The sequence below is a fragment of the Cupressus sempervirens genome, chromosome 8 (genome assembly GCF_028749045.1).
Source record: "Cupressus sempervirens isolate cs-2001-9-10 chromosome 8, ASM2874904v1, whole genome shotgun sequence".
NCBI lineage: Eukaryota > Viridiplantae > Streptophyta > Pinopsida > Cupressales > Cupressaceae > Cupressus > Cupressus sempervirens.
The window spans coordinates 258,640,608-258,712,696 of NC_143125.1; the positions used below are offsets into that span (position 1 = coordinate 258,640,608).

At 35.2% G+C, this 72,089-nt stretch overlaps 1 protein-coding gene across 2 annotated transcripts; it reads right to left on the reverse strand.

The window, feature by feature from the left end:
• Positions 1-1,674: 1,674 nt before the first annotated feature.
• Positions 1,675-44,647, reverse strand: LOC149542446 (asterix-like protein). Of its 2 annotated transcripts, none has more exons than XM_089797391.1 (3): positions 44,271-44,647; positions 12,982-13,040; positions 1,675-1,930 (listed from the first exon to the last, which is right to left on the reverse strand). In XM_089797391.1, exons 1-3 carry the CDS (start codon positions 44,406-44,408, stop codon positions 1,864-1,866), a joined length of 264 nt encoding a protein of 87 aa, XP_089653517.1. In that variant the 5' UTR covers positions 44,409-44,647; the 3' UTR covers positions 1,675-1,863. The 2 variants fall into 2 exon arrangements, with proteins under 2 accessions (XP_089653517.1, XP_089653516.1); XM_089797390.1 differs by having other exon boundaries at positions 12,982-13,082.
• Positions 44,648-72,089: the final 27,442 nt, after the last annotated feature.

Below are 72,089 nucleotides of genomic sequence, written 5' to 3' on the forward strand. Positions count from 1 at the left end.
TTGCTCAATATGTGTAACTCAGTTTATGGCTTGTTCTCAATCGTAGATATGGCTCTACCTCTAGCTTCTCCTGGCACTAGCATTGACAACTTATTCAACTCAATGTCATCTAGTGTGAAACCAAATCCACCCCCTCTTCCATAGCTCACCTCTTCAAATCACTGATGTCATCCTCTTCAAAAACCGTGCTCCAAACACGCCTCAAGTCCGCTTCAAATTGACCAAAATCACCCTCTCAACAAAATACACATGAAGAAATGAGAAATGAAACTGATTTGGGTCATTTTTGGCGCCAATAAAAGTCATAAAAACTCAAGAAGCTAGAAAACTCAGCCAGTTTTTATAACTCAGAGGGTACTCTGCGAGTAGTCCATCTATGCTATGAACAAAAAATCAATGCACTTTAAAAACTAACTTTTTGACCATTGGCAACTATTATAGACCAAATACAGAAGATAAATCAAAATATAAGGGAAAATCCGAAAAAGCCATTGAAAAGTATCATGACTATAGATAATCAAGGTATTGTGAAGATTCACACACATGTAATTGAAGACAGAGAAATGAAACCCATATTCCAAAGACTTCCAGTCATTATATTGCAACTAACCAGAAATTAATGCCAAACCATCTGTTAGATAAAACATACAATACAACTGCATGGAAAAGGGTTCCCATTAAAAGTATTACATTTTCTTTCAATGACAATCAAATCCATTCATTAGTGACAAGGAACACCAATAGTAATCAGATCTTTTTGCAATTTGCAACAATTAAGAGATCCACCATTGATTATATTGGTTTCTTTTTATGTGGTTACCACAATCTTTTCTGCCAAAGACTTTGTATTGGCAGGATGTCAGGCTATTGATATGGCATGGGCTATAAGGCCAGTGCAAAAAGTGGGGCAAATAGCCAGTGCACCAAAACTTGCAAGTACCATAAACTAAACTTCACGGAAGACAGTCATATTGAAATCTTACGAATATAATTAATTAATTATTGCTGAAAACGGCCTCTAATAATAACAATAAATGGTGGCTGTTGTCCCCCAGCAACAAAAATATGTGGGCAAACATTTATGTGATAGTGGACATTCCAAAAATGTCATACAATTATTAAGACAAGGATTTTAATACTTTTTGGAGAAAAGCAACTAAAATGAGTTTGTGCAAACTTTCTTTTAGAGCAACAACTCATAAGATCTTGGGTGACTGATATAGGTACTAAATGAATAAATAAAAGCACCTTCCAAGCTGACATGGACGTTGAAAGGAGTTGATTAAAATAATTGCAATTTGTGTATTCAAATATCATGATGGAAGGGGTTGTAGATCAATTAGATAAACCATTAGAAAGTGTTGATAAGTATTTCCCTTGTGTGATGAATAAAGCAACTCTCGCAAAGAGAATAAATTATTAGGATAATTTTTATATTGAGCAATTTTAAGTACAGCATTTTTCAATATTAAATGCACTCGTGCACTGATTCAAAAAAGATATGGTAACATATTTATTTATGTATGAAATTAGCATGAAATAGGAGGTACCCATCCAATGACTCAATATCACATAAAAAAATGGAATCCTCATAAAAAATGGAAAATTAATATGATTATTTCTCTACAAAATTAGCATAAAATTGAAGGTACTCATCCAATGACTCAATATCACTAAAAAGAAATTGAGTGGCAAATTTTATAACTGAACTGAGTACCATTAACTGTTAACATGGTTATGATTATGGGGGCGTTTAAATCTTCACATCAAATTGCCAATCAATGATCCATCGATGTCACAAATATCCCACAAAACAATTATTATGGATGTGAACTAGATATTAATATGCTCCCTTGTGCCAAGTCAGCTTTGAACTTGACCTTGTCGAGCATGTCCAAAGTAAGTGGAGACTAGTCCCATGATAGCAAACCTGAAATAACAATTGCATTTGCCAAACAATTACTAAACAAAATGAAAACTAACTAGGCAACAAGAAGATTTTGTTTCACATATTCAAACTCTTCCAACTGTTTAAGGGATTTCTAATAGGCAATAGCACAAATAACTTACCTTTAACACTGTTAAGCCCCAGAATAAAAAATTTTAGCATAGTACATTATGTTAATGTCAGCACTGCATTTCAACTTTTAAAACACACAAGCTAGAACTTCCTATGCTATTTTAAAAAGTGACATTGTTCTTAATTGATTTTTAAGATGCAATACGGACTATCATCTTTTACAAGTCGTCTACTATGCGATGAGCAAAGGAAAAATATAGACAAGCATGGATAAACCACAATTCTACAATGTGAGTGGAACATAATATTATACTTTAGTTTTTTTTCCCAGAAGTCCAATAAAAGAAGACTACAAGGATAAAGTGCTCAAAGAGCTTTGTAAGCAATATGTTCAGTAAAAAAGAGTAAAATGAGTATAAAAAATATTGTTAAATTTATGTTTAAATGTCAATTTACAGATATTTACTAATGTTATTTTAATAATTTATTACTGTGTTTGGTAGTTGGTTCTTACAGAAAAAAATGATTATAAGTATTAAAACAATAAAAAAATTATAAAGATAAGTTGGGGAGAATACATTTTTATATTGGCTATAGGTGTGAATGAGGGTGGTGTTTGACTCTGTAAAACAAATGTATCAGCAGCAAACAGTCAAAGCCATTATCCATTTAATGGATATATTGTGTAAGTAAATAGTCAAATGATTTAAATTTAAATTTAAAAAAAAATTGTCCTCTTCCTTGAGAGATGACATAGACGATTTCAAATGAAAGTTCAAATCAATTCTACAATAAAATTTAGTCAATAGTAAATTCCTGAACTCAATGAGCAAAACAAAATTGCTAATCCAAGTTCAACAAGACATACTATAGCCAGTGGTGAAAACGAGGACAGTGTTGAAGACCCAACTGATTTGCCTACATTCCAGTTGAAGCGGTCAGTAATGTTTCAATGTGAAATAAATCTAGGGAGTGATTGTCCTATACTTTCTCTTGTAGATAAGAGAGAAGAATGTTTCTTCCTTGTTGATATTATATCTCTTTTCTGCTTTTATTGTAATAACTACACCCATCTATTTTGTTGGAGGTGGTGGTCGGTTAGTTTGTAGTTAGTTAGTTGTAAGTTTTAGTATAAATAAGTTCATGAAGACTCTTCAGAGGTTAGCTAGGGAGAGATCAGTCAGCAATAGGTTCATATTAATGCAACTATTTTAAGCAATCTAATTTCCACGGTTTCCAAGTACTATGTATAATCATTTTATGTCATATGAACAAAGCAATGATTATTCTGAGCTTATAGTGCGTTGAAGAACTCAGATTCACTCAGCCAAGGGGGCCCACTTGGTGAGTGATCCTTTGTATTTTTACTATTTATTTACAGTTGCTATAGTAGTTTTTCGGTCACTTGTCTATTCTTGCAGCCACAAGGAAATAGGTCTTGTGTCTATTCCTGCAGCTCAAGCAAGTAAAGTAGTTTCCTACAGAGTAGTTTTATGCTATTTATACTTTGATAGATGGTAACCAGATAGGTTAACATCCAAGCATTCATTTTCCTGCATTGTTCCCTTTCAGCAATAGTTAGCATGTCCCCAATAGAAACTTGGTGCATATATTGTGCATAACCATTTCAAATTTACACTCTTGGGTTGACATGTTAAATGAACCTTACAATAGGATGGATAGCTGCTCAATTCAGATAACCAATCTGTGAGTAGTGTAGTTGAACTGGGTTATTTATCCATTTGGAAAGGGCTACGTGGCCATCTAGTTATTCATCGTATGAGTCCCACCAAGAAACAGTAGATCACTTATTATTGAATTGTTCTTTCACTATGGAATGTTGGCAGTGGTTGTGCAATAATTTGAATTGGAAAACAGCACTAGCAAATAACCTTTTGGATACACATAAAGTTTGGCCAAAGATTGGTACGAATACCCTACACAATGTCATTTGGAAAATTGTTCCCTCTATTCTAGTATAGGACATCTGGAAAGAAAGGAATAGAAGGTTGTTTTGTGAAAAGAAAATGGAGACAAAAACTCTCCTTAATGAGATAGAAGCAGCAATAGTGGAAGGAGTTAGTAACAGACTTAGTAACAAAAGGAAGCTAGATAATAAGTTTACTTGTTGAGATAGTAGAATTAAGAGGGATTGGCAAGGGTTACAAAACAGTTCCTCAGTTTGAAAAAGGAGGGTCAAAGTGTAGAAAGGAAAGAGAACAGTGCAAATAGAAACCCCCTCAACATGGTTGGCATAAATTAAATTTTGACAGAGCATCTAGGGACAATCTAGGTGATGCGGGAATAGGATGCATAGTGCATCATTTGGATGGCAATGTTTGTGCAAGTATTGCAAAGCCCATAGGAAGAGTTACTAACAATATTAAGGAAACAGATGCCCTAATCGAAGGATTACTATTTGTTAGGATTTAGGAAACGAGAAGTTAGAAATTAAATTGGAAGGACTAAACAAACCATGAATTGGAAGTTTAACTCCAGATTGGGAAGAGCATTGGAGCTGTCGGAACTTTTTAGTGATATTAAGAATAATCAGATTTATAAGGAAGGCAATAGAGAGGTTGATAAGTTGCCTAATTAAGGCACAGGTAGATTAATCATTGAAAGAATAGGGGATCTAATGAAATGATGAGAAGGTTACAGACAGAACTTTGTCAGTCTCATTCAGATTAATTCTATCGAAGCAGAGTTTAGTATCAGGTTAAGACTACTTTAGCAATTGAAAGAAGATTGTTACTCTTGATATAATCACAGATATGCAGTACATGAGCATCAACGGATCACATATTAGCTTCAGCATTACTGTATTACACTTATACAAGCCTTTCAAAATGAATATATTCTGGGATTGACCCAGGTTACAACGCATTCAGTCAGTATAGTTCAGTTATCTCCTCTTTACCCTACGTCTCTGTTTTCTTTTTGTAAGGTCTCTCCTCACATTTACTTATTAAATATGAATTTCTCTATTAAATCTGTCATAGGAGATTGGAATGCATATGAAGTAATGTTTTATGGTTTAGATGTCCTAATGGAATTTGAGATTAGTTGATATGTTCATGTTTTAAATACTCCGTGATTCAAGAACTACTACATTATCTCCACTGGTTAAACATTAAATTTCACTAACAATAATACAAGGTGTTTCACCTTATGATGATGGTGTCGATTATGGTACCTTAATGATTACGTTATATGCATTCAGATAGTTCACTATGCCCTATTGATGATGTTTATGATGTCTAAATGTATGCATGCCTAATGATGATAATTCTAGTATTTTGTTTGGAATTAGCGAATAGGTTATACTAATTATGCAAATTTTAATGGTTAAATATATGAGCAAAAATGAGATAATAGTTATTTATATGAAAGATTGTTGTTTTGATTTATGTGATTACCCGAATGAGTTTTAAATATATGCATGTGATTTTTCTCAAACTACTGATGTGTGAATTCAGTGTGTAAGATTATTAGCTGAGAAATCTAACGAAGAATCAGAACTCGACCCTATGTACAGTTTGTGAAACCCAGGGTTGGGTCTAATGAACGACGCAAACCCCGTTGTTTCGTATTTTATTTGTATCATAATTTTAATGTGTATCACTCTATAATCGTAAAGTGTTTAATTTTTTGTAACAATGATCTTATAGTGTCACTTGACACTCGTAATTCGTATATGTATATCAACATGATAATTAAGGTTAGTCGAGTAACCTAATAATTTGAAATGCACTAAGTTAGTGACCTAAGACTAATTAGTTGGTAACCTGGATTAATTACCCTAATTAGGGTTTGTGGTAAGTTTGCATTCCTAGGGTTTTTAGAAAGTCCAAATATTTCAAGCCAATTAATAAGCCCAACAATGACCCTAGAGGCTAAAATTAATGAAAACAACGTGCCTAAGGGATATATGTATGGGTTGGGGGCATTTTCCACCCCTCTAGACCGTTCTGTTGACTTTTGTGACCACTCAAATATCTCATTTTTACTTTAGTGCGAAAATTGGAACTTCATCATGAGTTTGACAAGTTTATACTCCACAATAAAATTTGTCTTAATGATAGAATTAAGTTAGAAGACCGTAGAAGCCCTTAGTCAAGTCAGGAGTTATTGCAATTTTTAGATGGTTGAGTTAAGAGCCTATTTAGTTGCAAATTTGAGGGTTGAAGAGTATTCACCCAATCTCTACATTTAGAGAGTAAAGTCAGGATTGAAGAAGGAAGAAGAGATAACTCTTCTCAAAATTTCAGTTGCCATAACCATTTGTGAAGGTAGGAATCCTTCAAGTTTGTGTCTTCATGTTGTGTTTTATTGCTTAAGTAGGCTTTCTGCATATGTGTATATTAGTATGTATGATGAAACATGTAAGTAATGGGATTGTGATGGGTTTCTTAATTGTTTTCTTTTCATGTTTTACATTTTGTTTTATAAGGGAAACTATAAGGGTTGTGTTGGCATTACTCACCCTCGGATAGGGCAATAGTGGTCATGTATGGGAGGAGGGCTTCAATTGGACTCCGGGCAGTGCAGAGTCTCTCCTCATGACGAGAAGAGGGAGAGAGCAGGGTGATATGGGCCCCCACTCGTCAATACAAACCATTTTGTGTTTTGAAAATTAAAAAGTGAAAGAACGGAAGTTCTTGTGATTATAGCCTCAAAAGGGGCATCTGTTATGGTGTTGTGACTGACTTATCCTCCCTCTCCTCCCTTGGAAAAATCCACCTTCTTCCTAGTCTGGTTCGATAATGAACCTATTGTGCAAACCTAGGATGGGAGTATTTGGTTGTATGTGTCCTTGTGTTAAATCTGTCTGTCTCCTGGTCATTTTTCGATTCTCCATCTTGATGTGATTTGCAGATTTCGTAATGGTTACCATGATATGGAGCCAATCTGTATTCAAGGTTTCGAATTTTGATTTAGAGGTCTTGGAGACTTCTCCTTGGGATAGTGATCCCGTTGTAAACTTCATTGTGAAACTTATTTTCGAAATTACCATGATGTCGGAGTTTCTTCCCTGGTTCTTTCCCAATGGAGTCTTTGAATTAGGTGATTGAATAAAATGAATGAGAAGTGGCTAGCCCATGTATGTTGAAAAAAATCAGCAATTTCTTTTCATATGGCATTTTTTATAATTCAAATAGTATGCATATGATTAACAATGATTAGATGAAATGATGCTATATTAAGTTATGAAATTTGGTTTCAAACTGTGTTAAGGAAGTTCGATTTTAATTAGTTGGTATTTCTTTGTATTTTCGTAATTATTGAAAAGAAAAATATTCCTACTCAAATGCTTAGATATTACATCAAACACTATGCTATAATTCTACCTAGGGAAAAAAAAAATCCCCTTTGGATATGTAAATAATTTAGAGAATCTAACACTTCGAAAAAATATATAGACCTTGAAAAAAAAAACATCTCTTTAGAGCAAAAATGCTCTCTGCCCTTTGTATGGGAAAATTTAATTTCCCTTTATAACACAGCATATTCTGAAAAGATTCCCTTCAATATTTTTTACATCATTTTAAATAATAGTTATGTAATTATGAAATTTTGAAAAAAAAATTAGAAAAATATCATAACTATTTTCATTGGCTCCTAAGACTACCCAATCCCTTATCCCACCTTCCACCTCACTTCCACTTGTCTAAACCCTTCCTAACACCTCAAAAAGCTCTGCCATGTGTTTAAGGAGGACTTCAATGCTTCCTTGACTTTTACATCCTTGCCTCACATGGTCTTGGGCAGCCTTTGTTGAAACGACAAACTCAAAAAAATATTAAAACATAGTTTCTTTTTTATACCATCCCATCTTCCTTAAAGGCTCACGTAAAGGCATGCATGCTAGGAAGGAGGAAGGACATGCTTCCTTAGGCAGCGTTTGTCTGTCTTGGGCAGCGCATAGAAGACTTGGGGAAGCACTCCAAGGATCCTTGGAAAGAGAAAGGGCAAGTGGCCAAGTGGCCTGTTTTAGGTAGGTGCTTAGGTAGTTAGTCGTGGGAAGATTAGTGGATGTTTAGGAAATCAGTAATTAAGATAGTTAGTAGGAGTTTAAAGTTAGTGAAGTTTTTTTTGGTATTGTACTATTTGTTTTTAAATTCCTAGGTTGTGGGGAGTAATTAACATTGACCATTCATGTGTTAAAAGATGAGTAGACTAATGAATTTTTAGATTGAAAGGTTAGTTGCTAAGTAAGACTTAAGAGATTCTTAGGATTGACTAAATACAAGTTAGCAATTAGTGCTTAAGTTTTATTAAGTAGCTCTTGCTTTATTTGGATTGGCATTTTATGATTGTAATTAAAATTTAGCAGTTTGATAAAGTTTAATATGAGTTATTGGTCTTTAGATATTTAGGAAGGTGATAGAGTTAAATAGAGTTAGAAGAAAAGTGAAGTAACTTGTGTTTCTATGTTTGAATATATGTATATGTATACATGGCAGAGATTTATTTTATTTATTTTTCATTATAGTATTCTTACTAAATTTTTGTTTGATTATAATTTTATTAAAGTTTTGGTTAGATGGTATCATTAGGTTAGCAAGTGCTCCTGCAATAATCAAAGGTGTTATAGGTTAGAGGTTGACTAGACACTTGATGGTTGTGTTAAGATAAAGTTACATGATTAAATGCAAGTCCTAGTCAGACTTATGATTGGTATTTAATGTTTAAATTGGTTCTATTGGGTCATGTTGATAATCAGGATCAAGTGCTAAGGTGAGAGGTCAAACAGAATTAGTTCCTCCAGTAGATTGAACTAGTATCATGTAATGAGGATAAGGTATTGAATCATAACCATTGTAACTCATGCTAGTGACCCAATCAAATGATATGCAATGCAATATAGTTAAGCATGGTGATTTAAGCTGTTAATTGGTGCTAAATCCGAATGTGGCAATGTTGTAGTGTAATTTCATCCTCATGACGGGAAGTGAAGCATGCGAACCTAACCTTACTGTATTCTACCCAACTATATCGTATTCAACTTAAAAAACTTGGAACCCAAAAGCTTCTTAGATATGATGTCACAGTTTAACTAGAATTGAACCAAACAAATTATGTAACCTGATCTAGGTGTTCCTGTAGCGCTAGAACCTAAGGATTCAAAATGGTGCAATACGTATGAGATGTCAACTCTACATCTAAATGAAACGTAATCAAAACTCATTTCAAACTCTTGGTCAACCATCCATAACTTAGTAGTTATTTAACTTTTTTTTTAAAATTGTTGTTGTGTTTTTGGCCCCAAATTTTGGGCATGACACTTTTTCTCTATCTTTTCCTTGGTTTTTCTTTTAGTTTCTCATATTTTCTCCTCTATTCATTTGTGTTCATATTTCAGGATGTTATATATATATACATATGTGTGTGTGTGTGTGTTTATTGTTGTCTATTCTTATTTTCTTTGGATTTGTTTATTTCCTTCTTGTTTCTTCTCTGGTTTTTAATATACATAGAGATATATATACACATATATGTATTTATATATCTTTTTAGTTTTTAGGTTTTCTTAGGCTTTTTTTGGTTTTTTGGCTTCATTTTTGTTTCCCTCTTTCTGCGCCAAGGGTGGGTGTCATCTAAAAGATTACAGTGGTAATCATATTTTCACCGTGAGATTTCAAAATCTACTCACGTGCTCTTAGATCTAGAGGCTTCCAGATTCTTCAAGCTCCAGACTTTTATATTATTTACTGGTAGTTTCTGTAGATGGTTGTTCCCCTAAGTTTTTCTATGTAAAATGTACACTGTAATCAGAATGAAGCCTGGGAAGCAAAAGGTGTCCTTTTGGGTCGCATTTACTGTTGGGAGGTCGAAGAAAATCATGAGGATCAAACATAACCTCATAATTCAGTTGGTGTTTAGGATTGTTGGTAGAGAATTCTCTTCAATAGATGAACAGCCAAAGACAAACACAGATATCGTTAGCATGTAAATTGTCACAGCTTTGCAAGTAGAGCAAGAAAAGGCATCCATTACAGAGGTTTGCAGAAGCCTTTTCAAAGAACATCTCTTAGTAGAGCTGGATTTAGTCCTTAAGAATACCAATGCAAATTTGACCATGCCTAGGTGCAGGGACTTCCAGGTGAGAAGGTTTATTGTTCAGTTGTCTCCCATTCTCATCGATGAGAATTTCTGTCAGTTTAGGAGAACAATAATGACAATCAAGAGGAACTTTGTTTTCCTCCTTGGAATCATGAACACAAGGAATGATGGAGTTGGGAACTGGCTTGAGCAGTTCATGACAGAGGATAAAGTTGGCCAGGAAGATGAGGATGATGCTTAGGGTTTGTTGGCTCAGACCAGTGTTGCTATTGTCCCTTTTGTAGCCATAGTCTTGGTCTGGTTTTTGGCTTGGTTCAGGTCTTACTCCCGTTTGGCTTTGGTTTGCTAGCATAGGTATGTACAATTTAAATATATTCTGCTCTGGTTCTTAAGTACAGTTTAAAGGAGGTAGACTGGTATACGGACATGATATATCACATATGTTTTTTATATGTTACTCTCTTATTGGGCTAGTTTCTCTCATCAATGGTTCTCTTTCCTTTATCTCTTGTTTTTTGTTTGATACTTATGTGATTTTTGTTAGTTTTTACTTGGTAAATCTCCTTTTACATCTCCAGTTCATATATCCTTTGAATGTTCTATATGATCTTTGGTTTTCATTCTTTTAAGGTCAAGCGCTTGGTATGATTCTGTGCTAAGGAAATGTTAGAACAGGGACACCATTTACCAGTTTAAATTGTCTCTGTGACATATTTAGATGGTTATTATCTCAATCTAATGATTATAGACAGTTTGATGATGGGGTTGGAGTAATCCAAGAAATTTAGTCATACTCGCTTCTGTCAAGATAATTGACTTTCAGGAATATGGTGATGTGCATTTTGTAAATCTTCATGTAATTGTCACTCTATGATTCTGTATCCTTAACAGGTTTTGGGTTAACTCACTTAAAGATAATTAGTGTTTGACACAAATAGATTTATTTGGACGAAATCTGTATTGATATTGACTAACTAGAATTTAATAGCAAATCAGGAAATGGTAAACAGACGAATTAAGGATACAGAATAAATGGTTCTGAAATTCAATTTTATGCATCTTTGTCATTATCAGTTTGGATGTTGTATTATATGAACTAACAAAAGATTCAAGTTGGTAGAAGTAAGTTGTAGTTGGTCTTTTCAAGAAACAGGATCTTTGGATAGGATCGAAAATACAATTTATTGGGTAGCTCACTGTAGCAAGATTGGACACAAAGGCAGACAAGGAATCCATCAGAATCTTTAGCTTTGCAACCGCTGCAATACAAGGGTAAGTATTTTTATTGAAGATCCAAAAGTTTGCATGTAAGAGGTTATATAAGTCTTACTATTTTCATATAAACCCCAAAGTTGCAAAGGGGTGGATGTAAGATATAAATCAAATTAGTAGTGGAGCTTTTTTCTGTAAAAGAGGAGGTCAACTCCCTCATTGAAATGCTGTGATAACAGGAATTTGTAGGAATTCCATCTTTGGGGCAACACCAGGAGGTTTTCTCCGGCTGATTCTTTCCTCCTGGTGCCCTTAGTGAGTCAGTCTGTACTAGGATAAAAATTAATAAAATTTATGGCCATGGCCTTCACTGATCAATATATATTAATATCTCTAACCACTAGCCAAAAGTGCCCACAGCCAATGTCTCCCAGATGGTGGCAGTTACAAATCTTTGGCAAAGATGACAATAGAGATACCCCTCAACTGTCGCATCTATGCCATATAACACCTTGTAATGGTAACTCATCAATCAAAAAAGAGAAAATGTCATCCAACAATAGGATAAGTTTCCACAAAATAAAGTTATAAATTGGTTCTACTTTATAAGTGCTTCTGGATGTTGTCTGCGACTTTTTTAAAACTCAATGTTCTGGATCATACTCCATGATCCATTACCAGGATGGGTAGTTGAGATACAAAAAAACTGACACAATAAACATCCAAACTCTTGGACACTATTATGGACTCCGAAAAAAGAATGTCTCTCATTGTTTCTAGTTTTGCCTGCTGCATCCTTTATGGAATTAAAACAAATAAAGCCATGCAAACAGCATAGATAGATTTGCTACAGGAATTTTCCGATTGTTTTAAAAAAAATTGAATAAACCAAAGATAAATATTTATAGGAATTTTATGATTGTTTTATATTTTATGATAAACCAAAGATAAATATTCCTAGAGAAATCTCCTCGCCAATACATTTGTCAAGAGATATTGTAATAAGGACATAATTTAGAATGAAAAGATGCAATTGTGTTCAAAATTGGGAAACACGTTGCTCTGACCTTGCATTGTTTGTTTTATTGGTTATAAGCAGACCAGAGTTTTCTTACTTGCTTCCAGAAAAGGTTTACTTATTAAATCATTTTCTTCTCGCATCTAATTAATTTATTTTGTGAAACTTCATAGCGAATTTTTTGCTCCAATTTCAATCCAGTTATCTCTCAACAAATCTTATATTACAAATGCAGTACCATAAAATCAAACCCGAATCCTTTTGCAATACAAAAAAGAAGGATTACTATTTTCATATTGTCTTTGTAAGCACCCAATGCTCGTGGACACCCACCCCGTGGTAGTGTCCACAACAGCCACATTAACTTCAAACACATTTATGCATTAACATTGTAAGAAAGTGTGGGAAGTGATTCGGCATTATCAAACTGAAAATAAACCATACAGATATTTTGCATCCAACTCTTGATTGGATACCCCAGGACATTGGCTAAATTTGTTTATTCGCAATAGAATCTGTAATAAAGACTTATTACATCATCAAAAACTGACATTACTATATATGTAAACATTCTAAAAGTGCCTTTTGATATAATAATTTTGTTGAAATAAGATGGACTTAGATAAGTATGGTCATATAAAAAGATAAAGCATTCAGAACTTACGTCATAGCCATGATAATTTGCTTCAAGTCATTTTCCATATTTCTCATATTTGCCAGCGACTGTGCACAGCAAATTATTGCCAACCATGAGCCAAGCTTGTACTACACATGGATTAAACAACAGTCTTGTCATTGAAAATATCTTATCTAATTTCTTCACATTAACATATATAAAATTTATTGAATAATGTAAAATTCAGCACAGCTCATTCAAACACAAGTCACTGCGAAAAATTGCTGAATGGTAGTTTTCCAGACACATTAACTGAAATTGTAAGTATAAAAAGGAATTCTGTTTAGTTATAAGGTATAGAAAGTAAATCTGTAACTTTCTGTTACTAAATACTTCAAATCTAGGTTGCATGGGTATGTGTACCCACACCCCTGGTACGCATACCGGGTTCTCAATGGAGAGCATCATAACTAAGGACCTTGATTAAGATTTTTTTTTTTTTTTTCGGATTTTTGTTTGTGTATCAGCTCATTGTTTATCAAGCTTAAATCAATACATAAAGTTTGAAACTTTGATACAATACTGATTAATAGTAAACTTTATCACTGTTCAAGTCGGAAGTCTATCATTTGTAATATATCATTGTCATATGATTTATGATCTTGTTCATGTTTAAAATCTTCCTTCTCTGTTATGCATCTAAACATTTATTACAAAACATATAGCAAATCTGAAACTGAAAACAATACATTACATTTGCAATCTTTATTGCTGTTCTGTCTCGAAAAACCATTGTCATGACTCATTATTTCAGATTTTCTATAAATATTAAATTATTCTTAAATAAAAAATTGACATAACCAAGTACCCCAGTCCTACCCCAGTCCCCTATTTTGAAAAATAGCTGTACTTGTACTGGTACCAGTACCAGTACCCTAAGTACCCAATACCTGTGCAACCTTGCTTCAAATGCTATACCAAACATTTTAAAGAATTGACATTTATATTGAGATTCAAATCCATTCATTAATCCTATAATTGGTGTATTATCATTCTCATTTCAAGTAACCGATAAGAATCAAGGGTAGTACACAGAAGAGTCTAACAGGCATAGACAAAAAAAATGGAACAAAATGCAATAAAACAGATTAGTGCAATATAACAGATTACTGATTAGACATAGCAGACAACAGATCAATGAGCACTATGCAGCAGCTTGTTTTTTTCACAATAATTTCCATCCTTGATGTTACGTTGTTTCCCCATCTATCACTGTTCAGAAGGAAATGCACATAAACCTATTCATCAAAAACTACAATGAAGTTACTGTGCAGCAATGACCCCGGTTCAATGAGATTGATGAAGGCAGACAAAAGATAACAAATAATGCATGAACCAAGACTTATTATTTATCTTTTATTGCTATTTTATTTATTCAGATCAAATTTGGCCATTGATTTTAGTTCCTTCTCACAAACATTTGTGGAACTAAGGCCCTTATCTTAATTTTGAAGTTTATTAGATCAGATTCCACAGCAAAATCCAGTTTGAACTAATTTATGTAATTTTCTGGGTTCACCCCACAGCCTGACAGCAACTCAGGATCCCAGTTGAAAGGCCGGTCATGAGGTTGAGCCTCACCAATCATCCCTGTGCTTGCTTGCAGAGTTCCCAAGATGTTCCCACTGCCTGTGTCTAGTAGTGCTGCTGTTCATGGTATTCTTGCCCGCTGGATGAAGAGGAATGACCCACTGATTCTCACCATTGATGCTGACTGATTCTCACTATTGATGCTGGTTGTGATGCCTGCTGGTTCTCACCCTAGCTGCTGACTGGAATGTGCTCACAAAGATGGCTGTCAGATGTACAGGTACGGGGGTATAGATCCATGCTGCCAGTATTGGAGAGGCAATGGGTGCACGCTGTTTGGAGATAGAAGGAGTGCTTTGACTGTTGATGCCAAGCATAGGAGATAAAAGGTGGATGGAGGGATAAGGAATTTCTCTTGGCCATGGAAAGATAAGGGTATTGGCAGTCAAAAACATTACGAGATGAGTTGGTGGCTGAATAGAGAGACATAAGGAGCGATAAGGAGGAGAGACATAAGGATCTATTGATGCTACAGCACGAGACCAATATGAGAGGTGCTAATGCCTCGTACTTTGAGATATAATCACCAAAGGTGACCCCACAGGTTCATAGCTCCAATCAAAAACGATTACCAATCAATAAAAAGTTATATAATCTTCTGAAAAAAAGATTTGAGCAAGCTAACCTATTTTCCCTAAAAACAAGTCAAAAAGAGTTGTGACTAATTTTCTCAATAAAAGCACATGAGATCTAATAACAGATAACCTATATCATAAACTTAAAGGCTGAAGCAACATTCGAATAGACATTATGTTAGAGTCCAAAACAAATCAAAGTTCTGGAAAGTGGGAAGCTTCATAGAGAGCACTTACTCTGCTATTCGTGCACGCCTATGATTATACGTACAGATCTATGTTGATTTATAACATTTTTGGATAAAACTATGTTTAGCTTTTATTCCTTCATCAAGATAAGACAGACAAGTTCTTGATGAAGGATTGTAGAGTGTTAACAGACAATCAATATCTGAAGCTGCCCTATTTGTGAAACATAGGCATGGGATTTGATTCATGCATTTCCATAAGTGCAAACCTTACCTCCAAGTATTCCCCCAGACACAAAATGATTGCCTAAAAATAAGGGTGGGGTTTGATCATATGATAATATGTAAATACTTTAACAAATAATTATTCTCACATCCGTAATAGTTATATGAGTTCTGATAACAACTCAAGTTATTAATTTATGTTAACACTGAACATTTAATTCCTAACATCCCCCCTTTAGAGTGAACATGGAGAGAATGATCATCACATAACTTGGAAACAGAATTGTATGTCTATGCATACTTTTAGGTCTGCATACTTTTATCTAGATCTTCTTGCACATAATCACCTACATACGAGAACTTATTCTGCTTTCATTTCCAGAGAACTTATCAGCGGCCAACCATACTTCAAGAAGTCTGAAGGATTTTTGTAGTCAGTTGCTCTCCTAACTGTTTACAATATTGACAATGTCCATATTCTCCACCTTAGCACTTTCAACTGCAGTACACGAGCTCTTGTGACTCACAATCTTGATTCAAACAAAGTCTCTCGTCTTCCATTGGTGTAAACATGCTTACCAAAAACCTTGATGTGAACAAGAACCTATCAACAGTCCACCTCATATAGTTTTCTGGATCCTCCCACAAACCCTTACAATATCCCTGAACTAACTTACTCTGGTGATTTTATTTGCCACTATTCAACATACATATCACAAATCTGAAAAAGCCCGTGCTAGAAATGGGAAAAGAGCGTTGATTATTATTACCACCCCTACAATGCGAGATGCGACTTATTCAACTCCCACAAATCCTTTTCAATAAGGATCAACTCTAACTTGATCTGCAAGTGCAGAAATCTGAACCTGGAAACTTTTCTGTCAATATATTATTTTTCTCCATTTAAAAAAACACTACTTGACCCTATTCAAACTAACACAACCTGATATTAAACTATAACAAGACTCCTTATAACTAATATCCACCCCGATCCCAAGAAAAAATGGATGTCACATACAATCAAAAAAGCATCCAATTACAAATAAAATAATGACACTTTTTTAATCATCATTATTATGAACAATAATGACTCTTGAATGACACCTTCGCTTTGACATCATACAATATTTTTACTACTTTGACTCAAATTATAAATTTCTATAAAAAACAATAAGAAGTTTAAAACTGTGTGATAAAATCTAATTAGACACAAATCATATTGTTCAAGCAATCGATTAAAAAATGATCAAGTTGTTTGTAATCGATGGGCCCTTATTGATTTTTACCTCATTAAGTCATGAAATTGAGCCTATACAACCAGAAAATGCGACTTAACCAAAACCACCTACGAGTAGAATGTACAGACTCTTTCACCAATCAGATGCTGGCATGTGACTCCAATAGTGTGCTCGAACAAACAACGAATGTTGAATCTACCATCCAACTACAGCTGGCTTGCTTATGTCACTTTCTCTCTCTCTATACGAATGTTCGTGCCTCCACACAACCTTGCAGTCCGTGTGAACTCACAGCATAGTTAACTAGAGAAAACAGCTTCACACAAGGAGAAACTCCTACTGGAAAAGAACGATCAGGAGAAAACACTAGTCTTTGAATAGCTTCACGGCAGAAAAACTTGAACAAGATCTCAAAATCTTATCAGTGCGGACTACTCATATTTCTAAAGCAATCTCCTTCAATATAAGAAATCAGTGAACCCATCTTCATAACCCATTCCACTTCATATAAATTGCTTGTGATGAAGCTGCCACCCAAGCAAGATCATGTGCTGAGACATAATGTCATCGCCTCTATGTCTCTAGTATGGTGAGGGAGGCCCTTGTTCACTGTGCTATAGACTCTAATATTTTGCTAAATGAAATTCTAAACAGCTGCTCTTATTTCAGAGGTTATTCCCATCTTCCAATAATTGACCACGTCCCACAGCCCAATATAGTCAATTCTAATAAATCCCTAATCCCTCTGATCATGCCTATGCTCTGATACCATAATGGGAAAAAATGGCAGATTGAAAATTTTACACAATAATAATAATATTCTATTATTCTTGTATATCTCCATTCAATCCATATTACAAATTTATAGGATTCTCACATAGTATTTTATACAAAAATCTCTAAACGAATTTCCTAGTTACAAAGTGTTGTTTTAAACTCTCTATATACAAGCAAATAGACTTCAACAAATTCTTATTCTCACATCTGTAATAGTTATGTGAGTTGTGATAACAACTAACATTATAATTATGTCAACACTAACATTAAATTCCTAACATACTACACCTTGATGAGAAAGGGGAATTGATCCTGGAGCCCGATGTCATCATTGATGTAAGGGAGAAGAGGTCAATAGACAAGCTCATGCTAGAATATTTGGCAAAAAGAAAGAATCTTCAGCTAGAAGACACAACATGGGAACAAGTGGAGATCTTTGAGCTCCCAAGTTTGAAATGTCTTCAGGGAAAGCCAAGGTAAGTGGAGACTGTTTAACAACTGGTTTCTTCTAACTAAATTTCATTATTAAACTACCCTGTTTCTATTTCTCATTCACATGACAAAGTTTCCATTAACGGTTTAAACTGAAATTAACTCTAAATTGCATTTCTAATCTATCAAGAATTACATGGATAACAATAACTGATAAAATACTTGTTCAGATGAAAAATAAATACTTATCTATTTCTATTATTCAACCGAATGAAAGGAAAACAGAGATAACTACGTTCTAATCTTAAAACATCTATCTTTAAAGTAAATTACTAATAAACTTGAAAAGAAATACTAAAGTTACAGATTTGATAGAGAGCATTCAGATTTGTGTAAAGCTTCCTTAATAGATTGTTCAAGCTCTAGTTTTGGTGAGAGGAGAAACATTAACATAGGCTTAACCTCCCAGCCGCGGACTTTTTACTTATCCCCACAAGTTCTACTTTAATAGAATGGCCCTCCCTACCTTGAGGTCGGGCTTGGGATGTTCATTGTTCTAGCCATCAGAGTATCCAGGTGGGTTGAGATCCCAACAGTTATCCGACGGAATAACTGAAGCGTCTGGACAACAACAAGATCAATTTGTTCTGGCAAGCCTGCCTAATTCCACCTTGGCCAAGGATTTCAAAATGTGGGTTTATAACCTAATCTCCACCACTCAGCTTGACAACTTATTTCAGAAGTGGATCTTGCATGAGCTAATGCATTAATTTATTATTTATTGTATAGTTTGCTGATAACATTCTTATATTTGTTGTTAACAAATTCATCTACACCTCCTCACCATAAACAGGCCAAATCAGCCGGTGATTCCTTGGTGCCTTCAAATTAACTTTATTTGTATAATTCGCACCTTCATCGCCTCATTCTGGCATTTAGCCAGGTGATCTCCTTGGTGCTCTCATTTCAGTTATCAGACATTATATCATATTTTCAAATGAATAGAAGTAAAAATTTATGAAGAACTTTTGAGGTTATTCGTAAAGATTGGCAAATTTGAATGTAAACTATTACTTTAAGACATTCGACTGAATTAAAAGTATTACTTTGGACAAGAAAGATTGTATCCAACTATGGTATTTGCCTTACTACAATACACATAGATGTAAAGGCAGACTTCAAAAGAAAGTTCAAATGGTCTACAACATAATGAAGACGACATGCTTGTAATAAAGTCTGGAAACATGGAACTCTTAAATGAAATAACTCACAGCCGACTTTGCTTAAGCAAGGTAAATAAAAACGAAAGAAAAATAAAACGCCTCCTTACGTGACACACTGTTCTACAGTTTGAAAGGCTTTCACTTGACTCTAAAACGCCTCCTATTCAGAATCCCATGGTGACTGCAATTGTTTTGTATGCAAATAATAAAGTATCGAATGCTATTAACACTGTAACAAAGCAAAGGAATTTCAAATGTGAAAGTCGTAATGAGAGAAGGCCGAATACCAGAATGGGTGCCGATACACGACAAAGCTAACATATATTATTTTGAGCCGACCTTACGGGTTCCCTGCCATTACAAGATTCATACTCGAATTCTTTACTCAATTGGGTGAAAAGAAAAATAAAGAGGGAAAATAAAATGAAAAGAAATGAAGTTGAAGAGTTTTTAAATAATTAATATTATTAATATTATCTTATTTTCTTGATTAGTTAATAGGTACGTAGTTGTAAGGTGGCATAATTGGATTAATGAATTAATGTAATGATGCCACTTTATAATTATTTATCTATGATCATAGTTAAGCGAATAAAATAATATTTAAATGATATTATTATTTGATATTTTCTTAAAGGTAAGAACTTTGTTTATTTTTAATATTTATATTGTTTTTACTTATAGCTCATGCAGTTCCACCATGAAATATATTGTCAAGTCCTAATAACCTTGCCAGGGTGGTTTTTAAGTCAAACCTATCACTCCTGATGACTGAACCTTATGACCATCCCCTTCCGATGACCTCGTTTCATAATGCTTCCCCTCTCTCTCTGATCTTCATCCTGTGAACATTTAAAACAACATTCTCTCCAAAGCATCAATTCAAGATTCATAATTTGTTAAATAAAATCATCAAGTGATCGTCAGGAATCTCATCATAATAACTAACTTATTCATCATGTATATAAAATGGCTAAAATTAACTGACTCCATTTCACATGATTAGAAATAAATTAACACAACGGCTAGATTTAATCGACTCAATTTCATATGATAATTAGATCGATGCAACGGCTAAAATTAACCGACTCCATTTCACATAAAAATAAATTAATACAACGGCTAGATTTAATCGACTCAATTTCATATGATAATTAGATCGATGCAACGGCTAAAATTAACCGACTCCATTTCACATAAAAATAAATTAACACAACGGCTAGATTTAACTGACTCAATTTCATATGATAATTAGATCAATGCAATGGCTAAAATTAACTAATTTAATTTCACATGAACATGAAGGAATAAGTAACGGCTATAACTAACATGTTATAACAACGGCTATAATGAACTATCTCAATTTCACATGAACATGAAGAATTAATTTGGTTCAACGGCTATAATCAGTTTAAAATTTTAGGGCAAAAATTGGGATGTAACAGACTATCACAACCCTTCCCATTTTTTCATTTAAAATTTTAAAATGAACCATTTTTTGTGCCAGGCAAGTTCAACCAGAGACTTGCCCTTCACCTGTCGATAGATAACTGAGAATTTCTTGTCCTAAGACAGCCAATCAGATATTTGAAAAATTGAATCAATTAAGTCAAAGCACTCATTGAAATTGAACCATAAAGGCAAAATTACATTAAATAAATTCAGATGTGATATAGTATTGCATATCTAGTAAGATAATGTGCTTCAGAATTACGGTTTTGTAAGCCCATTCAAACCTATGTTGCCAGAAATGCAATAGGGGAGAGAGGTTTTGTGTTTCAACAGCCAAAATGTGTTTCCCCGTCAAGGACTGCCATTTCCCTACTGACTGGTTTTTTCCAAGCCATTGCAGAAATTCGAGGTCGTCTGGGCAATTTGAAATTTGAAGCAATTAATTCAGAAAAAATTAAATTAAATTATTTGTTTTAAATTCATTTATGAAGAATCTAATTTTTATCTCCCTAGAAACTTTTTTTTTTTCATTATTAAATTGTACATAAATATAGCTATTATTTATTTTAATGACTAAATTGCACATTTAGAGAACTCTCATTTTGCCATTTCCATGTAAATAGTTAACTATTGGTTTTCACCATATTTCAGTTTTATAACTTTTCACATGGATGATTTTCACTTTGAAATAATTTTAGGCTTTCAAAATATAAAATTATTTAAAATATATCTTTTACAAAATTAACATGTGTATTTGTAAAATTAATAAACGATTAAATTGTTTCTAAAATGCTTTATGTTTCTGAATAATTTTGATTTTGGACATTACAAATATGAATTTTTTTTTAAAGCTTCATATAAATAGATAGATGGATACATTTTAAATATATTGTACTAGAATTACATCACTATTCGTCAATTAGCTAGGCACTGTTTTACCCTATATGAGTATTACGAAGTAATTGGTAAATACTTGCTTGATATTAAGAGACCAAAAGGTCAATATATACAAAAGAATGAGACGATGTTTCCTTAGGAAAAGATCGTAAAGAATAGAAGCATTCTATTCTAGAGAAAGCAAAAAACGAAAGCAAACTAAAGCTTAAGATATTTACAATAGATAACCATTAACTAATAATAGATGAGTTATCAATTATTGTAATACCCTCTCTTAATGGTTAATCTATCTAACACACCAAGTTGTCCTCTGAATTTGACAAACTTATCAAGACCAAGAGGCTTGGTGAGAATATCTGAAGTCTGATCTATGGTAGGAACATACTGCAAATCTATAGTCCCGTCTTCAACCAGTTGTCGTATGTAATGACAGTGAACATCCACATGCTTGGTTCGGTCATGGAAGACTAGATTTCGTGCTAACTTGATAACGCCTTCGTTATCAACAAACTGAGTAGTGGGACCTGCTAGTGACATCTGCATATCCCCAAGCATCCGACAAAGCCAAACAGCTTCACATCCTACCTTAACAGTCAATCTGTATTCAACCTCTGTAGAAGAGAGAAACTGCCTGCTGCTTCTTGCTGGTCCATGTGACTACACCGGATCCCAAACTGAACACATCCAAATGTTGACTTTTTATCATGAACAGAGCCTACCCAATCTAACTCTGTGAACCCACTGAGTTTAGGATTCGAACTTCAAGAGTACAAAAGTCCATAATTTGAAGTGCCCTTCACATAACGAAGCACATGCTTTGCTGCCATCCAATGATCAGCCTTACGAGCTGTCATAAAGCGTGAAATATAGCTAACTGCAAAGCTGATATCAGACCTAGTAGCAGAGAGGTAGATGAGGCTGCCTACTAGTTGCTTGTATGTAGTATCATCAATGAAAGGAGAATCAGACTTTGCTGATAACTTGAGACCTTTCTCCATAGGTGTAGATGCAGGTTTGCAATCTTGCATTCGAAATTTGTCTAACAGGGCCCTGGCATATTTGGACTGAGAGATGAATATACCAAAAGACTGTTGCCAAACTTCAACACCTAGGCAATAATGCATGAACCCAAGGTCAATCATATCAAAAGACTGGCATAAAATCTGTTTCATTCCCTGAATCAAAGATGCCAAACTGCCAGTGATGATCAGATCATCCACATAGATAACCAGAAGGATGATGTCACCATCAATAGTCTTGATGTACAGATTAGAATCTAAAGAACTCCTCTTGAAGCCTTGATCACTGAGGTACTTATCAATCTTGATGTAACATGCCCGAGGGGCTGCTTCAACCCATAGAGAGCTTTTACCAATCTGAGAACTTGATGGTCTTTACCAGCAACCTTGAAACCAAGAGGCTGCATCATATAGACCTCTTCATGGAGATCACCATTTAGGAAAGCACTCTTGACGTCCATCTGATGGACCTTCCAGCCAAACTATGCTGCCATGGCTAGGACTAATCTAATGGTGCTCATCTTTGCAGTAGGAGCAAAGGTCTCCTCATAATCAATGCCCTGACGTTGAGAAAAGCCCTTCACCACTAAACGAGCTTTGTACTTGCCCAAAGTACCATCTAATTTATATTTGATTTTGTAGACCCATTTGCAACCAATGGGTTTCTTCCATGGTGGAAGATCAAAAAGGACTCAGGTGTTGTTCTTCAGCAAGCTCTGGTGTTCAGAGGTCATGGCCTGTTCCCACTCTGAAATTCCTTTAGCCTCGAAATATGTTTGAGGTTCAAACACACTATGAATGTTGGCCATAAGAGTGAAGTTAACAAAATTTGTAGTTTTGCTCTTTTTCCGAGCAGCTCTCCCATCAATGAGATCATCATCACGAAGATCAGCAAGTGTCTTAGCCCACCACTTAGGCCGGATAGGAGAATGACCAACATTAGTACTAGGAGATGCTTGATCAGCAAGATCCTCATCAGAAGAATCAGGATCAAACTCAAGTGAAGCATCTTCAAAACGAGTTGATCTTGTAGGAGAAGTCGGAGGTGTCTATATAGGTATCACTAGAATAACTGGAGCTGCAAGAGCTACTGGAGCCCTCCCATCAAGTGGACCTAATGGAAGCCGAACTCCCAAATCATGAGCCATCATAGGTTGGTCTCCCAGATCAGGAACAAGAGAAACAGGCATGAATGGTCCTCGTTGCTCATCAAAGACTACATCACAACTGTAGATGAGACGAGATGTCTCAACATCAATCAGGCGGTAGGCTTTGTGAAGACTGCTATATCCAGAAAGCATCAGTTTCTGACTCTTGGCATCCAACTTGGTGTGTGACACATCAGGGAGCCAAAAACCTTCAGGTGACTAATTTTGGGCCTGCGACCTGTCCAGGCCTCTTCCGAAGTTTTACCTTTGACTGCCACTGTGGGTGATCGGTTCAACAGATAAACTACAATGTTAACTACTTCTACCCAAAACTGCTTCAAAACATGTCTGTGTTCAAGCATGGAACGAGCCATCTTGGTGATTGTCCTATTCCGACATTCAACTACACAATTCTATTGTGGTGTGTGGGGTGTGGTGAACTGGCGTTTGATGTCATGTGTATCCAAGAAGCTGTAGAAAGCATTAGAACAAAATTCCCCCCCATTGTCTGATCTAAGAGTAGTAATAGATTTCCCAGACTCTTTTTCAACTAAGGATTTAAACTTCTGAAATATAATAAATGCATCTGATTTCTTTTTAAGGAAATACACCCACATTTTTCTACTGAAATCATCAACAAACAACAAAAAATACCTGGACCCAAGAACAGAAGGAATGGCCATAGGGCTGCAGATACAAGCATGAACAAGCTGAAGTACTTGAGAAGCTCGCCAAGAATCGCCATTGGTGAAAGGTAATGTTGCTTCCCAGCCTGGCATGCGTCACAAACTCCAAGGTGGAGTCTAAATCTCTCACAATCCAAGAACAAGCTCATCCCGAGCAAGCTGTGAGAGATAATGCACATTTAAGTGCCCATATCGTTGATGCGAAAGTGTGCTGACAGAAGATCGTCGAGCGGTCATAGCGAAGTCCTGAGAATCACCAAAAACAGTAAGTCTGAAAAGACCAGGATCCTCAAGACCTACGGAAACAGTAGACTTAGTCGCCTGATCAATGATGGTGCACTGATGTGAACTGAAGGTGACTGCTAAGTGTGGAGAATGTCGCAGCAACTAACTGACTGAGAGTAGATTTAGTTCCATCCCTAGAACATAGTACACATCAAGGAATATGAGATTCCTTCCAACAAACTAAATCTTAATGTTGCTTTTACCGACAACCGTGTACTCTTCTCCGCCATCAAAAATAACAAAGTTTGAATAAGGCTAGTAGTCAGTAAACCAGTCTCTGTAGTGAGTTAAATGACTAAAGGCACCTAAATCAATGTACATGGCAGACGATTTCACATGATCTACAAGTCTTTTAGCCATGAAGGCGTAAAAGGCAGATTTCGCCTGCTCAGTGTGCTCTGCACTGTTCGCTTTGGGCTACAAACTTGATTGCTTTGACTAGGCAGCTAAGCATTTCCGACATTCAACCTTCATGTGACCAAACTTGTGGCAGTAGTTGCATTGAATGTTCTTCTTTTTGGAACCATCTGATGCTGGAGCAGAAAACTTCTGCTGAGATGGTTGCTGAAACTTGCCCTTATCCTTCTGAAAGGATTTCGCAACAAAGGCTTGCTTGGTGGAGATGGAACTGGAGCTACTATCGAACTGTTGTTTCCACCGATCTTGCTGAAGCAACAGTGTGTAGAGATTAGTGAACTTTAGATCAACACCAGTAGATGTGATGTTGAGAGTCTCGATAAAATGCTCACAGGATTTGGGTAAACTCCGAATAGTGATAACCACAATATCTTCTTCCTCCATCTTGCGACCTATGGCAAGTAATGATCACGAATTTTCTGAATCCGATTCAGGTGTGCCTAGAGCGAGGTGCGCTCATCCATGACAATAGAAAAGTGTTTTTCAAGAAAAAGGCTCTGCTCTTGTCGAAAGTCTCATGAAGACCTTTGAGATGTGTCCAGATTTCACCAGCTGTCTTGTCAGATGGAATTTAAGAAAGCTGATCATCACCCATGGCTAATTTGAGAAGCATCACTGCCTCTCGATTATTCAGATCCCATGTATCTTAATCAAGACCCGAAGAAGTCAGACACTTTGTAACACCCAGAACAAGTTGATTAGTGTTCTGATATTCAAAAATTGCGATGATGCGTTGCTTCCAGGTGCCATAATTGCGACCATTGAATTTAGTGTTATGCTCAAGCAAAATATTTGTTAGAGATGCCATGGCACATTTTCCAATGAAAAACTATGAAAATCTGTGAAGTCATGTTCTTCGAGACAAAAATCCAGAAGACCCAGAAGAATCAAAGAGTGACCCAGAAGAGAGCTTCAAAAACCTAGAAGGAAAATGTTGTTTTCACGAAAATCAAGGTACGCAAAAAAAATGGACGACAACCCAATTGAGCTCTCAAAAAACCCAACAAGAATCTGCAATCAAAAAAAAATTCGGACCAAAAAAATAGGGTTTTGGGCAAAACCCTAGCCGTCGGCTAGGAAGCTCAAATCTGCAAAAAAAAATGGAGTTTTGCAGACTGAAAATGACTGGTTTGTTTTCACAAAGAACTTCTTGTAAACTTAGACACGTGTTGAGTTGTGAAGAATTCCCAATAAGGCACGAAGAGGAAGGCTCGAAGCAAAAAAAATTAGGCAGACCCGTTTTTATAAAAAAAACATCACCAAGAAATTGTGATTTCGTGGAGATCTTGTATGTGATCAGATCGCGTGGACTGGCCTTAATTTGTGGCCGCAATTGGAAGCCTTTGAAGCCGCAATTGTTCCCAAAAATATGAGACACTAATTTGTGACGAACTTTGCATAAATCGTTCCCAAAAATCGAATATGCAAAAAATCGTGATTAGGAGAAAAAAATGTGCAGCAGAAGTTGCGGTTAGGGCACAGATCCAAAATACCACAATTTTTCCCATGCCAAATACCACCGAAAACATGATCAAAAACCCTACCCAGGTTGTCTGTGAAAGATCAGAAATAATTTTGAAAAATCTTAACAAATAATTTCAATAGAAATTTTAAATTTTTCGAAAAAATTTGAAGTATTTGCTCTGATACCATATTACAAAGTAATTGGTAAATACTTGCTTGATATTAATAGAGACCGAAAGGTCAATATATACAAAAGAATGAGACGATGTTCCTTAGGAAACGATCATAAAGAATAGAAACAATCTATTCTAGAGAGCAAAAACGAAAGCAAACTAAAGCTTAAGATATTCACAATAGATAACCATTAACTAATAATAGAAGACTTATCTATTATTGTAATAATGAGCTCCCATATTAAATTATGGTACTGCGGCCCCGATTCTGCTTTCCATTCTGGCATCCTCTATACAATTAGAATTTAGGACCCATGGTCAAAGGTTCAATCCACAATGGGGGGATAGACCAACCTACTCAACCTATCCCCACGAATGGGCCAACCATTATAGCCTATTCCTTGATGATTGCTCCAAAATTTAAACCACAAGATGGTCTTAAGAGTTGAGCAAGAATTCGAACTCTCATTGGCCCTCTTCAAGTTTTGAGCTCCAAAATGTTTATGAGGGGTATATAACTAACCTACATCACCTCATTTGGGTAACATGTCATAACCTCAAGTGCAAGTTCAAGGTCTCTATCATCTCAAACATTCCAAGGCGGATTTCAAACATCCAAGAGAATCTTCTCCATTGTAAAGCTTTTCTCCCTCATCAAAGGCCAAGTAGAGGAGACTACCATCAAGGAAGAAGATCATAATCATTCATTCACAAGCGTTCAAGTCATTCTCCCACTCCATATCAAGCATTATGGAAAACCACAACATTCATTGTGCAAGCATGTCTTTCATAATTTCCTTTAAAAAAAATTCATGTGAAGTCAAGCTATTTTGTCAACACTTGTGATCACATTCAAAAAAGCATCGCACCATCAAGGTATAAGACACTTCATCATTCCAGATCTAGCCTCTATATCAGCACATTTTTCTTTTATGCATATTTCATTTCATTTTCAAGGTTGATTCCTTAACCGAGATTTGACTAAGGCAAACCCCTCTCTACACAACACTTCTTCTCTTTTCTGTGTGCAAAAACAGGTGACTGCAGAAATTTTGGAAAAGGATTCGGATAGATCAGGAGCTTGGCTACGGTCTGCAACTAAAATTGTTGGAAAGTGCAGGGAACAAGTGGACTCAATAGGCAGTCTGAAGACTAGGTCAACAAGGTCACCATAGTACCTCTAATTTTGCTTCAAATTTGGACTGTAGTTGAGTCGTAGTCTCTTGTTATCAGATCTAGTCCAAGAATTAGTTTGTCAGTTCTTAGTCATCCTGTACATGCAGAAAACCATATTTTGTCAACACTTGTGATCACATTCAAAAAAGCATTGCACCATCAAGGTATAAGACACTTCATTATTCCAGATCTAGCCTCTATATCAGCACATTTTTCTTTTATGCATATTTCATTTCATTTTCAAGCTTGATCCCTTAACCGAGATTTGACTAAGGCAAACCCTCTCTACACAACATTTCTTCTCTTTTCTGTGTGCAAAAACAGGTGACTGCAGAAATTTTGGAAAAGGATTCAGATAGATCTGAAGCTTGGCTACGGTCTGCAACTAAAAGTGTTGGAAAGTGCAGGGAACAAGTGGACTCGATAGGCAGTCTGAAGACTAGGTCAACAAGGTCACCATAGTCCCTCTAATTTTGCTTCAAATTTGGACTGTAGGTGAGTCATAGTCTCTTGTTATCAAATCTAGTCCAAGAATCAGTTTGTCAGTTCTTAGTCATCCTGTACATACAGAAAACCATCTTTTTTTCCTTTCTAGCCCTAGATCTTGCATTTCTCACTCACATTTGCAAAATCAACCCTCAATTACAACAAAGGATTGCACCCCCTCAGCAATTAAGCCTTCTTGAGCCTAGTGTCTCATCTTCCTTCCAATGAAATATAGGAGGACATAGGCCTAAAATTACTAGTTTGCCTATTTGAACTAATGAACCCTACTTCTTATGTTACATTTTGGTAAGCCTAACTCATAACATTTCATTATAATTTGGATGTCTAGATCTACTTCACATACATCTAATTAGTAGTCATTTCCTTTCATTTATTTTTATGTGTTTGCATTATTGGAAAAAGACATAAAAAATCCATATTGTTTCATTCATTTAACTCAAGTTCTCATTGTATTAAATTAGCTTCATAATACATATATTTCATTCAGGTGATAGTGGCCTAGCCTCCCATTTATCACTTTATCCCTCTCTTAAAGACCCCTCTATCTATGAAGACATAGTTGTGCAAGAAGATGAAATTTCTCACAATAATCTTCCTATTTGGGATAAACCATTGGAGGATGGCATTGATTATTCTCTTGATATGTGCCCCACCCATGGGAGTACTTTAGTGAAAGAGGAAGATATTGTAGTAGAGGAGATTGATATGGTTGTCAATCCCGTGAGAAAAACTTTACCTTCTAGCTATTTCAATGACCTTTTAAATAATGATGTTGATCCTTTTCCTAAGATGTACCCCAACTATGATATTTTGGACCAAAAGGAGAATATTATAAAAGGTCACCTTACCTTCATTAAATGGCATCCCTTGTAGAGATGAAGCATTGATAGAAATTGCTGATTCCCTTTCTAAAGCTTGCCCTCCTCATAAAGATACCTTGGAAGAAGACGATAATATCATTACCACTTTCTTTGATTTTCTCTCTTCTAGGGATAAAACTTTGGACAGGAGAACCAAATCAAGTCAATGTCATTAATGTTAAAGGAAAAACAAAAAACCTTTTCACTCTTTGTAGACAACTCACTCAAAGACACAATAAAGTAGCACCTTTTCCCCATCATCCATCACAACATGTTGGTAAGCAGTATGATCTTGTTAAATAATTCATGATACTTTTAGAAAGATCTACCTTTGGGATTTAATTAAAATCTCACTTGCATATGTTGTGATGATCCAAGAAGCTTTGCAAAATGTTGTTACATCTCTTACTACTAAGTCACATGAAGTTGAGATTACTATTCAACCAAAGCTAAGATACTAATGCATCTGGGTTTTAGCCAGATGCGAGTGCTTATGCGTGATGATGCACAATTGCATTTGAAGCCTACATAGATGTTGGCAGGAAGCACATTCCCTATCTGTGTATGTGTGTGGGATGCTTTGGAGAGCATCCAAAGAGCATCCGAGTGCAAATGGAGAATATTCGGACCTTTCAAACTCCCAATCACTTAAGCGACTTTTAAAAACATGTCTTTAATTGATTTCTTTTATGATATCTTTGCTCATTTTTGCCCAAAACCCTAAAATGGCCCTAGAAGAGGCCATTCATTGCTTATTCTTCTCATTTGGTTTGCAATTGGGCTCCCTTCTCAATAGGTTTCCATTTTGGCATTTTGAAAGCAAAGTCATTATTTTTAAAGAGGATCATTCATAGGGTGTCTAATAGCTTTTACAAAGGACGTCTAAGCATCTAAGGTAAGCATTTGATCCATTAGATGTTCATGAATTTTTCAAGTTTTGGAAGAAATTTTTCAAGTTTTTTCCTTTTTTTTTAAAGAAATGAAGGAACAAGTTTAGCTAACTTTTTTTACTATTTTGTATCGCATATTTGCACTTGTATCATGTATGTTTGATGTTCATAGTTTATTTAAATATTTCTTATTTAATTTTTTTATTTTCTTCTTAGATTCATAGTTTGTATTGTGCAAGAATGGCCACTACTAGCAGTCAAAGTTCAGTAGCAAGACAAGGTGAACAAAGCGATAACTTCAATATTGATGTTGCATCTCCATTATGGAGACACACCACAAGATTATCACAAGTTTTAGGACATGGATCATACATTTGGAAATGCAATGTATGTCATAGTAAACCATTCAACAGCTCATATTTTCGGGTCAAAGCTCGTGCTATGGGCCCTACTAGTAAAAGAATAGCATTGTGAAAGGGAAGAAAAGATGCAAAAAATGATGAGTGATGCACAGTTAGCCTGATTTATAAAAGAACAAGAAGTTATTGACCGTTTAGTTAGCAAATAAAAAACAAGTTTGTATAAACCTTCATCCACAAAGAGCAAAGTGAATGTGCCCATCGATCATGTTGCATCCTCCAAACATCCATCCTTGGAAGTGGGAGAGGAAGATGAAGAAGTAGAAATTATTACTGGTAAAAGAGGTATGTTGGATCAAGCATTCAAAATGGTGGCAAGAGAGCTTGCTGATGAAGCAATTGCACATTGCCTTTATGCCAATGGTTTTCCTTTCAATTTTTTAAGATCGCCATATTGGAAGGAAATGGTTGCAGCCATCCTTAAAGCACTAGCTGATTACATTAGCCCTGGGTTTGAAAAAATGTGTACTACTCTTTTGCAAAAAGAAAAGATTTCTATAGACAAAGCTCTTCAACCAATTAGGACATCTTGGAAAACTTCTGGTATAACCTATTATGTCTAATGGATGGAAAGTCAGAAGAAACCGATCATTGAATGTAATTGCAATGTCCCCCATAGGAGCAATGTTTTTGAGGGTGATTGATTGTGAAGGACAAGTTAAGGATTCACAATTCATTTCTAAATTTCTCATTGAGGCAATAGAGATGGTGGGTGGTGAGAATATGGTCCAAGTGGTCACAGATAATGCCAAGAATTGTAGGGTTGCAAGTGCTTTGGATGAGTCTCAATACGACCATATTGTTTGGACACCATGCACCGTACACTCTCTCAACTTGGTTGTGCAACAAATTGGCACCCAAATAGATTGGGTGAAGCAAATATACCAAGAGGGAGAGGAGATGCAAATATTTGTGACAAACCACCACATGTCACAGTCCATATTCAGCTCATTCTCCAAGTTGGAGTTGTTGAAGGAAAATTAAAAAATTGTAATAGTTAGTTTCATTTATTTATTTATTTTGAATAAGTTTTATATTCATGTTCAATTATCAAATTATTACTTGTTTATAACTTTGCTTTATATTTGTTGTCATATTGTCAACTTGCTTAGGTTGTTGAGACTAGATTTGCATCTCATACTGTTGTTATGAGACAACTCCTCAAGGTGTGATCAACATTGGTCCAAACGGTTATTTGTAACCAATGGGGTATATGGAAGGCTTCAAAGTCAGAGAGCCTTAAAGGTCAGGGCTATGGTCTTGGATGAGCATTGGTGGGCTCGTGTACAATTTGTATTGGATTTTACCAGGCCTATCATGACTATGCTAAACTTTGCTGATATAGATGCACCTAGCTTGGGGTATGTGTACGATGGCATGGACACCATGGTAGAAAAGGTAAAGCTTTCCATACAAGCACATGAGACTAACCCCACAAAATGTAAATCCTTGTGCAATAAGGTGGGGGCAAAATCATTCATCATCGTTGGGAGAAGATGACTACCCCATTGTTCCTCCTTGCATATGACTTATCTCCAAGGTACCATAGCCAGGAAATACTTGCTATGCTAGATAGAGTTGCACATATGCGGATGACGAAGTTGCTACTAGGTGTTACACTGCATTTGCAAGACTCTTCCCAGAGGACGAAATGCACAAAAAGGTGAGGCTAGAATTTGGCTTATTTGCTTCAGGATCAAAACTTACTCCATATGCAATAAAGGACCAAAATGGCATGGCAGCTATCACATGGTGGTACATGTATGGTCAACCATTCAAGAATTTACAACCTCTTGCAATCAAGATCCTCTCACAAGTTTTCAATTATTTTTTATTTAACAATTGTATTCTACAATTTAGTGTTTGACATTTTTTAATTTGTTTTCCATTTGTATGTTTTATTTTATGAACACTATCCAGGTTGCAAGTTCTTCTACTGCTGAACGGAATTGGAGTACGTACTCCTATATCCATTAAGTGAAGCATAACTGGTTGGGCGCAAAGAAAGCTGAGGACTTGGTTTATATGCATACCAACTTCTGTATTTCGTCACCTAAGGAGGATGGTTACGAGGAAAGGTCAACCAAGCTTGGATGCGGCCCCTGAATGTGCAAACTTGGATGCAGAACTTCAGAATCTTACTGTGATGATAGATGATGATGTTGATAACATCATGGCATGTGCATTTCGCACAACAGGAACCATGTTTGGTTCAAATGAACTTGCAAGTCTTGCAGCAGAAGGAGATGACAAGAATGTGGATTTTTTTGAGAATCCTTATAATTCTGATTAACTGAAATTGATTTGTGAATCTTGAGCCTTGACTCTTGATTGATCAACATTGAACCATGAACTATGTTTTGATTTTGTAATTTGAATTGCATTGGAATCTTGAACTTGAGTAATTTACTAATTAGACATTACTGTTATTTCAATATGAACTATCAATGGTGAAGTATCATGCTATGGAAAGGTTTATTTTTGTATATTTATTGCATTTCTTTGCAGATGCAGATACAGGTACAGGTATAGATACAGATATACCCCAAACGCATCCAAAATCCCAAAAAATAAAAAAATATCTGAGCATTTGAGCATCAGCACCCCACACCCACATCAGCATCAGAACCAGCAAAAATTCAGTTCCACGCATCCACCACCATGACCCCGCAAATTTCAGTTCCACCAAAATGGCTTACCTTCTTTAGAATTTGAAAACCAATGTGACCCTTTAACAATTACAATCCTTATGAATTATTATAAAATAAGGCACAACCTAAATGAAAATGGTTCAGCTCTTAATGTGTGTGGCATGGATTTGTTCCATCACATTCATGCGGATACTTCTCTTATTCAACATGATTGCTTTCCTAATCATGGCTTTGACAATATTGCTAAAAAGTCATTAGGGACAATCACCCTACCTGTTACTAAAGGTCCAGTTACCTGCATTGATTTGTTACATCACATTCACGAGGATACTTCTCTTATTTAGCATGATTCCTTTCCTAATCATGGCTTTAAAAGTATCGCTAAAAAGTCGTTAGGGACAATTACCCTACCTGTTACTAAAGGTCCAGTTACTTTACCTACAGTTATCCTCTAAACATGCTGTTTCCATATGCCATTTCTCATCACATTGCCGCTACCATTGTGTTTAACATTTCCCGCTTCTGGTAACATATATTGAAACTATACAGATCAGATGACTTAGCTGATTACGCACTGATAGTGTGCCAAAAGCAAGATGGAGTTGATGATGTTCAGATCTTGGGTTTCACTCTATTTTTCAAAGCAATTGCTCCAGCTTTCACAACTTAGCATCCTGTTGTGCCTGTCCTTTCAATCAACCTTATTGCAGCAGGTCAACAGATGCAGCAAAGACATTAAATCAGTTCCTTACGCCCTGATGGGACCTGTAGAAAATGATACGTGTAATGATGATTAACTGATTGTCTACCCAGAATGATGTGGCCGGCAATGGTCTTCTGGCAAATGGTTCCTACCTATGGTTCAGTCCTTGCAGCTTCTAGTCTACCGTATTCCGCCCAAAATGATAAGCAATTGTTCCAACAGTTACAGATTCACAATGCCCCACTTCCAGCTTGATTGGTGATCAGTCACCAGGGGATAGACCCAGATTGGTATCTGTAATGATCACTGCTGGATTGGACCAAAAAATATCGAACTAGGACCGACAAGAATTTCGTCAAACAGTTGTAATGTAACCAGTTCTTTGAGCAAAATTATTACTGTATCAACACTTTACTATTTCATGGAACTAACACTAAGGAATGGACATGCCAAACAATGATACCAGTACTTCAAACAAATCGGAATTAGAAACCGATTTCAAAACTTAATATTAATATCTTATATTCAAGACAATGAATCAATAACCTTTAAGCTATTGTTTGAGAATGCAACAGTCTTTACAATATCGTTGGATATGCAATATAAACAGTGCAGAGTGAGTAAAGATGTACAGACCCGAACATGGTTAATACCATTTAGAAGCTTGAGCATGCAGCAACCACCCAGTCCGTCAATGCTTCCAGATACTTAACCCATCTGCCACCTGCTGCTGGACTCTATGCTGTTGAGGGAACCTGACTCATACTGTGGGTGCAGATAATGCCGGTGCAGTTACTAAATGCCAAAGCCATGTATTACTCAGTGAACCCCCCGTGGTCACTTCTCAACAATCTACCGTATTCTCCAGTTGCCAACTGTAATACAAAGTCTATGCTGTAGTTACCTCCAGTGCTGCTGTTGTCATGCTACTACACCTGTCATTCAATCCTACAGGACGGTGCTCACATGCAGAATAATAACGTGGGAGTGACTCAATGTTGGTGGGTACCTGTCCAACTATTCCGTAATCTCCTCTGAATGGAAAGCATGCTGCCACTATGTAAAACTGAGATGGAGGAAATCACATTTATACAAAACCTTACCAAAACCTTTGACCTGGAAATGTCTACTTCCTTGAATGCCGATCAACTTCAAACTGGTGTTTTGTAGAAGCTAACACCATCCACTGACCAGTCCTCTTCCTGTCTAATCAGTAGTTTCAACTTCTTGCCTAACCTCCAAATTGAACTCCAAATCTGATAGTAAACTGTGCTGCACTAGGTTTGTGTCTAGTTTCACACTTTTCCTCAAAGGGTTTTGTCCTTAGAAAAATCCAGTGACATCTAAGCAACCTTGGGATTTATAAAATAACATATATTCATGGTGCCAATCCCAATGCAAATGCTTTCTTTTATATCTTCGAAGCGTGGGGAGATACAAACATCTTAGCAATGTGGGCTAAAAGACTATTTTGTCTTTTAGTCACTTAAGTCATTTTGTCCTAAAGGGACTTTAAATAATAAAGTACTTTATATTTCAACTCAATAAAATAAAGTGACTTTAACCTTAGGATTTCCCATTTAAAATCTCCTCAACTGAAACCAAAACTCCTGTGACTGGCTAGCATCCTAAATCACATGTCATTAGCCTCTCTGGATGGAAAGATAGACCAACTAGGCACCATTAAGGTTAGCGCGGAGAAGGGGACATTACAGTTCTCCCTTCCTGGGATTGCTTGCCTCAAGCAATCTCAATGCTGGATGCTGTAAGATTGACTCGCTTTCCCATGTGGCATCCTCATAAGGTAAATCCTTCCAACAAATCAGATATTCCTTGCTGGACCTGTTACACAGCTTCCTCTCTCTGACCTCTATCACCTCTGCTAGAACTAATACAAGCTTCCTTTCCTCATCGAGAGGAGGCAACTCTATGGAGAGTACTGTATGCTGGCCAATCCCTTTCTTAAGACATGAAACGTGGAACATGTTAGGAATTCTGTTGTCATCAGGTAAATCTAGCTCATAGGCGACCTCATCAACCCTCCTAGCAGTGTGATATGGACCAAAAAATCTGGGCTGAAGTTTTTGAGACCCATTCTTCTTCAAGGAACTTTGCCTATATGGTTGGAGACGGAGATAAACCATGTCAACCAACTCAAAACTCCGCTCAGTCTATCAACAATCAGCATACATCTTTTGTTGATTCTGGGCCCGTAGAATGTTCTCCCGAAGAGATCTGAGGATATCCTATTTATCTTGTATCCAATCCTCGGCTAGTGGTGCCCTACTGTCCTGCAAAGCAAGGTCTACGAATGACAAGGGCTCGCTGCCATAAAGACCATGAAATGGAGACATCTAAATGGACATGTGGTAGGAGTTGTAATAGTACTCCCCTATATACAACCACTTAACCCACACTCTCTATTATCCTGCTACATAGCTCCAGAGATAACCCTCCACCCATTTGTTAACTATCTCAGTTTGTCCATCCATCTGTGGGTGATAACTCGTGCTAAGTGTCAACTCCGTACCGGTCAATCTAAACAATTCCTACCAAACAGTGCTAAGGAACTTGCTATCCCTATTGCTCACAATGGTGCAAGGAAGACCATGTAAACGAAAAACCTCCCAAAAGAATAACTTAGCTATCTGAGATGCTGACCAGTCTGCTGCTATGGCAAAAAAGTGAGTGAATTTCGTTAATTTGTCCACCACCGCAAAAATTGAATCCCTGCCCTACACCCTAGGCAACCCTATAAAAAAATCCATGGAAATACTCTCCCATTTCTGCATCAAAAAGGGGACAGGCTATAATAACCCGGGTGGAAACTCATGCTTTGACTTGTTCTGCTGATCTGACACTCCCTAATATGCTGGAGGACATCATCCTTAAGGCCTTTCCATGAAAATCTTTCCCTAACTTGTCTATAGGTTTTGAAGAATCCTGGGTATCCTATTGAAGGTGCATCGTGTAGAGTTTTCATAATCTTACCTTTGAGTTTAGATCCTGGTACGAGGTAAATACGATCCTTATAGAAAATCACATCATCTATTACCTTGTACCTGTTGTCATGGCGTTGTCCATCCATAATCTGACATGCTTGAGCATTCTTAGAATCTCAACCAGCAACTGAGACTTCCAATCTGCTGAAATCTCAGAAATAGCACAACATTCTGCTACTAAGGTCTCCTGGAAAGTGCATCAGCAACTACATTGTTCTTACCTTTGATGTACTCAATGTCAAAATCATAGGCCTGAATCTTGTTGACCCACTTTTGTTGTCTCTCATTAAGATCTTTCTGATCTAGGAAGTAGCACAAACTATTGTGATCCATCCTAACTGTGAATTTGCCCCCCAATAGGTACTATCTGAACTTGGCTAAAGCATGAATAATAGCCAACATCTCCTTATCATAAGTAGAGTACAGTCTCTCACCATCCTTAAGCTTCCTACTCTCATAAGCAATTGGATGCCTATCTTGCATGAGAACCGCACCAATACCACTCCCTGGAGCATCACACTCAAGAACAAACGGTTGACAGAAATCAGGCAATGCCAAGACTAGGCATGTGCTCATCACCTGTTTGAGCCTATCAAAGGCCTCCTTTACCTCAACTGTCCATCTGAAAGCCCCTTTCCATGTGAGGTTAGTAAGGGGAGCCGCTATCTGAGAGAAACCTCTAGCAAACCTCCTGTAGTAAGAACAAAGACCCATGAATCCTCTCAAGTCTGATACGTTCCTCGGGGGTAGCCAATCTAGGATTGCTTGAATCTTCCCTTGATGTACCTTCACCCCATCTGCACCAATCACATGACCAAGGTAAAGAATATCGGTCAACCTGAACTCACACTTGGACTCCTTAGCAAACGACGAGTGCTCTTCCATGATACTGAGTACCTCATCTAGATGTTGCAAGTGCTCCTCCAAAGTTCTACTCAAAATCAATATGTCATCAAAAAATACTAATATGCTCTTCCATAGTTGCTTTCGAAAGATGTGGGTCATACATGACTGAAATGTAGCTGACACATAGTGAGTCCAAATGGCATAACCAAGAACTCGTAGTGACCATAGTGATATCGAAAGGCTGTCTTATGCACATCCTCCTTGCGAACCCGTATCTGATGGTACCCTGATCTGAGATCTATCTTTGAGAAGTAAACTGCCCCATGTAACTCATCTAGTAGCTCATAAATGCAAGGGATTGGGTACCTATTCTTGATGGTCCTCTTGTTCAGAGCATGGTAATCAATACACATGCGTAGCGTGCCATCCTTCTTCACCAATACAACTGGAGAAGCAAAGGGATTGGCACTAGGTCTGATGTGTCCCATGTCTAGAAGTTCCTTAATTGGCTTTTCTAACTACTCCTTATAATGTCTAGGATGACGATAAGGTGTCATAATAATGGGTTTGACGCCCTCCTCCAACTCGATGATATGCTCAAGCCCTCTATCTAAGGGAATCCCTAGAGGTATGACCTCAAAAACCCTCTTGCATCGGATGAATGTCAACATGAATCTATTGTCCTAAGTCTAAGGTAGCCTTAGAAGAAATAAAACAATGGGCTGCCCACTCCATGTCATCATGTGGGCTGAAATCTGTTACAAAATTCAAGAATTGGTAGATTAACAGATTTTTGCATGATTGATTGATTAACAAAGGAACAAATGTGTTCCTTATAAAGAATTACAAGGACGTTGTTTCTAAAAGAAACAACGTAGACTGAAGACTAAATTAGAAACAAAATTGAAGACAAGATAGAAAACATTCCTATCTGGACTGAAGACTAAATTAGAAACAAAATTGAAGACAAGATAGAAAACATTCCTATCTGGACTGAAGACAAAAGAGACACGATAGGAAACACTCCTATCTAGATTGAAAGACGGACTACAGACAAGTAGTTGACCATTATAAAAAGTATTTAACTAAGGATATAATATCTTAATAAAGATATTAAGGATATTATCTTAATACCCTCCCTTAAAGGTCAACGTACGGATGACGGAACTTTCTATGATAACTAAGACCCTCCCTGGATCTACAGAATGTTGAAACCAAAAAGCTTTGCCAAAAGAGTGCTATGACTCAAAACAGATTGCAATTACAAAACTTCGTTTTTGTGGAAAAAATGGTAAAACCCAAAATCTCACGCAACCTTGCGTATTATAGACAACATGAAATGATTTTTAAGGAGAAAATCAACAAACCCAGAATAAAAAACAGAAACAGATTCAGAAGGCGAAAAATGCAACTTAGCCTTGATCAGGACCTGGAGAAGTCAGACGCTTCGTAACACCCAGAACAAGTTAATCGATGTTCCAATATTCAAAAATTGTGATGATGCACTACTTCCAGGTTCCATAATTGCGACCATTGAATTTGGAGTTATGCTCGAGCAGAATATTCGTTAGAGATGCCATGCCACATTTTTCAATGAAAAACGTGAAAATCTGTGAAGGCGCCTTCTTTGAGGCAAAAATACAGAAGACCTAGAAGAATCAGAGAGTGACCTAGAAGAGAGCTCAAAAAACCCAGAAGGAATATGTTGTCGTTTTTTGGATCCAATGGCTCATAAATCGAGGCACCCAGAAAAAACAAACAACCCAATTGAGCTCTCGAAAAACCCACCAAGAATCTACAATCAAAAAAATTTCCGACCCCAAAAATTAGACTTTCGAGCAAAAAATCCAGTCAGAAGCCATGGAGGTCAAAAAGGCAAAAAATGGTGTTTTCAATCCAAAAAACTGTCTGATTCTGATCAACATAGAGGCAATTTTGTCTAAGACAACAAAGGCAAGGAGATGTTTGCAAAACAAACCGAGTTTTCTCCCTTAAAAGCGCTGCCCATGATCTCAGAAAAACACGAGCTGTTTGCAGAGCCCTCTGACAAAACATAGGTTTTTCATGGGTTTTGGATGACGCCTTTCAATTGCAAACTCAGGCTAACCATCCACAGGGAGAAGCTGCGGCTTTGGAGGAAGAAATCACAGTCGAAAAGTGTGATTTTGTAGACGAAAAATAGACCACAAGAAAAAACGCGATTTTCTAGTCTTGAATCCGCGATTTGCAAATAAGTTTGAAACACGTAAATGTGTGTTGCTCGAAACTCAGTCTCAAAAACCCTAGCCTGAGATTGTGATCTGATTTGAATTTCTCTAGACAGAAAACCCTATGCAGGTTTTTAGAGAAATAAACTGAAAAAATTTAAACAAATAATTTTAAGAAGAAATTATAAAAAATTTCGAAGAAATTTAAATATTAGCTCTGATACCATGTTACAAGATTCAAGAATTGGCAAATTAACGGATTTTCGGATGATTGATTGATTAATAGAGGAACAAATGTGTTCCTTATAAAGAATTACAAGGACGTTTCTAAAAGAAACAAAGTAGATTGAAGACGAAATTAGAAACAAAACTGAAGACAGGATAGGAAACATTCCTATATGGACTGAAGACAAAAGAGACAAGATAGGAAACATTCCTATCTAGACTAAAAGACGAACTACAGACAAGTAGTTGACCATTATAGAGAGTATTTAACTAAGGAGATAATATCTTAATAAAGATATTAAAGATATTATCTTAATAAAATCAACCTAGGTTCTCCCTCCAGCATAGCCTTGAGGATCACCTGTCAGTCATCCTGTAAGAATTTCACTTGCATCTTATCATGATCAACTGTGTACCTGCCAATAGTCTGCAACCACTGTCTACCCAACATGGCATCTAATCCATCCAAATCAACCACATAAAAATCTATCTCAAGAAGGAAATCATCAAAATGAATTGGCAGTCCTGACACCTTCCTTGTGCATCTCAATCTCTCTCCCCCTGTCACTCTAACCTCAAACTCAAGTATGTTGTCAATTTGTAACTTCCTCTTAGTAACCCATCGTGAGCTTATGAAGTTATGTGAGGCACCTGTATCCAAGAGACATATAATACATTATCCTCTAACAACTCCCTTCAAATGAAAAGGGTGTCCCTTGGGATCACTGGAAAGTGATGCAATGATAGGAGGTTGTCCCTGGTTGCCTTCCTTCTTCCTCTCTCTAGGTGGTCAATCCTCATTCTCTTCCTCATCACTACCATCAACATCACTGCCCTCCTGTTGCTCATCCTCCTCCTCTGAAAGTACCTCCACATAATGTATCTTGCCTTTGCCAAGGCATCTATGATCCGGTATCCATGGCTCTCTACAAGTGAAGCATAGCTTCTTCCTCCTGACTTGGTTAGAGATTGTTTCCCTTCTTGTTCCTGTTCAGTCTCATTATGAACCATTTGAACGTTGTTTACTTGTTCAGCCTATTCACCTGTTCCAAAAGTTAACTCTTCGTCAACTGAATAGCTGTCTTCAATGCCAATCTGATTTGTAGACTTTGCCTAGTCCGATTGGAGATGACTAAGCTTATAAAGCTTCTTCCTCATGCCTAGCTATCATTTTTTTCTACTTATTCCAAACTAGAGTGTAATAAATTATCCCACAAGATGGCAAGATTTATAGCTCTGATACCACTATAATGATCACTGTTGGATTGGACCAAAAAATATCGAACTAGGACTGACAAGAATTTCGTCAAACAGTTGTAATGTAACCAATTCTTTGAGCAAAATCATTACCGTATCAACACTTTACTATTTCACAGAGATAACACTAAGGAATGGACATGCCAAACAATGATACCAGTACTTCAAACAAATCGGAATAAGAAACATATTTCAGAACTTAAAAGTTAATACTAATGTCTTATATTCAAGACAATGAATCAATAACCTTTAAGCTATAGTCTAAGAATGCAGTTACAGTCTTTACAATATCGTCAGATATGCAATATAAACAGTGTAGAGTGAGTAAAGATGAAAAGACCCGAACATGGTAAATACCGTCAAGAAGCTTGAGCATGCAACAACCACCCAGTTCGTCAATGCTTCCAGATACTTAACACGTCTGCCACATGCTGCTGGACTCTATGTTGTTGAGGGAACCCGACTCATACTATGGGTGAAGATGATGTCGTTGTAGTTACTAAATGCCAAAGCCGTGTAATACTCAGTGAACCCCCCCTGTGGTCATTCTCAACAATCTACCGTATTCTCCAGTTGCCTACTGTAATAGAAAGTCTATGTTGTGGTTACCTCCAGTGTCACTGTTGTCATGCTACTAAACCTGTTATTCAATCCTACAAGACGGTGCTCACACGCAGAATAATAATGTGGAAGTGACTCAATGTGGGTGGGTACCTGTCCAACTATTCCATAATCTCCTCTAAATGGAAAGCACGCTACCACTATATAAAACTGAGATGGAGGAAATCACACTTATACAAAACCTTACCAAAACCTTTGACCTGGAAATGTCTGCTTCCTTGAATGCAAACCAACTTCAAACTGGTGTTCTGTAAAAGCTAACACCATCCCCTGACCACTCATCTTCCTATTTAATCAGTAGTTCCAACTTCTTGCCTAACCTCCAAATCGAACTCCAAATCTAATAGTAAACTGTGTTGCACTAGGTTTGCGTCTAGTTTCACACTTTTCCTTATGGGGTTTCGTCCTTAGGAAAATCCAGTGACATCTAAGCAACCTTGGTATTTATAAAATAACATATATTCGTGGTGTCAATCCCAATGCAAATGCTTTCTTTTATATCCTTGAAGTGTGGGGAGATACAAACATCTTAGTAATGTGCAATAAAAGACTATTTCATCTTTTAGTCACTTAAGTCATTTTGTCCTAAAGTGACTTTAAATAATACAGTACTCTATATTTCAACTCAATAAAATAAAGTGACTTTAACCTTAGGATTTCCTATTTAAAATCTCCTCGGCTGAAACCAAAACTCCTGTGACTGGCTAGCATCCTAAATCACATGCCGTTGGCCTATCCGGATGGAAAGATAGACCAACTAGGCGCCATTAAGGCTAGCGCAGAGAAGGGGACACTACAGTATCCAACCTTTGGAGAATTAGCGGTGATCTGTTTTCTAAAACGAAACACTCCAATTTAATATCAATCACCTCCAATTGTGGGAACAAGGCAATCTAAAATTTGTTAGCAATTTCCGATTTGCCTAAAAATGTGATTGTCAAAAAAAAAATCCAGTTCATCTAAACGTGTAAACCCTGAATGGAATAGCACAAGGGTTTTTGTCCTAGCCTCTAAAAGTAGCGGAGCCAACTGGATTTTTGTCCTCCTGAAGCACAGAGTTGCAAAAAGGGTTTTCACCATTGACTGCAAATCTAAGTCAAATGCAACTGAAGAATTGCTCCAAATGAAATTGGATGGTCAGATGAACTATTGAAACTTCTAAATGTACACAGTCAGGTGTTGTCCAGTTATTACAATGCTCCGGACCTTACAGTAAATAATACCTGTAACCAGCAGAAATGTCTATTTTTGCCAATGTGCTGCTTCCAGACCTGCTCCAACAAATGTATTTTCAACATTCATTTGAAAAATATTAAAGTTCGACTAACTTTTCTGTAAGATTCCAATGAGCTGAAAGAGTAAATGCAACAGAGGCTTTCATAGCAGAGCCCCAGGTTTGTACGCCCAGGAGACCTGATTAACTGTTGTAATTGAGTAAATATTTGGTTCAAGTTGCTACGCAAGAGCGAATGCATGGATCATAACATCTAAGCCCAGGACCAGCCGCAAGGAAACTTTGCATGAACCAAAATAGAATTTTCACCACCTGTACATCCACTGAAGTGGTCCTAATCCTTGATAAAAACTCTCTCATGCCTCCTCATACTCCTCCCAAAACTATTACTTCTCTTTACATCTTCCATGAGATTGAATGCATAAGTAAAGGCTATAGATTTAAGTTCCATTAAAATAATCCATCACATACTAAGTATTGGTCCTACCAATTCTAAAACCTGAACATCCATAAAAGTCAGAATCGAGCCGCCCCGATCTTTTTCCCCAATTACTTTCCCCACTAAATCTCCCCTAATACTTTATAATAGTATTATTCATACCCAAATCACCAAAACAATAATACATCCAGGCCAAAAAAATGGATCTAGAAGTCTTGAAGCTTTCACTGCAAATATGTGGGTTCAAATTATCGAGGAATCATGATAAAGTATTGAAATTAGGTACCCTATCTATCTAGCCAAAATCGTCCTACAATTATTCTTACCAAATTCTTAAACTATCATCTAAATCCATACGGAGATAGGTGGTGATCAACCTGGAAGGGAACAAATGTATAAAAGTAAAAGAGGAAAAGGTAAAAACATGCAAGTGTTATAAACGTTGTCTTACCCGAAGCATGACACCGGCAACTCCGAACATTATGGCGACAAAACTTGAATAGTCGGGAGGTAGATCCTGGGACGCAATTGAAGGTGGTTTATATGGCTTGGCTGTTGAAGGCTGTCTCGGATCCGAACTGTGAGACATGCTGCTGCTTCTTCTTCAACGCCTCTGATCTGATCACAGCACCGAACTTTAGCCTCTCTCACTCGATTTTCGCTTTCGACAATTCCACTATTTCCACAGTGCCTAACTAAGCTTCGATTTTGTCGTTTCGACTGGAATTGATGATTTCGAAGAATTGAGTGCTCTGAATTTTTTCGATTCTCCTGGCTGCTCTGATCTTCGGTAATGATGAAAATATAACTTTCAATCACAAAATTCCTAATCTTAATGAACCTAAAATCGCAATTAAAAGGGAATTCTAACCGCACACTTAGTAAAACCTTAATCGCAATCAAACCCTTCCACTAATCTATATGATCTGACCCCAATCTTAAATTGCAATATTTAATATAATATTTAATAATAATATCATTGAAATAAAATAAATTTAAAATATTTTAAAAATCAACTTTTATTATTGGTTAAAGAAAATCATTAGTAAATGTGAAAAAATATAAAATAAATTATCTTTGTTTTTCATATATCAAAATTTGCTTCAAGTATTTCAATAAGACTAAAGCTTCCTTAGCTAACATTTGCTATCTTCTTGTGAGAGCTGAAAACATTTTGATCTCTACCCACAAATTAGAAGTTTGCTAAATGCACCACAGAAAATGTCACCCCAACAATTGCATGCTAATGATAAGTTAATCAACGTGGCATTGTGGCATTTAAATGGAACATACAAGGTAACACATTGCTCTACCCACATTGGGTTCTCTTTATGTCTTAATATGTTAAAAATAAGAGTAAAGAGGACATACCAATAGTTGCACGCTCTTTTGTATGTATAGGAGTTTTGATTTTCAAGAAAGTAATATGTTGTGCATAGTTTTGAGCTCTCCAAAATTTGTAGCACATAAAATTAACAAGTAATAGTTGAACCTATAATGGAAGTTTAATCATTGGAAATAGGAATATTTTTAGCACACTTTTGTCAAAAGTAGATACTAAATATATGTAAATGGAAATGAAGAAAGTATATATAAGACCATACAATTTCCATTGGCATTTTAACGTATTGAGTAACAAATGCTAAAATTATCTAACCAACAAAGTATGAATAAAAATTTGACTCTTTATATGTAGAAAAGAAATAGCACAGTCAAACATGATATAATCAATCACCACAAGAAAAGGAAAACTGTCAATTAAATTCGGATCACTACTATTAACAAAAGATGCATAACAGCATTACATTCTTATTAAATTAGTTACAATGTCACATTTAATTTGATTGCATTTGGTTATGCTTGGTGTATTTTCTATTATAGTAAAGTAATTTATTTATTTTTGTCTAGGCTCGCACATTTCTCTATGGTGAGGATTGCAAATAAATGTGCTTCAAGCGTCGAACACAACACAAATTCAACTCTTAGATAGGTTGGTTAATGTATCAAAATGTATGAATCTTATGGACAAGACTGCCTAAATATGTTATTGTGGAAACAAATTTAACTAGTCCTTAGGAACACATACACATACACAAACACAAATTCAAGGTACCTACTACAAATTCCTACCTGAACAAAATGTTAAACGATAAAATAAACTCATAATAATCAGTTGTATTAAAACATTGTTCCTAATATGTAAAGCACAATCAATAATTAAACATAAATCATGTTGCCTAGAATGAAGCTACATGATATATATTTACAATAAGCTAAAATAACATCAAAGATAATTTGTCAAAATTGTGAACTACAATTTTATAGTTAGGGCTTCCCTTGGTATACTTGGGATTTGCAGGAGCAAAAGGCATACTATGTAACTCCCCGCCAAGGAACCCAAAATAAATTAACCTAAAGTGTCACTAAGTTTGCGAAACTTTTTTTTGTTGAAAGATTAAAACAATAAGAGATAACATACCGGAAGCAATAACTCACATACACACAAACAATCCATAAACAAATTACATCTCTTAAGTGTTCCATGATGTTGAATCACATACATAAGCTTTTTTAATACTAAATTTGATACATAACAAAATCCACATCATAGAATAACCACAAGTATGAATCCAGTGAATTAATATGTAATTAAATAAGATGCCACATGGCATAACTAGAATGCATAATCATCTGATGTACAAGTCATAGGGTATGAAAAGCTCAAAGAATATACATCATGAATAAAAAAAACATTTCGAAAGATCTCTAGCTAACTAAGTATAGTACATCAAAATATGACCACTAAACATAAACATAAGATCAAAATGAAAGGAACAACTGCACAAGTACATCCAGCTTTCGGATCTCAATGATATAAGAAACACTGCCACCCAACTTCATGGAACCTAAATGGCCCACTCTCATCATGCTGAGGAGATAATCCCAATTCTCAAAAGGATAACAAACCCAACAGTCATAACCAACATCTAGGTCAAGGAAATCCTGATAGCAATCTATCTCGAAGGTATCAAGACACAAGTAACATCTAATCCTAGAGGCAACAAAGACAAGTAGGAAATCTACTATGTAAGTTGGCAAGTGTCATCGCATTAGTCAACTCTAAGGTTACCTTGGTAACCTCTTTGGACTTTGGCCTCCTAGTGACTCTATGTGGCATCAATATCCTCTCGTATAGACAAGGCATACTAACGAGGCAAAGTTGCAACCAAGCATCCTCTCTACTCCCATCCTAGCATGTACTAGCACTTAAGGAAAGGGCAAGGTAAAACACTTACTCTTGTTAATTTGTTTTAATCCATTTAATAAAATGCTATTAATACTACTTACAATGGGTTACCTAGACAGCCTCTTTAGGGCTTCAACCTCCATTGCAAGTCACTTCCCAACATACACATAGATAACCTACCCTATTGCTCATAAAAAGTATAACTCATAAAATCAGAATATTCACCTCAATCCTATACAAGCAACTAGAAAACATCAAAAGATAATTAATCAAAACTCGAAGGTTACACTACAAAAATCACAATACTCATGCCTCAGTCCTATACAAGCAACTAGAAAGCACCAAAAGATAACTGATCAAAACTAAAATGTTACACCAAGAAAATCACAATATTCATCTCAATCCTATACAAGAAACTGAAAAGCATAATATAACCACTGATCCATAACTCAAAGATCAAAGCATAAAACCACAACATCTCATACAACATCATAGAACAATTTTTATTGTACTTATAGTCTTGAGAGAGTCCCTTGAGATATTTCATTTGTGCATCATTTTCTATCTCTTTTTGAAGTAGGGTTTTTCCCATTGGGTTTTCTCTATTTCTCTGTTTCATAAAAATTTGGTTGTGATTGGGTACCTCATCAGACCTTGTTGTCGGGACCCAAGTTTATTTTCTGCATTGTTGCTCGTCTTAAGGGGGTTGTTAGAGTAAAAGATTAATTTCATTTCATTAACTAAATTATCTTTACTCCCTTCTTAAGATTTTCCTGTATGCACTTGCATTTCCATTTAGTAATTAATTAGTAATTATTAAGTAACATTTACCTTTTAGGGTTTCCCTTTTAGGTTTTTCAATCTCCTTCTATAAGGATTGATCTTTTGTAATTTTCTCTTATCTTTTCTATCTGATCATATAGTTCTCATATTTTCAGAGCAAAACCCTTGCCTCTTCTTTTCTTTTTCTTCAAATACTGAACAAGCTATAGTCGGTCAGACTTCGATACCATGAAGGATTTGAGAAATACACAATACAAATCCACAAAACCCAAACAACACATGCATACAAGAACTTGTCACAAAGAAGAAAAAGAAAAGAAGAGGCAAGGGTTTTGCTCTAAAAATATGAGAACTATATTATCAAACTAAAAAGATAAGAGATAATTACAAAAGATCAATTTTTATAGAAGGAGATTGAAAAACCTAAAAGGGAAAACCTAAGAGGTAAATGTCATTTAATTATTAAATGGAAATGCAAATGCATAAAGGAAATTCTTAAGAAGGGAGTTAAGGTAATTTAATTAATGAAATTAAATTAACCTTTTACTCTAACAACAATAACTCCCAAGCCTCTCATAAACATCCAAAACTGGTCAACATACTAAGTCAAACCCAAACCCAATAAAAATAAATCGTACATCACACTAAATGTAGTTTCATAATTCATTTAGTTTTGAAACATAAAAGTTCAATTTTCACAAATAGGTTCAAGTTTTCCATTTTTAAAGTATCATATTTGCTAAGGTTTTTGAGTTTACAGAAGTATCTCAAAAGACTCAACAATCCATTAGAATCACCTTAATATAAAACCCATTTTTATATAAAAAGAACTACCATTTAACAAAATCTGAACTTCATTAAAATTTCCCAATTTAAAATTAAATTAAATTAAATGATAACTATATAACCAAAACTTTAAATATAATATTATTATATTTTATTTTATTTTTGATTGGTAAATGACCAAAGCCTAATATTAAGTTAATGATATAATAAATAATTACAAGATTCTCCATTTTGATGAGCATTGGTAGGAAAGAATGGAGAAAGAAAACCTCCAGTCTAGCCCGGGATTGAAGTCCTTTATTATACAAAGAATAAAAGGGGCATGCCCCAGTAAGAAAATCGATCAAATAATTTTCATAACATTCTGCATACATTTATACTTTAGTAATTTTAGTGTTGATAATCCACCAACACTCTGAGGAATGCAGCCTTGTGTTTGGAGTAAGAGACTTGATTACATAAGAAACACCACAAGCTAACCACCAAACAATGTTAATTGTTAATCCAAAATTAGAATATAATCCAAGACCATAACAGTATAATCCAAGAAGGGAAAAAACTACAAAGGAACCGGGGTGATCCAATTTGTAATCCTTAATTGTAAATAAGAGTGACCCAATCTGAGCAAATAACTACTCTCCTAAGTTTGATGATTTGTAAACTAGGATGTACAAGTTTTATAAATTAATCCAAAATATAGATTTAATCCCCAATCCAGGCAATAATTGTGTGGCTATGTGTTTTAACCATTGAAATTACAAGAATATTTATGCTTAAAACACTTAATTAAATAATGTATGTAATGCATATAAAAGAGAACAATAATGGATGAGAGAATAAGAAAGAGGATAAGGAGACGCAAACAATTTGATATGGAGTTCATCTTGGTAGGACTACATCTTTGGATCCACTTCTCAATTGGGGGACCACTTTATTAATTCTGTCAAGAAGAACACTTTGTTACAGAATCTGAGCTTTAAGCCTTCACGGTCTCTTTCTTCTTTTACAATTGTTGGTGTAAAATAACACCTTTCGAATTCTCTCACAAAAAAAATAAAAAATCTCTCCAAGAATTTCTCACAACAATTTCTCCTCCAAGACTAAATCTTTTTCCCAAGCACTAATTTTCGTTTCAAGAATTACAAAATTTCTCTTAGACTCATCGTCCTTACAAGAGAGGAATAATCCCCTTTTATACAATCTTATTTGCCTATTACGGTTAAAACCATAATATTTGACAAATCTCCCATTTTTACATAACAATCCCTCCATTATAATAAAATCTTACAAAATAATATAGTTCCCAAAAAAAGAATGATCTTTAATTTGATCATTTTATAGATAATTTTAGTATTATTTGGCTCTCCTTATAAATAGCATTAATATTTTAAGCATTTGCATCCTTAATGATGGGGAAGATATATTTTGAGAGATCTTGCTATTTTATAGGGATTTATTCATAAGCGGTAAACGACATATGTTTTGTAACATACGAATTATCATAACCAATTTTAATCTCATATTAATCTAATTTAATAAGTAATTGATTCCATTTCACATGACAATGATTTCTACCAATTGATTATAACTGAAAGAATAAATTTTTCAATAAATGTCTTTCATATTCAGCTGACTTCACAAAAATTAAAAGGAATTGTATTTATGCTTTGCTAACAATTTAACCACTTCCAACATATTCAACTAAAAAATAAGTAACGGTTAATTATATAATCTAAAATGCTTATTCAACATAAAAGTAAATGTTTTAAATTATCTACCTGTTCTTCTAAGGTTTAAAAGTAAAAAAAACATACAATATTAACATAGAATCCTTTCATTCATTGTCCAAGCCTCGGCATTGATGAGAGGAGAAGCATTGACATAGGCTTAACCTGCCAACCGTGGACCATTACTTATCCCCACACATCCTAAATTAATAGAACGAGCCTCCCTACCTTGGGATGTTCATAAGCCCAGGCATCTAAGTAATCAGGTGGGTTTAAAGTCCCAACAGTTATTCTCCAAAATAACTGAAGCATTTGGACAATCAACAAAGATCACATGGTCAACACATCTACCTAATTTTTACCCTAGCCAAGGATTTCAAGTTGGGTCTACAAACCCAATCTCCACCACTCGACTTGACAATATTTTACATAATTGGAACATACATGAGCTATTGTAGTTTTAGCTTATTATTTATTTAATCTGATGCTATTCTTATTTGTGCAAACTCTCTACACCTCTTCACCATTTTCAAGCTACCATGCTAGTGATTCCTAAGTGCTCACGAGTTTATATCCACTACATTGCTTTACACCTCTTCACCTATAATGGCATCATTGCCTGGTGAATTCCTCGGTGTTCAGATTTCATGATATCATTAATAAATTCTAATCTAAGATAATTGTTCATGCATGATTGATAACACTATCTTGATTAAGTAACATCAATGATATAGATGGTAGAGTCTATTTTCGATAATCTATTTAAAATTCCCTTGAATTTAGTCAGTGATAATTAGATATCAGTATATGGGACTTTATGTTCAAAGGAATACCCGACTGGTGTAATAACAAGGAAGATTTGCATACATGGTTTCATAGCTTCTGAACTTGGTCTTTATACTCTACTTGAACCACGACAAATTTGGCACTAAGAACGAATATAAGAAATAAAGAAGTAAAGCTCGACAGTATCTTATGTGAATCCTCTGTTTTTTTTGGATTCTTTGTGGTTGGAAGAAGAGGGCTCCACTCCTTGCTTAGTAACCCATAGATATGAATGTGAAGGTGGTGTGGGAAAAGATGAAATAGTAATGGTTTCAGTCGGATTTAAAATTCAGTCTCTCCACTCCATGTAAATGCAGGGAGCTCGATAGTAGAGAAGAAAGAAAGGTAGATGTGTTGAGACACGATCACGAGAATCTATAAAAATAATTTGTTTGGCTCTTCAGCTACCATTGATTACAAAGAGACTTTGTGAATGCAAATCAATTCAAATTTTTAAAATAAGGAAGAAAATAGAGGGAAAGAATAAGAAGTTGAAAAGTTTGATTTTATTATTTTATTATTATGGTTCATTCTTATATACGTTCATGTGTATGTATTAATAAAGTGGCATCATTAGATTATAGCTTATAATTTATTGGTGTCACCTTATTTTTATATACATATGTTCATATTTAAGTGTGAATAATAATGATTAAATAATGAATTCATTAATAATTTCTTCAAAGGTATGAATTATAGTTTTAATTTTTTATTGAATATTATATTGTTCCTTTAATAGCTCATGTGGTTCCATAATGCAACATGTTGTCAAGCCTAGTATCCTTGCCAGAGTGGTCTTAGGTCCAACCTGTCGATTCTGATGATTGGACTATTCAACCATCCCCTTCCGATGATCTCGTTTAGCAATGCTTCCCCTCTCTTGAGTCTTCTTCTTGCAATCATTCAAACAAACATTCTCACCAAGACATTAATTCAAGATATATTAATTGTTAATTCAAAAACCATTGTTGATCATCTACTGACCGTTAGAGATTTCATCAACGTATAAATAACTAACTCATTTCCCATTATTAGGAAGAAATAAATTGATACAACGACTATAATTAACTAACTCACTTCACATGATCAGGAAGAGGTAAATTGATACAATGGCTATAATTAACTAGTTCACTTCACATGATCAATAAGAAATAAATTGATACAACGGCTATAATTAACTAACTCACTTCACATGATCAGGAAGAAATAAATTGACACAATGTCTATAATTAACTAACTCACTTCACATTATAATAATTCATTAAGCCAACGTCTATGATCAAAATAAAAATTTAGGGCAAAAATTTGGGATGTAACATACCCACCCCCTTAGATTTTTCATTGTCCTTGATGAAAATAATAGAAAATTAAAATAGTACTCAATCAGTTATATGGAAAGAAAAGAAATTTTCAATTTTCAATCATAGAGAAAAGATAGGAATATTTTTTAAAAATATCACAATAATCCTCCCAAGTGGCATTATCTTCAGCATACTAGTCCCACTGGACCTTGCACTACATTACTTCCTGATTTCATAAGTATAGCTTATGTACCTTGAGTATTCTTAGCAGTCTTATCTCTACAACTCCTGGTTCTCACACCTATAGTAATTTCCAATCAATCATATATTCATGGTGGGTAATATAATTTTTAAGATATGACACATGGAAGATGTCATGCATCCTGGCAAGGGTTGGTGGTAAAGCAATCTTGTAAGCCATTAATTTTACAACTTCTAGAACTTTAAAGGGTCCTACATATCTTGGGGCTAATTTAGCGTTCTTGCCAAACTTGATAGTACTTTTATGAGGTTTAACCCTTAATAACACCTTGTCCCCTACTGAGAATTCTCTGGGTGTTCTTTTGGTATCAACATAACTCTTCTATCTGTCGCCTACTTCTTTTAACCTTTGACAAATTTGGAGTACCTATTCCTCAATCTCCTAAAGCATTTCAGGTCTGACAATGATTATATCCTCCAATCAATTCCAACTCACTGGAGTTCTGCACTTACGACCATACAAAGCCTCAAAGGGAGCCATTCTAATGGTGGACTGATAAGAATTATTATATGCAAATTCTACTAGGGGTAAGTATGTTTCCCATTGGTACTGTCGGTCCATACAACATACTCTTAGGAGATCTTCTAATATCAGTTTACTCACTTTGTCTGACCATCTGTCTTAGGATGATAGGTTGAACTAATATTCAATTTAGTGCCCAAAGTTGTAAATAATGTTTTCCAAAATTTGGAAGTTATCCTAGCATCCCTATCTGAAATAATTTTCTCTGAAATCTCGTGCAACCTAAAAATTTATTTTATGAACTTATGAGCAATATCGGGTGCTCCATCAAATAAATTCCCTATTATGAAATGAGCAAAATTAGTCAATCTATCAACCACAACCAAAATAGTGTTGTGTTGATTCTAGGTCATAGGTAACCCTTGTACAAAATTCATGGATATTACCTGCCACTTCCACTCAGGTACTTATTTTGGGTGCAACAGACCTGCTGGGTGCCAATTTTCTGCCTTTACTCTCTAGCATTCTAAACACCCTACTACAAATTCAATTATTTTCCTTTGCATCCCTTTCCAAAAATATAAAGGTTTTATATCAAATAAAATTTTTGTTACTTTCAGATGTCTTGAATATGGGGCTGAGTGAAATTTACCTAAAATATGTCTTTGGAGTTCAAGGTCATTAGGCACATAGATTCTGCGGTGGCATCTTAATAATCCATCATCCTCTAGGTTAAACTCTAAATACTTAGGATCTTGTGGATCTCTGATAAGAACCAAGCTGATTTTTGTATAAAAAACTCATCGTGCTCCAGGTGTCATAAAATTTGGCCCCTCAACTTGAAGTTTATAGTAGTCATCGCCAAGATGTGTCTTCTCCAGCTTAGGGCATCGGTCACCTTGTTTTCCTTACCTTTTATATAGCTTATATAGAACTCATAATTTGCTAAGAATTCCAACCACCTTCTTTGTCTAGCACTAAGGTTCTTTTGGGTGAAGATATACTTCAAACTATGGTGATCAGATCTAAGCTCAAAAGGTTTTCCAATTAAGTAATGTCTCCACATTTGCAAGGCATGCACTATTGCTGCTAATTCAAGATCATGAGGTGCATCATTTTGTTCATCATTTTTTAGTTTCCTAGACTCATAAGAAATGACTTGTTCATCCTGCATTAGCACAGCTCCTAATCCTTCTTCGGATGCATCTGTTATAACTACGAACTATTTTTGTGGATCGGGTACCCTCAGAATAGGTGCAGTAGTCAACTTTTCTTTCAGAAACTCGAATGTTGAGTGACACTTCTTTATCTAAATGAATTTCCTTCCCTTTCTCTGAAGTGAAGTGATCGGATAGGCTATCCTTGAAAATTTTCTGACAAACTTTCTATAAAACTTAGCTAGTCCCATAAAGCTCTTAACTTCAAAGACATTTCTAGGTATGGACCATTCCTTGATCGCTTTAATCTTAGATGGATCCACTGCTATACCTTGAGCTGATATAATGTGCCTTAAATACTGAATCTCCTTTTGGTAAAAAGTACGCTTAGATAATTTCCCATATAACTTGTGTTCTCTTAGTCTTTGCAGAACTATTTATAAGTGTCTCTAATGTTCTTCTTCGTTCTTAGAGTATATTAAAATGTCATCTATAAAGACTAGTACAAACTTGTCTTGACAATCCTGAAATATATTGTTCATTAAATTCATGAAAGTTGTTGGGGTATTGGTTAACCCAAAAGGTAACACTACAAACTCATAATGTCCATACCTAGTTTTGAATGCAGTTTTATGAATATCCTCATATTTTATTTGAAGCTAATGGTATCCTGACCTTAAATCAATTTTTGAAAATATTATCGCACCCTTTGTTTGATCAAAAATATCATCTATCCTCAGCAATGGGTACAAGTTTTTGATGGTGACTTTATTAAGCATCATGTAATCTATACATAATCTCATGGTTCCATCCTTCTTCCTTACAAATAGCATTGGGGCTCCCCATGGTGATATGCTTGGTTGGATCACTTTCTTATCTAACATATCCTATAGTTGAATGTGTAACTCCATTAATTCTATAGTTGTCATTCTATATGGAGCTCAGGATATGGTTTCTGCTCTTGGTATCAAGTCTATGGTAAAATCAAATGCTCGGGAAGGGGGTAGTCCAGGAAGTTTCTCAAGAAACACATCTTGGTAATTCTTCAAATAAGGGTATTTTTCTTGAAAGAATTCTTTTAACTTTTGCCTAATTTCCCCATCTTCATAAATATAGTCATCCGCATATGTGGTTGTTTTAGACTCCCTTGTATCCTCAATCCTAACTGCAAAAATCTCACAGCCTTTCCTCCCATATCTCTTAAGTTGCATTGCAAAAATCTATTTTGATCTAGTTTCGTGTTTAATCCCTGAAATGCTTGTTGGTCTGCCTTGATCATCCACATAGTTTACAGTCTTGGCAACAAAGTCTAGTTTGGCCTTATGTTCACTGAGCCAATTAATTCCTATGATAATGTCATATGACCCCAATGGTGCTATATATAAGTTCAATTCTATTGAGAAATTCAAAAAGTCAACTCGAGCTTCAAATAGGTATTACTCCACCTTAGCCCTTGACTGGTTTGCATACTTGACTGTCCATGGTTTAGCCATAAAACTAGATCTTTTCAGGAACCTACTTAACATCTTAGGTGATATAAAACATTCAAAAGCTTCGAAATTAATTAATATGGACACAGGGTTCTCGTAAATCTTACTTGAAGTTTCAATGGGGCCTATCTACTGCTCTACTTGTCTATTATCCAGGGCTACATGAATCCTTTGTTGAAAGGCTTGTTGTTGTTGCGGTAAAGGTGGTCATTGTAGCTAGTTGATGATGCATTTAATGGGGCACTATTTCATAAAATGAACCCCTCCATAGTTAAAACATCCTCCTAGTGATCCCTTCTTCTCATTATTCTGGTTATTCTTATTCGTGTAATAATTTCTTCTAACATCCTTTACTCCATTGCCTTTTAATTTAGGTTTTTTATTCTTATAGTCCTTAAATTTCTTTTTCTGAGGTCTGAAGTCAGCACTGTCTGGATTTTGGGTAGTTTTCCTCTTGTTTTCTTGGATGGAGTCATCCTTTCTTATCTTGTGTTCTTGTTGAATAGCCTTCTCTAGGGCCTCTTCCATGGTTCGAAGAGCAAGAACATCAATAGCTCCTCCTATCCTATTGTTCAACCCCATGATGAATTTTCTCACCTTTAGATTAGTGTTTTGCTGATAAGGTGACACATATTTAAGCAGTCATGTGAATCTCTCCTAGTACTTATGTACCGAAATGTCCCCTTGTTTCGAGTTCTGAAAATCTAAAAGCTTTTGATCATAAAAGGTCTGAGGTAGCCAACATCTCCGAAATATGCTCACAAATTTCTCTCAGGTGATTTCAGTGGTTCTAATGTTTTGCTTGACCTTGGTGTTTCTCCAACAGGTTGCAGCTTCTCCAGTGAAATGATATATTCCCCAAACTACCTTTGAGGTCTCAGAGAAATTCCTAATCTCAAAGTATTGTTCCATCTCTGTTAACCATGCTTCTTCTTCCTCCCCGGACTCAGAATCGGCAAACTTAGGTGGTTTTATTTTCTTTATGTCTGTTGATAAATCAACCACTATCTCTTTCTTCTTTTGCTTCTCTGATTTCTTGGGAGAGGGAGTTTTGTTACACTTAGAGACTTTTGTCTCTACTCTAGGAGGTGGCGAGGTTTGTACTTCCTCGTAGTTCTACCCTATCTGGGCAGCCATTTCACTCATCCTTTTTTCCATAGTTTCTAACTTTAATTGTGTTTCTTGCAAGATTTGGAGTAGTAGTTCATTGAAAGATTGAGGTTCTAAGGTATTATATCTTGATTTAAAATATTCTCGTTGTTGTTCATTTTTATGTTTAAGATTCCCACCTATTAATTTGTAATTATGTTAATTATGTGAAAAGGAGAAATCTAATAGAGAAAAAGTCTTACAACACATGTTTTCAAATAACTTAACTTCAGTGCTTCACTAAGCAATTTTAATTACAAAATTTTCCTCTATTGAGGAGGTTTGCATTCACATTATAATTAATCTTGCTTTACAACACTACATTTTGGTTTAGACTAGTACGTATCTTGCACCATCCATTATCTATGAAACTATAAAAGAGGGTTGCTCTGCTGAGCATTCCAACTTTGTATTAGCTTATTTCTATATGCTACTTTGTTAGTAGGATTCCACCTAACTCTTTCCTTCTTTATCTGCTAAATTGCCTAATTCAGGGTTTCATCATCTTGGGGTACATAACAATAGGTGTAATCATATTTAGTCATGTTTCTAATGAGACAGTGAAAGATGAGATGTTGAGTTTTCTTATGGGGTGTTTTACATACTAACATCTTGTAGTCAATTCAAATTTCTATCAGATTTCAAGAAGGTGGGGTGCCCTAGGTTTAGTGTCAAACCTAGTGCTATGATACCATATGTAACATAAAAAATTTTATAACCAATTTTAATCTCATATTGATCTAATTTAATAAGTAATTGATTCCATTTCACATGACAATGATTTCTACCAATTGATTATAACTAAAAGAATAAACTTTTCAATCCGTCTGTCTTTCATATTTAGCTGAATTCGTGAAAATTAAAAGGAATTGTATATATGCTTTGCTAACAATTTAACCACTTCTAACATATTCAACTGAAAAATAAGTAATGGCTAATTATATCATCTGAAATGCTTATTCAACATAAAATTAAATGTTTTAAATTATCTATCTATTCTTCTAAGGGTTAAAAGTAAAAAAACATACAGTCTTAACATAGAATCCTTTCATTCATTGTCCAAGCCTTGGCATTGGTGAGAGGAGAAGCATTGACATAGGTTTAACCTCCCAACCATGGACCATTACTTATCCCCACACATCCTAAATTAATAGAACGACCCTCCCTACCTCAGGATCGGGCTTGGGATGTTCATAAGCCCAACCATTTGAGTAATCAAGTAGGTTGAAAGTCCCAACAATTATTCTCCAAAATAACTAAAGCATTTGGACAATCAACAAAGATCACATGTTCGGCATATCTACCTAATTTCTACCTTGGCCAAGGATTTCAAGTTGGGTCTACAAACCCGATCTCCACCACTCAACTTGACAACATTTTACATAACTAGAACATGCATGAGCTATTGCAGTTTTAGCTTGTTATTTTTTTAATTTGATGTCATTCTTATTTGTGTAGATTGTCTACATCTCCTCACCATTTTCAGGCTACCATGTCGGTGATTCCTAGGTGCTCACGAGTTTATATCCACTACATTGCTTTACATCTCTTCACCTATAATGGCATCATTGCCTGGTGAATTCCTTGGTGTTCAGATTTCATGATATCATTAATAAATCCTGAGCTAAGATAATTGTTCATGCATGATTGATACATTATCTTGATTAAGTAACATCAATGATATAGATGGTAAAGTCCATATTCGATAATCTATTTAATATCCCCTTGAATTTAGTCAGTGATAATTAGATATCAGTATATGGGACTTTATGTTCAAAGGAATACCCGATTGGTGTAACAACAAGGAAGATTTACATACATGGTTTGATAGCTTCTGAACTTGGTCTTTATACTTTATTTGAACCACGATAGATTTGGCACTAAGAAAGAATATAAGAAATAAAGAATTAAAGCTTGGTAGATCTTACATGAATCCTTTGTTCTATTTAGATTCTTTGTGGTCGAAAGAAGAGGGCTCCGCTCCTTGCTCGGTAACCCACAGATATGAATGTGAAGGTGATGTGGGAAAATACTATATAGTAATGGTTTTAGTTGGATTTAAAATTCAGTCTCTCCACTCTATGTAAACGCAAAAAGCTCAATAGCAGAGAAGGAAGAAAGGTAAAAGATTTGTTGAGAGACGATCATGAGACTCTATAAAAAGAATTTGTTTGGTTCTTTTGTTGCCATCGATTACAAAGAGACTTTTTGAATGCAAATCAATTTAGATTTTTAAAAGAAGGAAGAAAATAAAGGGAAAGAATAAGAAGTTGAAAAGTTTGATTTTATTATTTAATTATTATTGTTCATTCTTATATAAATTCATGTGTATGTATTGATAAAGTGGCATCATTAGATTATTGCTTATAAGTTATTGGTGTCACCTTATTTTTATATACATATGTTCATATTTAAGTGTGAATAATAATGATTAAATAATGAATTCATTAATAATTTCTTCAAAGGTATGAATTATAGTTTTAATTTTTTTATTAATTATTATATTGTTCCTTTAATAGCTCATGCAGTTCCATAATGCAACATGTTGTCAAACCTAGTATCCTTGCCAAAGTGGCCTTAGGACCAACTTATTGATTCAAATGACTGGACTATTCGACCATCCCATTTCAATGATCCTGTTTAGCAATGCTTCCCCTCTCTTCAGTCTTCTTCCTGTAATAATTCAAACAAACATTCTTGCCAAGACAATAATTCAAGATATATTAATTGTTAATTTAAAAACCATTGTCGATCATCTAGTGACCATTAGAGATTTCATCAACGTATAAATAACTAACTCATTTCCCATGATTAGGAAGAAATAAATTGATACAACAACTATAATTAACTAACTCACTTCACATGATCAAGAAGAGGTAAATTGATACGACGACTATAATTAACTAATTCACTTCACATGATCAATAAAAAATAAATTGATACAATGGCTATAATTAACTAACTAACTTCACATGATCAAGAAGAAATAAATTGATGCAATGTCTATAATTAACTAACTCACTTCACATGATAATAATTTGTTAAACCAATGGCTATGATCAAAATAAAAATTTAGGGCAAAAATTTGGGATGTAACATGAAACATTAGTTGAAGAATTAGAAAAAGCTTTACCTTTTAAACCTACAACTGATATCTTGGTTTCATCATCAGAATCTGATCCAAGATCTTGAACAACAGTAGTAGTCTTTTGCTTTCCTTTATTATCTGTCTTAAACCACTTTGGTTTTAACTCAAGATGTAGTTTCCAACACTTTGCATCTGCATGACCTTTCTTTTGACAATGTGAACAAGTAGGCTTTTCACCTTCCTCTTTCTTCATAGTGGTTGCTTTCTTGCCCTTCTTGTTGCTTTCAAGAGGAACAAATTCTTTCTTTGAACTGGGACTTGTGTTTCCTCCACCTGCTTCAATATGGGTTGCTTGAACACATACTTCATCAAAGTTAGAAGGACTAAACATCAATATTGTATGTTTCAAATATGAATGCATTCCACCTATATACTTCAACAAAGTATCTTGTGTATAAAGAGGAATTCCAAGAGTTAATGCCTTCTTCCTAAACAATTGTGTATTGTCTTATATAAATTGCCCTTTACCTTGCCTGAGATTTTGCCAATCCATAATGGCTTGTTGCATATAACCCAAAGGATAAAATTGTTTCTTTAAAGTAGAAGTAAATTCATACCAAGATGAAATCATTTTTTCGTGTCTAGCAAGATCATCTTGGATCTTACTCTCCCACCAAACTAATGTAGTACCTCCCATTCTAAGAGTAGCTAGCTGGATTTTGGAAGAATCATCCAAAATATTTTGAACCCTGTAGTACACTTCAATTTACTTAAGCCAATCATCCAATTTTTTAGCATCCAATTCATCATTATATATAGGCAAATCAAACTTTATATCAAGCTTTACCAAGGGTGTCTTTGCAGATTGTTTCTTTTTAAAAGAAGTAGACAAAGAAGAAAATGATGATGAAGAAGATGAAGAAGATGGAGATGAAGGTTCAGGAGGGTCACTAACACCTCCTACTCCTTTGTCTTTGTCATCTTTTGACAAGGATTTAGCTTCTTCCTTCTTCTTAGCCTTGTCTACCTTTCTCAATTGTCGTTCATGCCTTACTTGGAGAAGAATGTCCACCAAAGCCTTCAATTCCACAATAGCTCTTTGGAAGGCTTCCACATCAAACTCAGAAAGATTTTGTTCAGATGCCATGATTCATGAAAAATTTCTTCTTTTTCCAATCTCCAGATTGAACTCTGCAAGTTCACCTTCTCCTTGTTTTAACTTTAACCTGGTTAACATTCACCACTTGCAATTTTCTAGAAAATAGGCTTTGATACCAAACTTGATCTGTAAACTAGGATTTACAAGTTTTATAATTTAATCCAAAATATAGATTTAATCCCTGATCTAGGTAGTAATTACGTGGCTATGTGTTTTAACCATTAAAATTACAAGAATATTTATGCTTAAAAAACATAATTAAATAATGTATTTAATGCATATAAAAGAGACCAATAATGGATGAGCTCGAATAAGAAAAAGGATAAGGAGACACAAACAATTTGATATGGAGTTTGTCTGGGTAGGACTACATCTCTAGGTCCACTTCTTAATCGAGGGACCACTTTATTTAATTCTGCCAAGAAGAACACTTTATTACAGAATCTGAGATTTGAGCCTTCATAGTCTCTTTCTTCTTTTACAATTGTTGGTTTAAAATAACACCTTGCAAATTCTCTTACAAAAAGAAAAATTCTCTTAAAGAATTTCTCACAACAATTTCTCCTCCAAGACTAATTTTTTTTCCCAAGCACTAATTTCCCTCTCAAGAATTACAAAATTTCTCTAAGACTCATTGTCCTTACAAGAGAGAAATAACCCCCCTTTATACAAGCTTATTTGCCTATTATGGTTAAAACCATAATATTTGACAAATCTCCCATTTTTATATAACAATCCCTTTGTTACAATAAAATCTTACAAAATAATATAGTTCCCAAAAAAAGAATGATCTATAATTTGATCATTTTATAAATAATTTTAATATTATTTGACTCTCCTTATAAATAGCGTTAATATTTTAAGCATTTGCATCCTTAATTATAGGGAAGATATATTTTGAGAGATCTTGCTATTTTATAGGGTATTATTCATAAGCCTTTAACTAGGGATGGTAAATGACATATGTTCTGTTTTTTTGTTTTTAATAATTTTGTGGCCATTTTGTTGGAAAATATAAACCCACAAAAATAGGGGTACTTGAAAATAGGGAACTCATTTTTCTTAGGCAAAAGTAATTATGCAATATCTTCTGCATTTTATCTCAGATTTTGATGAAATAAACACCATTGGAAAGCTCTTAAAAAGCTCTTCGCAATGATATCAATATTGACCCTTTTTGATGACTTTATTTTTTTACCTTTTTCTGAGCCCTCTGATTTGTTGATTTCACCAAACTTTGACTAAGCATAACTTCTACATATGAGATCGTTTTGACCTCGTCCAAGTTATGTTGGGTCTAATTTTTTGAGATCTTTGGAATGATGTTGAATTTGAGAGATTCTAAGAATGTGAAAATTTTAGGCTTGCTAGATCCACCTGGATCATTTGATAATAATTGGATAAATTAAAGTCTGTGTCTAGATTGATTAATAGATTAAATTGCACTGAAATAAGGGTGAAAGTACTCTTCTACAGATTTTGAGGAGTGTTCTAACTAATAATAGTTGTACTATTGTTAGCTTTATTATAATGTTACCCGTATTCCATTTTAACTCTGAGATCTTTGTCTATAATTAAAAATCTTGTTCGCTCGTGCCAAGTTTTAACCTTGTAATTTGGATTAAGGGTAAAAGTGTGAAGATTATCGAGATGTGAAAATAGATGATAGAATGCAAATTCATAGAAGATATACCAACTGGGAGCCAAACCAGACCTAATCAAATTTGAATCAAGATTAACTAAATATGGATTTCATATTAATATTGTCAGAATTACACAAAACAACCTATCCAGCCCTGATTACCCAAAAAAAACTATCCTGGCTACTTATTTAGAGCACAGCACAACAACATCTACTAAACTTCATACATTATATATGCTTCCAAGAGGAAATGCAGCCAAGTCATATCTAAAACTTTATACATTATATATGTTGTCAAGGGAAAATACATCCAAACCATACCTAGAAAACTATAGACTAACTACAGTAACATCAGCTTTGAAGCTATAGTGACAGAAGAGGGAAAAAGCCAAAGCAAAGATGTAGGTTTTGCCCACAATCCTGGTTAAGCTACCTGGTTCCATTTCTTGAAGACCATGATAATTTCAGTGGCTTCTTGGAGGTTTTTCACCCTTGAACTCAAAGGAAATTCGTAAGTGTTCCTAGTCCTACTTGACCTATCATAGTTGGGTAGGAAGAATTCAATTGTATCCAAGTCAGAAAAATTCACCTCTGAGTGAATGTAGACATCAAAAGCCTGTAGGTATTTCATGAGCCAATCCCTAGCTGGGTCCTTTATGATAGCTCGCCAATATAATAAAAATTGTACACTTGCCTAATATAATATTATTAAATTATTATAATAATAAATATTAAATTATTAATAAAATAATATTAATTAATTTTATCAATAACAATAACTTAATTTTTTTATCAATAAACAACCTAAGCCTTGTATTTTATATTAATAAAATAATTGAAAATTACAGAATTCTTTGTTCAAATGAGCATTGGTAGGAAAGAACGGAGTAAGAAAACCTCTAGTCTTGCCTGGGACCAAGGTCCTATATACATTACAAATGTAAAAGGGGCATACCCCAATTTTTTCATTTTGACTTTTTCAAACTAATTTTATACATCATTTTTCGTTATGTTGTTCTCTTAATTAAAGGAGCTTATGCTTAGATCAACTTTATTTTTAGGGCCATAGAGAAGCTTTCAATTCTTATCTTCTTACACTTGAAAACCCTTCTTAGGGTGAAATTCCTATCTAAAATTCTGCATTCTTGACCACTGCAAGCCTATTTTTGATGGTTAGTTCTCAAATCCTGAAATATATTAAGGATTTGTTTATTCAAATTGTGTCAATTAGAATCAAAGATAGCCTATCACAATACATACAAGCCTAACTAAATAGTGCAAAGAAAAAATGAAATAAAAGGGTGAAGGAGAGATGCCAAACAAAAACCATGCATCTAAAAGGTCAATATTAAGTCAGAAGGTAAGCACTGCATATGCCTATTACAAAGCCATGATATGTTAGAATTAACAAAGGATATAAATAGTTAGCGAGCTCAAGCTAGGGCAGATCATAGAAACTCATTGGTGTAGATTAAAACTATCGAAATCCTAAGATTTGATCACTGCAGAATAGAGTCATTAATTGAAAAAAGGTTAATCTTTCATTGCCTAGATCCTAATGAGAAAACATTAGATACAGAGTTTTTAACCAAAAGTTAACTGAAAAAAGAAAAAGCAACCCTAAATGTTGAAACACCATTTATGCTAAGAAATGCTTTTCTATTATACTTCATATTATATACATTACTAGATATGTGCTCGACCTAGTTAAGGAGCCTTAACTATTAACCAAAAAGTTCCTAAAATGAGGGAATTGAGGAAAGCAAAGCTCACTTGCCAAAAATAGGGCTGACGATATGAACCAAAAGATAAAGCATAATATAGAGACCTAGTTTAGATATTACAAAAAACTTGCTTCGCAGAGCACCAGAGTTAGATTTCCCCTTCCATTTTCCAAGAAACCATGATGATTTTGGCATATTCGTTTGGATCTTCTGCCCAGGAGCCTAGTGGAAAAATAAAGGTTGTCTTTTCCTTGCTAGACTTGTACAAATTAGGCAATAAAAAATCCAAGACATTGAGATCATCAAATACTACTCCAGGTTGAATGTAGGCATCAAAAATCCTGAGATAATGAAGGAGCCAACCCTTGTTTGGGTCCTCCGTAATTCCTCTCCAGTGAAGCAGGACATGGATGCTAGCCTCCATTTTAGGCCATTCCTTGTAGAAAAAGATGTTTTTCGAGATGACTAGTGAAGGAGAGCTAGGAACAACAAATAATTTCAAACTCCATGTAGTGCCTCTCCCATTTGACTTCTGTAGGTCATCTCGATGGATGCAACTTTGTTGATCTTTCCTTGAGAAGGGATTGTTATTGGGACCATGAGTTGTCTACACCCTTGAGGTGATTGGATTTATGCACTATATTAGTTGCTTTGTTTATGCTTATGGCTGATTTATGAGACTATGATGTGATTAATGGTTCACAGAGATTTGTGCCAATGGTTACCAAGATCAATGTGGTATCATGATGTTATTTCATGATTACCCTGAGATGTGTACAAAGATTGCATTGTGTACTATTACCCTACTACACTAGACTAGCTTCCTATAATAGTGGTTAGTCATTTTTATGACTGTGTTCACTTATGTGTTTTAAGTGCATTTTCATGCTGATTAAACAACCATTATTAAATGCTTAAATAATTAAAAATGAATTGTCCATGTTGGATTCATTGGCTTTGTGTTGCAGATATTTACCCTGTTATGTTTTGATTTGAGAGATACTTGTTTATGTTATCTTTTACTTTGAGATGAACTGAGGATCAAATGTCATACCTTGATTTAGTATCATAGATACTATACTACTATATTGTTTAGTTTATCATATTTGCATGATGATGACATTTTGAGATGATAGTATATTTTGTGATGATATATGATTATTCGGTATTTGAACATATCTCTGACTATGTTATGTGGTGGATTTAATGTTATGGGTATTTACTTCATTCCTGCATTGTTATGCTTTATGCGAAAGTGAGTAATGTAAATTAATTATTTTGGTATAATTGAATAAATGGTTAAATTAGGAGATTTAATGCATTTATTGCTTCAACTATTTTATTATCTGCAATTGCACTTGATCGTGTGTTTTAGTGTACTTGATTTATATCCCTAGCAGTGACACATGGAGTTAGTGATTCAGTCATTCATATTTTACCAATGTCGTCCATGTATGGTCAACATATCCTTAGTTAAATGTTTAAATTAATCATTTTGATGATTATTAAATCTGAACTCATTTGCCTTATGTGATTAGACCAGTAAGCGTGTCTATGCATTTAGAGTTTCGCATTGTCACAAAAGTTGTTAAGGAAATTTTTGTGTTTTTTGGGTTTTTAGGTTTTATTTTATTTTATTTTAATTTCAGGCAGTTTTTTCATAAATAAATTTTGACTTTTAGGAATAACATGTTTTTGTTTGGGTTGATTTGGGGTTTAACTACGTTAGCTGGTTATTTCCCTAATCGATTATTCACTCGTAAAGTGAATAAGTATTGAAAAAGGAATTTAATTCCTCACTTCTCACTTTTGAACTAGAAAGTTTGAGAGTAAAACTCAAAATCCTCTTCATGAGGATTTACTATTTTGTTCGTTGTGGGAACTATGAGCATGGGATTGTCATGAGGGTGGTCTCGTTGGATCCAGCTTGGGGAGACCTTGGATTGCCATGATTTTTGGCTACTTCTGTGGGGTTTTTATTTTATAGTTCAGATTCTCATTTTTCCCTTTTGGCTATGAGGTAGGGCTCTCCAATTTTATTGTTTCTACTCCATTTTAGCTTCTATTTTTGGTAGTCATTTGTTAGGAGGTTGAGAACTAGTGTTCCCCTTCGTTTTTATATGCTAGCTCTAGCCGGTTGGGCAGGTATGAGCATTTCCTTATTTTTCAGGATGAGGGTTTGGGGTTTTACACCATTATGTTGGTCATTTTTGCATACAGTGTCTGAACCTAAATTTTATTGGATTTTCGAGGGTTTGTGCTCAAAGACCAAATGGATTTAATTTCAAAGTTTTCTAATTTTCAAGGGTTTTACCTTGTTTTATGTGCCACCCTATTTTCTCAAGTTTTCTTGGCATGAGTTTGGTCGTGGACCTCTATCATTTTTAGGATGTTAGTTAGACTATTGTTGCACTTTTATGTTTGCACTAGGATGCGTGCCACATCCATACTCCCAACTTTGTGTTCAATTGAGTGATTTTATACCTATTGTTTTGGTTTCTTTTGGACCCTTGTTATTGTGTTGTGGACACTAGTATTCATGTAGAATCCATACTCCCAGATTGAGGTTGGTTGAGTGAGTTCATGATGTTTGGTCTTGTTGCATCATTGGGATTTGTGTAGAATCTATACTCTCGGATTGAGGCCAATTGAGTGAGTTCATGATGTATGGTTTTATTGTTCTTTGAGATTCGTGTAGAATTCATCCTCCTGAGCTTTTTTTCGGTTGAGTGATATTTTTCTTATGTTCTCATCTAGTCCATGTATTATGACCTTCGTGATGGTGGTGTGCCACACACAAGTATGTGCATGTACATTTGTTGAGTGACTTGCAAGGCCCAATCTTTAGTGGTACTTCCGAGAGTTATGATAATTAGGATTGGGTTGGGAGTATGCATGCCTACAGGCACTTATCATTGGATGAGCATGGGTAGGGTAGGGTAGCATATGGAGGGGGCTTCTTTTCCACAACTCAATGTCTATTTCCCGAGGTTTGGTGCACAAAAGTTTTAATCGAGTGATAACTAAAGAAAATGTGAGTGGTAATAAAACTTAAGATAATGAAATGTATGTGCGAGAGCCTTCTAATGAGGAGATGAGCCATACGATTCGAGCTTGGGATTGTCGATGTCAAGTGATTCTCCATGATGGTAGCCCCTACTTAGTAGCCCATTGAGTGTCAGACTAGGACCTATAGTTTATGCATTGTTTATGTTCTTGGTTCAGTCATCATACTGTCTAGCTTGAGTGCTAGCCATGGAAATTTTCTTTGTGTGTGTTTATGGTTGGATCATTATCTCCATTAGCACAATAGGTGTGGACCTACAGGTTCTACCTGGTTGGGAGGTGTAGCTACCTTCACCACTTTTGGGGACCAGTGTACAAAGATAGTCTATTGTCCTAGTGCGATCGTTGTTGGATGTTTTCACTTGATACTTTGGGTTCTAGAGCATGCTTTCTTTTGATTTATGCTTTCATTAGAATGCTTGGATATCATGTTTAGATGATGCTAATTTATTTGACACATTCTTATGTTATGATGTTTAGCATATGATTAGATGATGTGAATTGCTTCATTTGTGTATCTATTGCTAATTGGTTTAGCATGTTAGATTTCCTATTCGTATGATGTTTAGCATATGATAGATGATATGGTTGATTTATTAGATTATCTTATGTTTTAATTCTAGCATGTTAGATTTCCTTATTCTTATGTTGTAGCACATTTTAGTAGTGACATCCTCATAAGATAGCTTCAACGATCTGGTTGATGGTTTGGGATGTTACGCATGGGTGATGGCTAGGACCCACGATGGTCTTATGATGCTATTAACGGTTGGGATGAACCACATACTTAGTTTGGTTGTATTGTTCATTGTGATGTTACTTCACTTATTGTGATGTTGTTTTAGTAAACTGCGATGTTTCATTCTGTAATTTCCTTTCACTAATTATTGGATGATTAGATGTTGTTTTCATCTTTCAGTATTGTGTTTGAATGTTTACGCCTCGAGATGTGGATTTGGTACTACTTGGTGTGGAGAAACTTCATTCCTTAGCTTTTTACCTTTTTATTTTCTGGCTTGCTATCTTGGGATCTCGTGTGAAATTGTACTTTCTCACGTGAGAATGCAAGATCTCACATGGTGTGTTGGGTTTCCTCATGTGGCCTTTGACACTTTCTCGCACGAAACCCGACACCAATTTTGGGTGTCTTAGCTATTTGGCCAAGCACTTTCTTGCACTGTATGGTGCACATCCTCACATGAAAGGTACTTCCTCGCGTGGCATGTTGTACATCTTTGCACCAAAAATCAGTTTGTGGTCCTTGCGTGAAAAATAGGGGGCATCTCCACTGGTTTTCGGAGATCAATTTTTGGTGGTTCTAGTACCCTTTGGTTTTACTTAATTTTCCATACTTTGATAAATCGTAGATTCTTTATGTTGTCATTTTGGATTTTTGTTTCCTGTTGTGAGTGTGTTAGTTTGAGTAGTGGTGTTTGGAGATTTGTTGGTTGCCAGGATGGTGGTTAAGTCTTCCATTGTGATCTATGTGATCTGTGTATGATGTTGTCATGTGCACTCATACTTGTTCAATTTTTTTTTATCTTGGCTTGTATTTCGTCATTGTTCCAAGGATCTCTAGGTGGGGCATTACATCCTAGGTGGGTAGGACATATAAATTTTAGGTAAGGGAACCCTTAATTTATCATCAATATTGAGAACCACATGTTCTAAGCCGTCCAGCCAAACCAGGTCAAAAATGTTTAGATAAAGGCAATTGATTTCCCATTTACCTATCTTACCCTTGCCAGACACCCAACAAAGACTCCTAGAATATTAGTATTGGTTCTCCAAGAATAGTCATAATTGAAGACCCCTTCACCTAGCACCTGACTAATGGCTACCTTGGTCATGTCAACTACTAGGTTTAGCAATATGATCCATCTCTCTGGCTTAGCATTACTCCTAAAAGCCATTGTTCAAACCTCTAGATCATGATACAGATAGATGTTTGAATCCATACTTAAACCTAATAAACTCTAAACCCTTGCAACCATTAATCGAGAGCAACTAAAAATGACCTAGAGTTGAGTATTGAATACTCATTTAATGGCTTACGAATAATCTAGAAGGTCGAGTAAATGACATCATCTGTTGATTACAACAAGATGTGAGAAAAATTAGGAGTGTGAAACATGATTACTAGATACGACTCACTTAATTCTTTCCTCATTACTACTAATTTTAGCAAGATTTAGATTGACTCTTGCCATGTATTTAAATTTGGTAAAGCCATGTCCAAAGAGGTTAGCAACAAAAAAATGGAGGAATTTATAGAGGGCATACTAAGTTAATATATTTTGATATAAGGAGGTTCTAGATCTACTTGCAATATATCCTCTCCATCTGCTCCTCTATTAGCTAGTTGGTCTACTTTTGAGTTTCCTTCTCTAAAAATATGTTTTAATCTTACTTCTTTGAACCTATCCATAAGGTTGAGGACATTATTGAGTTTATAATTTATGATCCAAATAGGATTTTTCCATTTCCTAGGAATTTAGAGTGATTTAAGAATCTCCTTTGATGATGATTCTTTTGATCTTCAAACTAAGATTCTATAATAGCCCTTCACGAAGAGCTTCTAGTTCTGCAATGTTGTTTGTTTCTAGTCACAATGGTTTAGCTCTTTTTATGATCTAGCACCCAACTTATGATCTAATTATGCAACCAATACCTACTTTCCCAAGGTTTCCTCTTGATGCTCCATCAAAATTTTGTTTCTTCCAACCTATTGGTGGTGGTTCCCATTTACATTCATTTCTATCTTTTCTAGTTTTTTTGTTATAGGTTAGTAGTGGGCTAAGAAGGCTCCACCAATACTTCTTCATATATGCATCCCATTCTATGAATGTCTCTTCTTCTTTAACTATTTTTCTTAGCTCATTCTTTATTACTTCTGATATGCAAGCTTCTATTTTATTGAGTAGAGAATTTGTATTAAGTTCTATGCCATTAAATATTCATTTGTTCTTTTCTTTCCATATTTCCCACATAAGTATTGCAAGAGCGATGTTCCAAAGTTTGCCATAAATTTTTTTGTTGGTTCCTTTGGGCCATCCAGATAGATGGTCTTCCAAATTTCTAGGAAGGGGAGCAGTCTACTTTAGTTTTTTCCTAGGTCAATCCCAATATTCTTTAGCATAATTACATTAATAAAATAAGTGCTCTACTATTGTCAAATCTTCTTTGCATAGGTTACATCTTAATGGGCCTTTGAATCCCATTTTACTAAATCTATTTTCTATTAGAATTCTATTTTGGATAGCTTCCCATAAGAAGATACCTACCTTTGGTAAGTCAGTTGGGTCTTAGTAGAGGTTTAAAGGCATGTATATGTTTTCCTATCTTTGAAAATTAATTATTAGATTATATCCTTTCTTTACACTATATTTACCATCATTTGATGCTACCTAGATTAATTTTTCTTTCTTATCCATGTAGATGATTAGACGTTCTCCTAAGATTGTCTCTAGTTTCTCCTTATTTGATGTTGCAAGTCCTATATTGTCCAGAGATTTCCACTTCTAGATTACTTCTTCATTAATGGTTGTGTTATGGATATAACCTACTACCTTAATTCCCCCATTCAGAGGTTAGTAAGTTTTTGGTAATGGTTGAAAAGTTCATTTTTATCTTGGGGGGGGGGGGGGGGGGGGGGGGTGGGTAACCATTCCAAGAGTCTTCCTAGAATAAAGCTTCATCCCCTTTAACTAGATCCCAAGTAACAGAATTAGAGATTAATGGGCATAATTTTCACATAAAGTTCCATGCTTCTGACCCTTTTGGGGGGTTCTTAGTTCTTAGGAGTGATGAGTCATCATCTGCATTCAAGTATTTACTGTATAGGATTTTAGCCCATTTGGTTTCTCTTTCCTAATACATTAGCCACACTTGTTTATCTCCCAGGGTTTTATTTTGCCAACTAAGATTTTTTATCCCTAATCCACCTGCTTCTTTTGGCTTGTAATCTTTTTCCATCATATTAAAGATGATTTCTTCTTGTCTTTTGTTCCTTTCTAGAAGAAGTCCCTAATCTATGTTTCTACTTTTTTGTTGATATTTTTTGGCATTTGGAGACATGACATTTGATATGTGGGTATTGCTGATATAACTACTTTAATTTTTGTTGTTCTATCGGCTTTGTTTAGCCATTTTCCTTTCCAAGCCTATATTTGACCATCTATTCTTTCTAATATTTTTTCCCAACCTTGGTTCTTCTTTGCTCCTTTTTCTAGATAGATCTCCAAATGCTTACATAGGAAGGTTCCTTTCTTATAATCTAATTCATTGCAAATGTGATCTTCCATTTCTAATGATGTATTGTGGAACAAGATTTCTGATTTTTTGGTATTAATCTTTTGTCTTGATGCTTTTGTGTAATCATTTATAATCTTTTTAAAGTTTT

What these genes read in the sequence shown, in the direction of transcription:
- LOC149542446 (XM_089797390.1), bottom strand. Translation starts at nt 44,408, where the DNA reads ATGTCTCACAGTTCGGATCCGAGACAGCCTTCAACAGCCAAGCCATAT. An exon ending in TTGCCGGTGTCATGCTTCGG is followed by an intron (nt 13,083 to 44,270) that starts GTAAGACAACGT and finishes ATCCATGTGTAG; the next exon opens with TACAAGCTTGGCTCATGGTT. An exon ending in CAAATTATCATGGCTATGAC is followed by an intron (nt 1,931 to 12,981) that starts GTAAGTTCTGAA and finishes TTGTTATTTCAG; the next exon opens with GTTTGCTATCATGGGACTAG.